The sequence below is a fragment of the Lytechinus pictus genome, chromosome 8 (assembly GCF_037042905.1).
Source record: "Lytechinus pictus isolate F3 Inbred chromosome 8, Lp3.0, whole genome shotgun sequence".
Taxonomy (NCBI): domain Eukaryota; kingdom Metazoa; phylum Echinodermata; class Echinoidea; order Temnopleuroida; family Toxopneustidae; genus Lytechinus; species Lytechinus pictus.
The window spans coordinates 5,777,656-5,849,744 of NC_087252.1; the positions used below are offsets into that span (position 1 = coordinate 5,777,656).

Below are 72,089 nucleotides of genomic sequence, written 5' to 3' on the forward strand. Positions count from 1 at the left end.
CTTGTCCCCATTACAATCTGATTACTTGATTAACAATTGGTACTGATTCCCAACATCAAGTAAATATGGAATATCGTCAATGTTATTTGAAATCGAGTTTGGTGCACATAGCGGACATCGTGATAAAGTGAGTAGTATTTGCTAATTACTGGAAGTCGTGGACAATATATTGTAATGGTTGTATTGTGGTTGACAACGTGAAACGAGATATTAAATGTCAATGGGGCCGCGGAACGGGCCGTGGAAACGGGGGGGCTGCGGGGACACTTAAAAAAACCTGTGTACAAATATCGAAAAGAGAAAATACCATCTGATTATGATTTTTTGCATGGTCACCCCCCTCCCACTTTGAAAATCGTTCCCCGGCCCCTGTATCAGTCATGATATTAACACTAGTCATAGTAATAACATGTATAATAACAGGAGTCGTGTTGTTATCGTGGGATCAGTGGTAGCATCAACTATCGTAAAATAATGAGACGATTTCGACCAGGCAAGAAGGGAAAGACGAAATCAATCAAGCAGGAGGAGGAAGAGGAGGAGGAGAAGAAAAAGAAGAACAACACCAACATTACAACAACGAAAAAAAAACAGAAGAAGTAGCAGAAGAAAAAGAACAAAGGGGATAAGAAGAAAAAAAGGATGATGCAAAGGGAAAGAGAAGAAATAAAAGAATGAGGAAGGAAAAGCTTCCTGGGAGTATACATGGTATAGTTTGCATCTGAATAGGTTATTTCTTCTTTCCCCTTTCTTCTTCTTCTTCTTTGTTATCTTTCCTTCTCCTCCCCCTTCGTCTTTTCATTCATCTCTTCCTCCTCCTCCTTCTCTTGATCCTCCTTTCCATCTCCTTTTTATTCTCATTTTATTCTATTTTCATTTTATTTTTTACTTACTGAAAATAGAAATTGTATATTGTAATTTCTTTTACTACTTTTACTACTACGAATAGATGCTATGTAATCAGTATTGCATTAAAACAATTTTGCGAAGGGGTCCTTGCACACTATGTTTTGCTGTTTAAGTATTGAAGAAATGGGGCTTCAAACATTTCACATATCCTGCAACGGAGCATAGATTTGTGTAAAGCCGAGATGTTGTGATGCATGGCATGATAATGACTGTACCAAGCGTTTCTATATCAACCCGTAATGGATGGACCGTACCTAGACATGGCAGATAACAGTACATACGGCACTCTGATGGAGGATGTGGTATGACCAAACAAATTAAGTGTATTGGAAGATAACAAGACGATATAGAACAGGCAGAATGGGCTTAAGACGTGACCTTTTAGGAGCTGATTTGACTTTCAGGGGTACAGAATAGGGGTGGAAATGTCAAAAAATCGTTGCACTGAAGTCTGGTTTAGCATCACATACGACCCTATGTGTTATTATAGAGACCATTTAAAAGGTACTTTTCGATATTGAAATGGTAATGTTCGTATTACACAGGAATAGGCTGTATAATTGTTGCTATTATTATTTATTTCTGTATATGACATGTGTCTGAACGATGAATGATGATGGCGCGGGCGGTTACATCCCAAAACCCGGAAGAGTGTGTCGTCTGGCAGTCAATTATGACGTAATCCCTTGCCGTGCGTGTCTGCATTTTGAAAGATGAGTGTAAATGCACCTGTACGAAGCAAAACACATCTCACAGTAGTGCGTCACTTAGTAAATCATAAAAAGATTCTCGACAAAAGTTGACTGTTTCTAACATGAAAAAAGTCAATAAAAAAGTTGCTTACCCGACCGCCCTTCGTTGTGTAGATTTCACGATATACATGCGGCAATACTAATTTAAAATCCCCTTTGGTTGGTACAGTATTAATCCGAATAGAATCTGAGATGGTGGATTCCCTTTGTATCAGTGGAGATACGGGTAGTGTCACTACGATGCTAGACGAGAGCTTCCAGTAATATTCCTACGTTATTAACAACGTGTGTGAGTGGTAGCTGATTGTGCGAGGGTGTGTGTGTGTGTGTGTATCTGTGTGTATGTGCTATCGGAGGTAGGATGAAAGATGACGCCACAGACCATCCGGCACGGTACACTTAGTACATGTTATTAGCTGAGCGATGCGGGGTATTCCTATCGCTTTTGACGCGTGGAGAGACATAGTCTACGCACGCATTCTCTTTCCAAACACTTTAATAAACCGACATACATGTAGTAGAAAATCAATCGAGGACTAATCAATTAAAGACGTATGCCTAATGGAAACATGGTTATGTCGTTCGATATGTCCCAAGGGAAACAATTTTCCAATTTAAAACGTAAAGAAATAATGAGATATTTTAAAACTATATTGTAATCACTATGGCGATGACAAAGTATTTTAATCAATTATCGAGAGAGCTGGTGGATTATGAGTTATCTTCTATTATTCCGTAGTTGTGGTATATACAGCGCGTCCCAAAAAAAATGTCCCTCTGACATAGGACTGAATTAATGATAAAATGTGGTAGTATTTTCAAATAAGAGTTCATGAGTAGAAAGCTCATTTCATGATCTAACTTCTATGAAAATTTCATTGGTCTCGCTTCAGCGGTTTTGAATACACACTCTGTTACGTAACAGTGGTGCATTTTAGCCCATTCCAAGTTTGCAGCATTGATGCATATCTGCATTGTCTATGGCATGTTAACCCCCATTTTTACATCCAGGATCTGAGCAGGGACATTTCCCTAATCATATCCAGGCTCATCAAATTATAAACTTGGGCATGTTCAGAAGGGCAAGAAATATAAAAAAATAAAGTTTTTTGATGATTGATAAGGGGAATCAGTGCACCAACTTGAAAGAAAATGTGAATGATGGATGAGTAAAATAAGCTAAAAAATAAAGGGGAATCCGCAAGTTAAACACCCTTTGCGAAAAAGGAACTTTACCAGAGAAAAAATTGACTTTTTTTCTTTTAAAAAGTTATATGTACATTGAATTAACTTGACCACAGTAGCTTATTAACTAAAAAAAAAACAATAAAAACAAAAAAATGCAGTATTAGGCATGAATTAGGCATGAAACAAACATGACCCGTTGTCTTAATCATTGTGCATCTCCCATTTTCAAACATGAAATGAGCTGTCAAATATTGTTTTTGCCCTTCTAAACATGCTCAAAGTTGTGATTTGATGAGCCTGGTTAGATCATGGAGATTTCCCTGGTCAGATCAGGGAATTCCTTGGTCAGAATGGTCAAAGGGGGTTGATATGCTAGAAAGTGCAGAACACACAGTAGTGCTGCATGCATGCAAACTTGGAATGGGCTGAAAAGCACCACTTTTACATAATAGACTGTGTATTCAAAACCACTGATCCGAGACCAATGAAATTTTTATAGAAGTTAGAACATGAGATGAGCTTCCTAGTTAAATACATTTCATGGAGAATAATTTTTATTTTTTGAAGTAATTTAGCCCCATATAAGAGGGACATTTTTTTGGGACGCGCTGTATATTGTGTTGTTCTTGCGCGTTCCAAGTGCTTTAGATTGATGATGAAGGATACATGGATTTGATTAATGTAAACAAGACCTAGTATGGCAAGTCACAGTTGTGGGGAGAAAGAAAACAACAGAAGAAAAGAACCGAACACATATTTGAATACAGAGAATGGTTGCTTGGAGACGACGGTACACAAATACTATCATATATTACATTTCATTCCCATTAACAAATTAGAACCCTTCGCCTCATAGAATACTCTTTACTTTTTTTCCGGCATCATCCTGTTGGTATTAGGGGTATCAAAAGTATGATCTTCATCAACATCTTCGTCATCATCGTCTTTGCCGTCATCACTACCACCACCATCACCACCACCACCATCATTAACATCATCACTGCCGCCATCATCCCCATCTCACCATGATAATAATCATCGTCATCATCATCATCATCTCCACCAGCATTACCACAACCACCACCACCACCACCATCATCATAATCATCACCACCACCACCAACATCATCATCATCATCACCACCACCACCACCACCACCATTACCACAACCACCACCACCATCATCATAATCATCACCACCACCACCACCACCATCATACAGTCATTTGGATTATTCATTAAGCTATTGTTTTGTGTCTCTATTACATATATAGGAACAAATTATTCATTATCATTATCATTCTGAAAAAAAAATATTATAATGCCTAATTTATCAGATTATCTCTATTCTCTATTTTTCGTAATATACGGGTCCAAGTAAAGAGGGCGATAAACATATTCACTTACAGTCCAACGGGCAACAACACCGTAAAAATGTTTACTTCTGACATGTCTGAGACTACGCCAGTACAGTTTGCGAATTTCTTATTTTGAGATAATGAATTGATTCTAATATCAACGAGTTTCGTGAATATGCTCGGGTTTAGGCCTACGCAAAGATGCGTCATTGATACCTATATTTAAGAAAGACCTGGGTAGCGTATTTAAGACGTTATCTACTTTCCGACTAATCTAGTTCATTTTACAGTTATTGTATCGCTTTGTCGCTTATACATGTACTTGAAGGTATTAGTCATGTAGGTGTAACAGTGGTGAAAATGACGGTATCTAATGGTATTCTGTGTGGGTAGCTGATATTGGATTTAAGCTATTCAACCACGCTGGAAAGCACTACTTGTCAAAACATCTATTAAAACTGCTTTTTTAACATATCATTTTCGGAAACAAACACAAATTATCCTATTATTTTATTGAAGGGGATGTCTGCCCCAACACAAAGTTGATTTCTATCAACAAAGACGAATAGACAAATCGAATAAAACACAAATGCCTGTTATGTCACCTATATTAGAAATGAGTTTGAACGAAATCCGATAAAATGTCAACCATTTATTTATGTATAAATAAAATAAATCATGCCAAAGTAGGCCTCGTTCAGACGTGGGATCCCAGTCAGAGTCTCTTGGTCGGAGAAAGGGCGTAGTAACTCTGTCCAGACGGGCACTACTCGGACTATGCTTCCTCAGACTCTTCTCCGACCAAAACAGCCTTTATGTCTTGGTCGTAACAAGATAAATATCTTTCGAAAGTTAATCCATGTGTAATATAGTTTTACTTTGAATAGGATCCCACGTCTGAACGAGGCTTGATTCTGGTTTAAAAATATATATTATTGGTGAGAAAATGCTGAGCAAAATAAGCATGTCATTCCGCCATACGGTAAAGTACACTGTCCCACAAGTCCTTATCTGTGTAATTGATCATCGGTATGATTTATTTTCAGCATAGATTTCATGATTTCACATTTATTGAAAATTAGCCGAATATAGATACAATGTCTACGATTATAATGACAATTAGCCTTGAATTTTAAAGACATGCTTGTTTCAGGCTTTGCTAATAATGTAACATACACACTTTTGGAGCACTAAGGTGCACTATGTGCTGGCATTATCATTTGAAACCCAAAACGGGTGGCACTAACATAGATAAACACTTGACGGCACCTATACCAGGTATGCTCAGTCGCTCACAACCCATCGTTCCTTGCATATGTGTGATATGTGGCGGGAATTCTTCCTTTTGACCAATACTACATGAGTTTGGAAAAAAAATCTGTCCACATATAAAACAATAAATCTTTATTTTTCTAATCCGAATTATTAGGTCTTTGATTGTTATTGCAGTTTTCGTTTGTATACTTAAACTTGAATTCATGTACATTTTATTCTAAAATAGTTGAAATAAACATTATTATGTATAGTTAGCTATTCATGGTGTTCTTTGAAGAATATGCAAACGTACGAGCGGGAAATAAAAACAGAATGAAGAATGTCAAAATGGTACTAAAATAAGAAATTTTATTTTGAGTTCAGTTCAGTTCAGTTCTAAAAAAGACATTGAGTACAGATATATACATAGAAAATACACTTCAAATATATACATCAGTATTAAAAAAAATGTAAACACGCAAAACACTACCTTAAATAAATACAATGATATTCATGTATAATTAGGCCTGTGTACATTAATATTATGAGAAACGAAAAGGAGGACTTAAAATAAAGCCAAAAGTGGCCTTGTGAGTTAAAGTCTCCTAAATTAATAAATGCTAATTTGGAGGCTACTTAGTATATACAATAATCAAAGCATATATGACAACTTAGGTTACAAAAGTAAGTGGATTAAGAAATGGACATACGGTATAAGATAAGCAACAACAAAAAAAAATTGTGGCAAATCGTCTAGAATATTGAGTAAAAGATTCCATCATCGTATCCGCTATCATAATAAAATAGATAATAAATCAGAAAAAATGGATGACAGAAAATGCACCAAAATGAAAGAAATCATAGTTGTACTGTTCCAAACAATATTTGTATAATTATATTAAAAGCGGTGCAATATTTTCCTTGTTATGTCTTCGATCTGAGGTTATGTTTTTATGTTGGTACTTTATAGAAACTAAGAGACAGTTTTCTAGGCACATATACAATGGTATTGTTTGGCCCCTATATTTACACTATTATATTTGCAATTTCCTTGTAGGTTTATTTGCTCCATAGCGGATTTTGGTTCATTCAGCTCCATCCACCGACTTTCAGCATGTTTAGACCCTTGATGCCAACTAAGCGATTCACTTTGTTTATCCAATTTGCTTGCGATTCATATTATATGCGTAATTGTCTCAGACCACTTCACAATTCAAAGAAGTTGGCTTGAGCAGGAATAATCTTGTGAAAAGGAAGTTGGTAACTTGATTTATTGATATTGATATATTGCTGAGGACAAGCGAACCTTTCAAATTGGATTTGATAATATAACCCCTGTCCCCTTTCACATTTGTCTCACTGTAGTACGGAAGTGGAATGATTCTTCCTTTCATAGGAATAAGGTAAAACTATCTTTAACTCATCTTCATCTCTTCATGTTCTTGAGTTCTCCCTTCTTTCATTTTATTATTTGTGTTCATGATCCGTTCTTCCTATAAATTTACTTTCATTGTGATCCTTTCCTCCATTTGATCTAGACTTTCTATTCAATCTTCTCGTCATTATTCGCCTTTTCGACTTCTCCCCTTTTGTTTATATTCTTTGTTTCGACCCTTTCCCTTTTTTTTATAAAATGATTTTGAATTAACACCATGTGAGTGATTAAAAAGGAATTTAAGGTGCATTAGTATGTCATAATGAATTACAGCTCAATATGGATGTGGCTTATAATTCCAGTAAAACGTGACGGTAGAAGTGCATTCTGTATCGTATACATAGATCGATCAATGCTTGAATTGACTTAGCAAATCCAACATCATCTTAAGTAGAAATGCATTGTGTTGACATAACTTCTGCTCTGCTTTCGTACTGCAAACGTTCGACATGATAAAGCGGTCATTTCACGTCACTTTGATTTGATCTACAGTACTTGAAAACAGATGGAAATTCAGATCATTAATCAATTCTAACGATTATTTCCAGAGGTGTACAACTAAGATTTCTATTTACTTTTTAGAAAAGTTATTTGTTACCAGACTGTGTGAAATTATGTCCGGTTCAATTGTACGCCGATAACACGGTTCTTTATTCCTCTCACCCATCGATCCAAAACGTAGAGTCAGCTCTTAACTCCGACCTGGAGAATATTCATAAGTGGATGAATAATAACAAATCGAGTGACAATTATAATAAAACGGAATGCATTTTTATCGGAAGTATACGTATGCTTGCTTAATGCAATGTCTTGAATGTATCATTTAACCATTCCCGTATAAACCAAGTGCGTGAATTTAAGCACTTACGACTGATTTGTGACGAAGCTTTGACCGGGAATAAACATATCGAAAAACTAGTTCTGAAAGCAAGTAAGATGGTTGGTTTTCTAGGCCGATTGAGACGCTCGTTGAATGAATCAGTTGTAAACTCAATTTATTCATTTTTAATCAAGTCATTTATACTCCCATATTTTGATTATGGTGACGTAATTTATACAACTCAGCATGTAATAAATATACCGAACTACAATACTCCAGAAGGTACAGAACAGAGCAGCTCGTATCATATTAAGAGTAAAACCAGAGTCACACATATCTGTTGCTGAGCTGCATAAATCTCTGGGCTGGCAATTTATAAACAAAAGGAGAAATCAGCATTGTATTGCTTTTTATGTATAAAGTAATGCACGAACTAACTCCTCTGTATCTACGTAATAAATTCATACCTCAATAGTACTCTTCTCGTTGCGGCGAAAAAACTCCCTTTACCTAAACCACGGACGGAATTCCTTAAGAAATGTTTTAAACATAGAGGTGCCAAGGTATGTGATGCCCTACCTTTGGATCTAAAATTGTCTTCTACTGTAAACAGTTTTCAAAACTTAATTATCATCTCACTTCGGTGACATGCTTTCCTTGTCATATAGTCAATATTGCATGCTCTTTTTTTGTCTTTCTTCCCCTTCTCCTCCCCCATTGTTCACTTAACAAACTTTAAATTACAAACTGATTCTGATTTTATTCAACTGAATAGTTCCACAAAGTTCATTCTCCTTTTTACTTTTGACTTCTTGTATGAATCAAATCAGCGTGTCGTGTTTTTATATATTTATTCCGACGTTGTCTCAATACAATGTGGATCTTTATTCTGAATTCCCTTAAATAGTTTTACGCTCTTAGTTGTCCTCTTAAAACTGTATGCGTGAACCAAAATATTGTGTTATATGACAGTTTAAAATCATTTTATATTCATTTTATTGTTCCTTACCGACAACAGTCGTTTGCTTTTTTTTTCAATAATATGATAGCAGCCTAATTCTTTCAATTAATTCATTTTATGAAATATTTCGTGTAGATTCTTGCCAAACTATTGAATCTTATGATCTTTTGAGATTAGTAACATGATATATAATATCACTTTTGTTATATTATTTTATTTACCGTATATGGTGTTCTTCTTCCATATGTGTTTACTTTTTATTGTATATGGAGTACATTGCAGAACAGTATTGCCATGTCGACTAAACTGAATATGGGCTATCCATCCGTTTTGCATTTTGTTTTGTTTTTATACAGAAAATAAATACTATACTACACTAAATAAAGAATCTAGTCAGATACATAAGCATTATTATACACGGGCGTATGTATGTGTGCGTTTGGATGTGTTGCGACAAAGTGCGTTTATGTGTCAATAAATCCATCTTTATGGTATACGTGCGTCTTTCATTTTTTTCAACGATCTTGAATACAGAATTTCATCCCACCTTTTACATTTGGTTTAATATGTAAGTTGAATATTAGTCTTTGTGAAATGCTATGTGGATTCATGTTATTTACGATTTTGTTGTTTATGGGTTTCAATAATTTTACATTTACTAGCAGTATGTCAGCAGAATTTATGTTAAATAACTGACCTTTCATAGAGCTGGACATTGGGTAAAACGAGTAACTGTTACTTATTAATGCAAATGATCATAATTTCCATGACTTGCAAAAAAAGTCCCGGTGAAAGCGAAGGATTTAATGCAAAAGCTAATCAATTGATATTAGGAGAGAAAGGCTAATAATTAATCTCCTGTAAGCTAACGGCTTTAAGCGATGATGAAGAATCATGCTTTTACTCTTACATGGATAATAATAGATCGTCGGTGATGGCAGTATTCAGGTTCATTTCCACGGTTTAATCAAGGGCCGATACCAAGCTGGAGCCACGGGTATATTTTATAATCAAGACATCAAAGCTGGTGCTTATCCCATTATATTTTAAACCACCATGTCACTTTAGTACAAATGACCTTCCTCTGATCATGCGTAGAATCTTTTGATCATGCGCAGAAAGGAACTAGGAACTGGCTTATTCTCCAATGATGATAACATGGTCGTAGGCAGCTGTTGGGAATGGTCACTGCTGCTGAAAATGGCTCAATTTAAATGGAGAATCTGTAGTGACTGAATGGAGGAAGGGGCAGGGGGGGGGGGTGAGGAAACGCCAAAATGAATCCATCTAGATTTGCACCATAATAACAATAAAACAACATTGGAAGTAACATTGAAGTATTGGTGTGTTTAAGGGATTGTTTTCGTTTGTTTCATAGTGCATCACTATTCCCTTTGCCTTATAACATTAATTGGTAGAAGTTAACGTGTTCGGGCAGTTCCTCTTCATACTCCCTAATTAAGAAAAATGTCAGTAAATCAGGCAAATGTCACACATTTTTGTACTTTTTTTTTTGCATTAAAAAAAAAAGTTATCTCTCGTCATCTGATTTCAAACGAAAACGAGTATGCTGGTGTGTTGAGAAAATCGGGCATCCGATTATGGTAGTTTAGAATCGCAAAAAAAGAATAAAAATCCAGCATAACGTGTTTTATTCCATAAACATGTCATTTTCATGTTCTATGGGTTTATATATTGCACTAATCCATGCAATAATCCATGTCAGGGAGAGCGGTATACACTGTACTGCACTCTTAAAAATGTTATGCAACATACAGTCCACACAACATTGGTTAAAACATTTTCCCGTTCTGGGTAGTTTTAAACCAAAAATGCGTGCTTTGAGTGAAAACTACACAGTATTGATTGAAAACAAGGTGAAAGTTCGCCCCGACGACAAATCATTTTTTATAAAAAGCAGAATAACAATAATAATAATAAATGATGAGGATGTCATTACAATCCGAAAAAGGGAAAATTGAGTTATGAATTAATAACAATCTTATTACATGACGGCAGAGACGAGCAGCTCCTGCATAATGTAATGTTGTACAAATTATAAAAATGTTATTAAAAAATGAAAGTGATGTTATTATTAAGGTGGAGGCTATATCATCAGGTACATCATTCCATACCTTCTTTCATAAGAAAATATTTGTATTTATTATTGTCCATTAAAAATATGGAACTTATAATTTTTCCACACAAACATATCCTCAGGGTGAACTTCCCTTGAACTCTCTTCTCTCCCCTCTCTCTTCCTCTCTGACTTTCTATCTCCCTCTCTCTTCATATTTATTTATTAAAAATGCACACACCTACACACACTTTGCCACATGTATTCTTCATAAAATATTCGACAATGAAGGTGGTTTAATATGTTTAACAAGACATTGGAAAGAAACAAGTTGAAAATCAAGAAAAGGAATGCTGCATAGGAAAAAATAGAGAGAGACAGAGAGATTGATAAAGAAAGAGATTGATTAATAGAGAGGGGGGTGGAGGTTTTCATTAACCTAGTTTCAACGATGGTCAGCATGGTCAGTGAGCAAGGTCAGTTGGAAGGAAACGCCATGGAACAGCTTGGAGTGAGGCGTGAAAAAGTTGACATCTTTTCGAATGCTATATATAATATATGTATTTTGAAAAGAAACCCAACCATCATGGCCATGTTAAACACGTGATTTGATAATACAATTATGCCAGCAACGATGGATCTGCTACAAATTGTAAACATTAACACATTGTCCACTTTTTCTACCTGTTTGCGTTTATATTTGGACACTTAAACACCTTCTTCAGGGAGAAGGAATATTCAAGCGATATTGATTTGCATGCTTCGATCAATATTCCTGCTTTCGGTGCTGAAGTGAACTAAAGTAAGTCTCGAAGACCATATTCACTAATATGAGAACGTTTCCTTCTTTAACTTCAGCAAGCATGGACTACAAAATTAAATTAGTTTAACCGAGCTATGAACAAAACTCTGACATTCGTAACACCTAAACTCTAATAAATGTTTTATACTAGACGCTTGGCCGTACGCATATTTTGTTCAGGGGGGGGGGGACGTTTAAATATTTTTGAAGAAAATCCAAAGCGAGGGAGCAAAGTGCTTGTGCGCAAGACGCTTTTTCATTTCCCAACATAAATTGAAGCATTTTGTGCGCACTTTACGGAATACGGTATAATTTGTGCAGTAAAGATGTAAGTTTTCAAAATTGATGGAGGCAACTGCCCTTTTCCCCACCGCCTCATACAGCCAATAATCGAAGAAATAGATAAAAAGGTGTTAAAGTCAAGAAAAAGAAGTTAGAATACTTTGTTGTCAGAAGCCCGAATGAGGATTTTCCCGAGATAAATAAAAATGGATTGTTAAAGCTGTTATTGCAGTTCTAGCTCACTACAGAAAGTACTTCCTAGCAAATTGTAGTAAGGTTTGAGTTCAGTTGTCCCATGTTTTCATTATACGAGCCGATAATATTTTGTCCATCAATTATAAAATAGCAAATAAGTAATTATCCAAGCGACCTCACTGCGACGCCAATGAATGGGGTTAATAATGATTATTAAAAATAGTTATCATTATTAACAATTACACAGTGAAGGTTGGCAAATTACCATTGTTGTCATGCCGCCTATTCTTTCTGGCCTAGAAAGTCTAAGTAATTAAGTTGTTATCATTGAAATGATATAGTGGAGCGTTGTGGCCCAGTGGATAAGTCTTCTGACTTTGAAACAGAGGGTCGTGGGTTCGAATCCCAGCCATGGCGTAATTTCCTTCAGCAAGAAATTTATCCACATTGTGCTGCACTCGACCCGGCAGGATTAATTCCTTGAATGCACGAGCGCTGAAAGGCAGCTCGAGCTAAAGCCGGGGTAATAATAATAATAACAACGCGCCTCGGAATAGAATATTTCTAGATAGATGGCGCTATATAAATGCATGTTATTATTATTATTATTATTATATTACAAGCAAATTATGAAATAGTTGTCAGACTGCAATTATTTATCGCTTACATAAATATGTATTATTCTTCATTTGACAAATGACAACACCCTGATTCCAAGACTGCGGGAAGTGCTAACTTAACATTATAAAAAGGATTGAACTCGCTCAGTTCTTTGAAAAACTATTGTTAGGGGGGGGGGGGGCTGTTCAGGGGCCACGAAAGCGGGGGCTGGGGTGGGGCTTCAGCCCCCTCCCCTACTTTTTTTTCCCAAAACTGTTTACAAAAAGGTAACAATTACCATATGATTGTGATTTTTTGCATGGTCAGCCCCCCCCCCCCCATTTGAAAAACCGTTCGGCGGCCCCTGCTGTTACCGTGATTATAAGTCGCTAGTCCGAAGTATACACTTTGAATATGTTAATGATCTACATCGACACCAACTGCGTATTATTTAGCCTTTTTCCAAATCTTACCCACAAGCTACAAAGAAATAGGGGGAATACTGACAGCATTTTTTATATGGAATACATAGACAATTTGTTCTAGATGATGAACATAAAATTCCCCTAATTATTTATGTTAATATAGACTGTATGTTTTATCGTTTGCCTTATTATTTTTTGGAATTAATTTTTTTGGTCTCAATGTATAGATTTCTAGTAGCTCTATAAGATGATATTAAAGAAAAGTTGAAATTCCTATTTAAAAGTGATCAAAAATGGCAAAGAAAAATCACTTTTTGTTCAAAAGGGGTTAGGTCCATTTCAGTTTAGTTGCAAAAGGGATTAGGTCCACACCGATTTTTTTTTGGAAAAAATTTTTTTTTAAAAATATGAATAAAGGTAGATTTCTTTTATACCCAATTTTATGTTGTCATGGTAGGGAATCTTGAAAATTTAGTTTCGCATAAGAATATGCAATATAGGAGAATAAAAAAAAATTATTTTCTTGGAGTGGACCTAACCCCTTTTGCAAATAAACTCTTCTGAAGAGCTCATTTTTCAAAAGGGGTTAAGTCCATTGTTCATAAATTTTATTGTTTTCTGTCTCAAAACCTCTAAATTTTTAGTCGCTTTGATGAAAACAAAGAAAATTAGAAATTTACATGAAAACGTGAAAAAAGTGGCAAAGAAAAGTCACATTTTTAATCAAAATAGATTGGATTCATTTCAGTTTACTTGCAAAAGGGCTTAGGTCCACAATGATAATTTTTAAAAGAATTTATAGAAAAAAATTGAAGACAGGTAGATGTCTTTTGTACCCAATTTTATGTTCACATGATAGGGTAGTACATCATGACAATTTAGTTTTTCATAAGAATATTGCAGTAAGCATGGTAAGTGAGAATAAAAATCATGATTTTTCTCAGAATTGTCCAAAGTGGACCTAAGCCCTTTTGCAACTTAACTCTTCATATACGCCTACAATTGTTTTATCTATTAATTTCGTTCACAACATATCCAAATTAATTCAAATTAAAAATAATTGTCAAATTGTACATGTATGATTTCACACACACACACACACACACATATATATACATATATATACAAATGATGTCTCTGATATTTAAGGGGAATAAAACCTTTGGAACAAGTGGGCGTGTATGGAAAACGAAAGATCAAACAATAAGATCAAAGAAAGTTGGGAAAAATCGGAAAATAATGAGAAAGTCATAAGCATTTGATTATTGCGTTCTCTAATACGATCCTCCCATTGGCAATTCCCTTTGATGGACTATAAAATGCATCCAAAATGTCTTTTTGATTTCCTCTTTCTTATGGTGATACATTGTATTCTTTGGAAATTTGCATTTCCTGCCCCCTAGAGAAAGAAAACATGATCGACTGATCAATGTGATAAAAGAGACAATTTAAGTGGAATATACACAAATGTAACGACCAAGTTGTTCACACGTGACATCACACATCTTTGTCGCATTGCCAATGGGGTGAATACATATTACAATAATGATCTAAACTTCAAATGCTCATAATTTTCTAATTATTTATTCATTTTTTTTTCATATGATCGTTGATCTGTTTAATGGATTTATCTGTTTTCGCACAAACTTCCTTGGTACAAAGGTTTCATATTCCTTCAGTTCTTTGATGCGTAACATAGAATTACATGTATGAGCACACGTTTGGCTCGCTGAAAGTTGTGGACTTATTACGCTACTGACCCGTAGGTTGTAGAAAAAAAAAAAAAAAAAACCCACTAATAATGATCCTTATGGTGCATGAATATCATGAATCTATCTGCATGCCTAACCATAATTAATATAGAATTTCATGCGAACTCTGTCCCCCGAATCGCTGATGAATATTATCCGATAGTAATTCATCTTGAGCATGTCGAGTATGTAGTCTGACCAAGGAAACGAATTTCAACACGCGTAAGATAAATTTAGAAGATACAGCGTATACATCAATTATTTATCATCGTGATTTATATGCGCGGTATAGGGAAACTGATTTAGAGGGAAAATTTGTTTGCTTTGTTGCATGGTAACCGTAAACCCCAAAACAAACACACACAAAAATGTCCCAGTATAATTATTGAAAAAGTGTGCTATCCAAATGGGCCTACATCATTTCACAACACTGCACATCTCAGAATGTTGCATTATGGGACAGAAAGGTCTCTCAAATCGGGCGTCTTCAGTGAGTACATAACACATGTGCATGGCTGATTTGTAGTCAACCTAGATTTACAAGCGATCACCCCTATCTTAAAGATCTGCCCTTGCTTCCAGTTCGCCAACGAATATCGTTCAAGAGTTTTTTATTTGTGTACAAGCCGCCATCTATATTTCTGTGCTTTTACAAAGAAAAGTTCACAGACACACTTAGTACCTTCGCAGTTCTTATGATAATTTGCTCCTTCAAATCCCCACGCGTAAGAAAAGATAACTTTGGGAGATCGTGATTTCGCCTGTGCAGCCACAAAATGATGGAAAGGTTTGTCGTATGTAATTAGATCTTGTCAATTATTAGAGACGTTCAAACAAACATATCTTTTTAATTAATTTCTATGCATTTTTTCCCTTTTCTAATTTGTTTTCAAGCATTTCATACGGTCCTAATTTCAGCGCAGTAGAATATATGCTCATAGGTATTGCGCTATACAAATCAGTATATCACTATCATTATTATTTATCGCTATTATTAGAAACAGAACCAGATTTTAGTATATAATGACCTCAGGTGGTGCTAGATAGTGCTGATGTTTCGCATTAACATTACGACTCACTTGTTGATTGGTAATTAGGGTCTTTGCAAATTGTCACCTTCTTGATATTAGAACGTAAATTGGAATGTGGCATTGCGTAGCCCTTACTACTGTACTATTAGTATCATCATAATTATGCTTACGACTTGACCATTCCCATACCGGATCACAATTGGTGATAACAAGTTCTCTTCCCCCTAGTCTAATTCCCTTTGGTTATACAACATCAAGTAGATAATCAATAATTGAATAATTTGTGGGCGATGTCTCAAGCAATCATCGCGGATGATTAGTTCACAAGAGTACTCTTTTTGCATCCCTTCGACTTATTTTTCTTTTTATATACTTTGCATCTACCCTGTTGATACGTACATCAGTAACCATGACAACACACGCTTTGTGCCCAATGCCATTATCCTGTGCCTTCGCTCATAATGCAATCGGGAGAAAGTCAGATAGCTTTCAACCCTTCATTCAAAGTTTACTTCATCAGTTGCTCTCTGGCGGAAAGTTGAAAATATTTTGCTGTTCGTCACTTTTAATTTCTTCAAGTGAAGACTAGAAATCGAAGTGCCGGCTATGGTAAGTTGACTCATTTTTTTTTCTAAGCGTATGACCAACTTATTTATTGTTTAGAATAAACGATTATCCATATAAAATACAAAATTTTACAAGGAAAATAAATTCTTTTTAATGTGAGAGGGATAGCTGAACATAGAAAGAAAATGCGGGTTGTTTTTAATGTGAGAGGGATAGCTAAACATATAAAAAAAAAATCAGTTTGTTTGTTTGATTTTTATTTTGAAAGGGATTGCTGGACAAAGGATTGGTTTTTTTAATGATTGGGTTTAACCCTAACCCTAATGTTACGGTCGTTACCTAAATTCTAATGATGCGGATTTAACTTAAATAATGATTGGACTTTACCTTTACCCTAAGAACTAGGCATTACCTTTCACGTATCAAACTATACTTTCTAAACCAGGCGTCAACACCGTTATCAGCGTTATTTCAAACATCAGCAATATCACAGTATTATTATTCCAAACACCATCGTTTTTTTTTTATTTCACCACATCGCATACATTATCACCATTATCAGAATTATCGTCCTTCTCATCGTTTTTTTTTCCTTAAAATATCAGCACTATTACCATCATTACCCGAGCACAAACTTAATATACTAAGACACAAGACAAGAAATAGTGTTCGATGTAGTCTTCAATCTTCTTTTTGCTTTATTCATTCTTTCCATTTTTTTTCTTTAAACAAGCGCACACCTACTTTCCAAGAATGCGTAAAGCATTTTCATTTATTTGAATGCAGGATAAAAGAGCATTGCCGATTAAATGACTTCCTCACGGGCATAGGTGACGCGACCGGGGACTTGACACCGGACTTTCCATGTATAAGGCGCCTTACACCACTCGGTTTACTTTATATAATACGTTACACCCTTTTTTTTTACGATTTTTTTAATTAATGATTTCGAGGTATTCTTTTTCATAAACAAAACAATACCGCGCTTTCCATATTTTTAGGAGCAATAATAACAATATGTTTGGTGAAGTATCGAAATCATCTTGGGTAACGCTATTGTCGCAAACACATCTACATGTAGCATGTCCACGAGTATTATTTTCATGATGTGCAACTACATTTCTATCACAAATTATTTTGGGGGTCATGTTGTGTTCATTTGAGACTTGTAGAGGATAACCGAAGAAAGAAAGCTAGAAGTATTTACGCAGTGGGTGGGAAGTGCATGGCGTTGTACAGGCAAGCCAGACTCGAATAGTTCAAGGAGGGCCCGCATGTTGTCATCACTCGCTGTCGCAGAACGTACTCTATCCCATGTAAATGATCAGAGGTTAGTCCAGTGCACACATGGTAGATGATAGTGTGCAGACTTCAACATAATCAGTGTAAGGGTCCACGGTCCGAAACGTCGGTGAGTGCAGGAACGACAGCGGCATGACACCAGCCACGGCTACGTCATCTGGGAGGTGCAATTTCTCTGCCTTGCCTGTAGGGTAGCGAGAGAGGCAATCTGGAGCTCAATGACGGACGACAGGGACATGGAACATTCTGAAGTTGTATCGCAGTGTCTGTCTTCTCCTTTAGATTCCGCAAGCGGGGATAAGGGATCCCCTCTAAGGTCCTATCGCTTAAAATTTGAATAGCGGCTTGTGGTCAACGGCAATGGTGAGATCCTCTCATCCCTAGACGAAGTACTGTGCCTTGTCAAGAGCGGTTGGTATTGCTAGTGCTTCGACTTCCACATGAGCGTAGCGGGATTCAGCAGCATGAGTAAATCGACTCCCTACAAGTATTACATTCCAACCTGTGGCACAGCAGAAGGAGATAGTGCCACCGCAGGTGCAGTGTTTCTACAGAAGCCACAAGCCAATGCCATCCTTACACCAGTCCATTGCCAGGCAGGTAGGCTTGCTGGGGTCAAATATCCTCGCGCCATCTTCGATCACGCCCGCAGTGACGACCTTGGACTCTTTAAAGGCACGCTGGAGGGCAGTTGTCCAGACGAATGGCGTACTGGGCTTCAGGAGTTGACGAAATGGTAACATATTCTCTGTCATACTGAAGGCCTACAATACTTGGTTGACAAACCTGATCCATGAGCGCGCTTCGGTGATATTAGACGGTGCTGGGAAATCAAGAATCGCCTGCAAGTATTCCTGGCATTGACGGACACTGTCAGTTGTGATTGCGAAGCCTTCGAATTCGACGCCAAGTGTGAATTTGGAAGGGTTGATGATGATTGCTTTTCTACCAAAGATGCCCAGCCACTCGACTGCTCGGAAGAAGCTGCCTGCTAATGTGTCAGCCCAGAGTAGGACGTCACCAACACACTTTGTCTTGCATGGTATGGCTGACACAATCTCGTCTTATCGCCTGGTGTAGCCCTCATCAGAAGCGATGTTTCACTGAGGCACGGTTTTGTAGCGGTATTTACCCCGGGGTGTGATGACTGTCGTGAGATGCCGATTTTCCTGGAAGATGGGTACACTGTGGTAGCCATTCCAAGCCTCACAGACTGTCTTCTGCTTGCCTTGTGGAACTGACCTCGCTTGTGTTGAATAGTTGTCTACTTGGAATAGATCTAGAGACCAAGTCTCTTAATAAAATGTATTATTTACAGATCTGCATTTACTAAGTCTAGATCTATAAAATTGTAGGTACTGTGTTACATCGTGATTCAGATTAGGTAGTTAATATAAATTCACAAGGGTGCTAGCTATACCTTATAATTATTTATTACTGTGATTTATTGTAATTGTTCCAACTTTATCTTGTTTGATCATTGCTCAATGAGTTATAGTTCCGTGTTTCAATTATTACTTATTTAAAATGACGTTCATTTATTATGGTGCACTCTCGTGTACGTATCTTTTCCCTTGCAATACATTGAGAGTTATTTGTAATTACAAGTAACTACTTAAAGTGACATATTCCACGTAAGTCTTAACACAGTTATTAATAATGGTTAGATACCCATGTGCTATTTGCAGTAAGTCGGTTAAAAAAGAACCAACAGGCATTATTCCCAATGCGTGCATATATCTTGTGGACGGGTCCTGAAAAGCACTTATGATTCAGATCTGCATAGCTCTGTCCTATGTGGTTGACGCAACAGCTACCCTTTGGGAATAATGTAGATGAAGTAAAATGCAGTGAGATGTTAGCAAGTACATGTACATGTATTCAAGATAAATCGAATAGCAATTTCAAATTAAACAAAATGAAAGGCACCAAACTTGTCTATCTCAAAGTAAGGAGTCTGGTAAATCAGGTTGCTGATGTACAAAATTTGCTTAGTAATAATCATTATGATATGTTCAGTTTGTCTGAAACATGGTTGACTGAAGAAAATTCTGATAGTTTGTTTGATGTTAAAGAATATAAGTATGTGAGAAGAAATAAGGGCACCCATGGAGGAGGAGTGGGTGTGTTATATATCTGCAAATACTTATGAAGAATAGATCTTGAACATGTAACATTATAAATTGTGTGGCTCGAACTGCGGCGTGCTAATAGGAGCTCTCTGTTCGTTGGTATATTGTATAGGAAACCTGATAGTCAAAATTATTTGAGAGTTTAGAACAAAATCTCGAGAAAGTATTTGCAAAGACATGTAATGTTATTATACTTTGGATTTAACTGTAACATAATAACTAAAAATAATCCGTCAAAAAAGTGAACAAATCTATGAATGGCCAAGCAGATGACACAGGTTATATCTCAACCCACGAGATTTACGCCTAACAGTCAATCACTTGTTGATTTTTTTGTATTTCTGGCTCAGGGGTGAATCCGGAGTACAGATAACAAGTTTAAGCGATCGCTATGTAATATTTAAAAATTCCATGGGGGTTTGATATTCCATGTGACGTGCCGATGTTAACCCTTTGGAGCCGACCGGTTTCTGTAGAGGAAACATATCAGTATTTACTTTTTTTTTGTATATACACTCGGCAAAAAAAAGCTCTTGGACACTTAGAAAACTTAAAATATTTCATATAAATATTTGATTAAAGGAAAATTATTGTATGTCAACATGACCAGACAATGTTCCTCTTCCAGTATGACATGACATTTTCATGTTAACAGTCATGCGTGGGCGGTTAAATGCTTTAAACAATAGAAATGTCAATAAAAAAAAACTGCAAGAAATTGACTATTCAAAAGCTAATGATCATGGCCATCCTGTAGGCATACATTCAACAATTTCAACAGGGGGTTGTCCCCATCGAGCGAACATTGCCCAAAGATTTTTGGATGACCACAATGTTCAGCGCTCGGATCCATGGCCCGCTTGTTCACCAGACATGAACCCGATTGAACACTTGTGGGATCAGCTAGGAAAATCGGTCAATCAAAGAATTCAACCAGGAGACACTTTTCAAGATGTCCGGCGTTATCTCCTGGAACTCTGGAAGAATGGGACAAAATCACCCCAGAGCAAATTTATACAATATTACAATGCGAACGTGTACTATTCCAAGAGATTCAAAGACGGCAAGAATTATTCCAATACACAAAGGAGGGTCATATGATGTCGATAATGTTGGACCGATCTGTTCTACCTACCTTGTCTAAAATATTAGAAAGAGCAATCCACAATCAACTGTATGTACATGTATACTTGAATGAAAACAAACTACCTACAAATTCCCAGTCAGCTTTTAGACCTTTGTATTCTATTACTGCATGTATAACTGATTAGGGCGAATAATCGGAGGTATTTTCCTCGATTTACGTAAATGGTTTGATGTTATACCACGCAATTTCATTTTTCGAAAACTGAAGTTTTTTAATTGAGGGTAACGAATATGATTGGAGTAAAGCATATTTAATAGACATGAGATAGTTTGTGGTAGTAAATAATCGTATCAGTGAAGTATCAGTAAAAGTATAAAAATCAGATCAGACGTCCCACAGGGATCCAAAAGTGGACATAAGTGAAAAGTGTCCTCATGCAAGGCTTTTATGAAAGTTGATTATATCCATTACAAAGAAGTATATTAGGGAGACAAATTTGTATATAATTCAAAAAATAAAGAACACATGGTTTTTACTAGGGGTGCAGAAAAAGTGGTTACTCACGTTACGGTTCAGATGGGCTATATGTCCACCAACCTATGGAATTGCCCTTAAGATAATTATGTTATAAACAACCACACAGCCACGCTGTCATTTGAAAGTGATATTGACCTGGGATGAATTTTATTTTTAATATAACTAGCATTTTAAATTTAAAAATTGACTACATATTCGTGTATTGTTCTCTGCAGAGATTCGAGGTTCGATCCCTGGTCACGTCTTTAGGATGGTGACGTTAAAGGTCGGTCCCAGACGTAAATAATCATATCTGTTTGATACACGTCTGACAAAACTCAAATACACTGCTTCAAGTTTCAAGTTTATAGTTTGCTTCATTTAATTTCAACTCAACTCCCAATTTCATAACATAGAAATTTAGGCCGCAGTATACAATATTACAATTATGCAAATTAATACTATTTATATACATTGTTTACACCCTGACAGTTTAAAATGAGAATGAATAAGTGTTCATTTGATTTACTTTCAGTACGGAAGCGTGAATGTTAGCATCAAAGACCTCGTCACTGAGAAATGGGGCAATGAGACGTGGGAGAAAATCAGGTAAGTGCCCCCAATTCATTTATTTGTTTCACTCTAATAAATAAGCAGACCAATCATACCGATGAAAGAAAAACAAAACCAAAACAACTACAAGTTATTGACTTGTCTATGTTAACAAGACTATAATATCACGATTTTCATTTTGTTTCTCCCAAGGATAAAAGCTGGTGTTGATGATCGTTTTGTCAAGTTTGATATGTATCCTGACTCGATCACATATCAGATCGTCGGAGCTGCATCCGAGGTTTTAGGTAAGATCATTTTCCATTAACGTTCATGGGTCCTCCACCCTTGGACTCCCTCTTACATGTCTGAGTTCATGTCACCTATTGGTGGTGATTTTTTTTTTACCTGATTGCTAAGAAAGCATTAATGCTTGTAAGCAAGCAACCAGAGGACCGACGGCTTAAGGTCCCTCTCCGAAGGACCTGGTACTGAGGATAAATGCCTTACCAAAGGGCACTAGCGCACCAAGTGGGAATCGAACCCGGGTCACCGGAATACGAATCCCCCGCTCTGCCGACTGAGCTATCGCGCCTCCTATTTATTCCCCCTGCCCCCTTTCAAATTAAGAAACTACACCCTCCCACCACCATGACCACCCGTGTATTTTCACCTCTTAAACGATATTTTTTTGGTATGCGTTTTTCATGCTCTATGTCGAGTTAAAATATAGTTCCACTGTTGCTTCAAGTTTCATGGCTTTTTACAAGTTCTATAGATTATGGTTACTCTTGTAAGCGTGTATATTGTTCACAACTCACCCTATTGATTGCTAAGCGCAACAACAATAACATTTTTATTCGATATCAAATTCAATAATGAGACAGACATGTCTAGACGAGTGAACGCAGTGTAAAAAATGTATTCTTAATAATGATTAACATGGTGATCATAATGCTAACTATTACTGTTAGAGCAAACATCATGGCAACATTTTGAATCCTTTCCCATTGTCCAAAATTCCCCCGAATATGGAATAAATTCAATTTTGATGTTAACGTCACTGCCTTTTTGAGTTACGGAATAAGTTACACTCACAATTCACACAATCACAAGAAACTAAGATGTGCCGTTGGTTGTGGTTTTTAATCTCATGCATGATACATAATACATTATGTGAATAGGCTTAATAATCTTGACGATTACAACATGAATAACTTGGTTGTGAGATGATTTTATACTAATATAATTTGAATACATATTAGTACGGTTCTTAAATCTGTAAATCACCATCCTAAGTTCAATGTTATAACTTCATAAAATGGGTATACCACTTAATCAAAGAGGACGGCTTCAGCATAACTACTTGGTAGGACCCGGGTATATTTTATCCGATAATTCAATCACAATTTACTAAAGCGTCCGCCCCCACGCGTCCGCACATCCCTACCCGGGGTGCATAATGACGCAACCAATTCCTCTCTGCATAGGGTGCCCACTTCTACAGACGAGGAAACATTCAAAGGGCACAACATTAATAAACACTGCCCGAACTAAATTCATCTCCACATGATAGGGTGTGAACCTATATGGACGAGGAAACAATCAACGGCACAACATGAAATAAATGGGGCATAATTAAGACGCAATGGCCAATACATCCGATCTCAAATAATTGAAAACAATACACCTCCCTGCTGAGCTTTACATGGTGAACACCTGGTGAAGCCGGCCAAATACGTTAATGTTCTTCTCTAACATCAATTCCACATAATAGCATTTAGAAAGATAGTAATCATAATACTGCAAATGATGATGATGATTATAATAGTAATACAAATGTAGATAATGACAATATATCGTTTTAATTCAATTGATTCTTAAGGGAAAACGAGGAGTTATGAAACAAATTCATACTAAAAATGCAAGCTTATATTCCTCGATAGATCGTGACACCCGATACTATGTTGTTTGGTTTCCCTTGCCTTCCTATTTTTAGATTTCAACAAAGACATTACAAGAAATCAATGAATTTCCTATTTTTTTGTTTAAATCTTGTTCATGTTGTTAATTCATGAACGTTTAGCATATTAAACACCTTGCATTCGATTTTTTTTGTAAGGAAATTCATCGCAGGGATCGATTCTCCAGAAAGTGACAAGTGACATGTTTGGCGAGATTCGTAGCTTTAATTACAATTTACACAACTATTTCTCGGTTCCATTTTGATTAAGAATAACACAAAATATCACATTGGCCTATGTAAGTATAGGAATACAGTTATTGAGGTAAAGGATGTAGAATGATGGTCGTGATGACTATGACATTCATATTGGAAATATTGCTTTAACCTTACAAATCGAAAAATTTGCCACGGTTTTTATGGTGATGATAATAAAGATGAATGTGTGATGATGATAATAATAGTACTGATAATAATAAAACAATAATAAAACAACTACATGGGAAATAAAGATAAAGAAGAACACAGCTCATTAAATATATTTTTCTTATCCTAGTAGCTCTTTCTCCCATATATTTTCTGGATATAAAAATCATATCGTACTTAACCTTCCCTAAATGAAAAAAAAAATAATGAAATAAACACAAACACACACTGACAAAATACTAATGTAATTCTTTTATAATCTTAAAGTTCAGTTAAAATGATTTAGACGGGGGAAAATTACGCAGTAGCATCAATTGCGCATATTCCCCGTCTGTGCATTTTTGTACTATTCTTGCCGAAATTATATTCTGTTACGTTATCCACAGTATTATCTTCATTAGTTTAATAGTCTAAAACCATGGACTATAAAAGCGACGATATCGGCATCCACATTGACGTTGATGGACAAATAATCTAACAAAGGCATGCGGGTGTATATTCGTGCTGAGGTGTATTTCTGACATATGATCGAAGGAAATTCATCTTAGTTCCTAAAACATTGTCAAGGAAATGGTAGAAATGCAGGACTTGTCGATATTGCTCGCTATTGGGCTTATTTGAATTCAAAAGCTAATTCTTGTTAATATGTTTACGCTTTCATGCGAATGGAAATTATGAGGGGGAAGCTTATCTTGTAGAATCTGTATGCATATACTATATTTTGAAAGGAAATCGTTGGGTTGGTTTTCTCTTTTTAGCCTTACATAACACTGCATAATGTGATATTTCTCAGGAATATAAGAATTGATATGGCGTAATAAGATTGTCCTTTTGAAATAAAGTTAGACTTGCCTGACTAATAATTGCCAGGATTGAAATAAGTGGCAATGTCATGAATGTGAAGAAACGAGACTCGTGTGGTAACATTTGCCTGCCTACAAGAATGTCAGTCCTTATATTTTATATTAATCAAATTAACCTTCCCCTACCAGTATGCTTTTTATTTACTTCTTTATGTTCATCCTCTCCTTCTTTCTCCCATTTGAAGTTGCATTTTGAAATGTGATTAACCGCGTTCGGCCTTGTATCATATTTTGCAATATGTTTCAAATATGTAAGGTTTATTCAAGTCTTTGAGCCACAGAGAGCCTATGTCAACGCTTAATTTAGATCTCAATGGCCTGTAGTATAAGAAATTAAGGCATTGAGCAATGAAAACAGAGACAAGCTACACATGCAAAACTTAATTATGGGGAAAAATAAAAGAAAAGAAAATCCCAAACCTTAAATCATCATCTTTAAAATACTAAAGATTTATCTAGATTCGCCAGTATTGATCTATGAAAGAAGAAAATGCAGGGGCTCCTAACTTATTAGTTAACTATTTTTTATTCTATTTAAAGTATAAATAAAATGTTTCGATGTCGACTATTAATGTATTGTTTTTGTGTGTGTGTGTTTCGCATGGGTCATATAGATCAGATAGCACCCAGACCCACTTAGAACAGAATAACGCGTTCATAATAGACCAGCTTCGTCTAGATTAAAGGGAAAGTTCATATTGAGAAAGGTTTGGTTTTAATAATAGCTGAAAAAATAAACACAAATATTAGTGATTGTCTGAGGGAAAAACCATCAAAGAATAAGAAGGCTATGAAGTTATGAAGTTTTCAATTTGTAACTTCAGATGTGAGCAGCTCCCCCATGTATCATGGTAAATGATGGGGATTTTTTTTTACCTGACTGCTAAGAAAGCATGAATGCTTGTAAGCAAACAACCAGGGGACCGACGGCTTAAGGTCCTCTCCGAGGGACCTGGTAATGAGGATAAATGCCTTACCAAAGGGCACTAGCGCACCGAATTGGAATCGAACCCGGGTCACCTGGATTCAAATCCCCCGATCTACCGACTGAGCTATCGCGCCTCATGGATTAAAAAAATTTAATCGAATACGGTGAATAAAAATATTTTTCTTACTGAAAGTGATATAAAATAAATGTGTCTGATTGTATAGCCTATCCATCACTGTAAATAAAATCATTTTTATTTATATTAGACGACATAAGTAACAGCTGATCGTCTGTGAAGTCACAAAATCAAACAACTTTGAAAGATAAAAACTCATTTACTTATCGATGGAATTTCACTTAACCTTCATTAATGTATTTTGATAATTTTCCGATTTTAAAAAATCAGGGTGAAATTCCGATTTAAGTTGAAGAGATAATACACTTTACATATGCGGTAATAGGGTATTGTTGTTTATGTTATTCATTTAAAATGAATGTAATTATGTTTGTTAAAAATGCATACTGTAACTAGAACAATAAGCAGGTGTGATGAAGAAAGAGAGTGACGAAAATAGGAATAAAATGTCATATTGCAGCATTGTCAAACAATACCAAACTGGCCCTCAAAAAATAAGAAATATACTTTAACATTCTGGCTCTCCTCTGATCATGGCTTTCAAGTCTAAACCATTTTTGAAGATTTGTTCCATTCACAGAGGACAGATGAAGGTCATAGAAACTGCGCAGTTCTGTCTAAAAGCTTGCGGTAAAAATCCGAATGATATAGCATTTTCAAGTCTTCATCATGCCTGTCAAAATAATAATATCTAATACACTAATCCGCAAACGCATGTCCTTCTTGAAAAATACATAATGATAACGACCTTGTATTCGTGTGGTGAGAAAATTCGCGTGGTGAGAACTTTCAACAATATACATGTACAATATCGGATTATAATGACAATGAAGGCTGTCAGCATCAGTCACAACGCTTACAAATTTTTCACCAACTGCTCGCTCTGTATCTGTGTTGGAGGAATGGATGGAGTAAATACAGATATATATGTTATTTACTTGCATTTTCACAGCTTATGCCCCTTTTGAATTAAGTTTTTCAATGATATTTGAATGAAAAACAAAGCTAGAGAAAAAATAGAAAGTATAATTGCCAACTTTCGGCTGGTACAGGTGGATCAATCAGTCTGACCTGTATTTGGAACTCAGGTGTAGTTAGCCTAAACGCTTGATTTAACGTGTGGTTTAACTATGGAAAGCCAATAGTGACAGAGATCTATAACAGTACTGTACATGCTCAGTTTATCAGCTTTTTTATATTCGAATTTTTCATAAATTGTCTCGGAATAATAACTTAGATCATCGCAGTTACCATTAAAGCATTGGAGAAAAAGCACAGTGAACATTGTACACAAAAACTAGACATTTGAAGCTTCTCATAATTTTAACATAGAGTAAAAAAAATGGCAGAAATTAATCTTAATTAAGAATATACCTTATGCATTGACGTCAATCATGCTTGGTTATCTAAAACTGGCGCATCTCTGACATGTCTGACACCCAAGAGACAAGTCAATTCCTATAGCCTCAAGGGGAGGGCGCTATAAAATTGTGACGTTATGCTTAAGGTATAATAGGCCATGACCTTTTTCGTTAATAAATCAACCCCATATTATCTAACATCATCAATGGAAAAAAGCGACACACCCTGGCATTTTAAGTATACCGAGCTTACAGAGACCAACAGCAAAAGGGGGAATTTTAAGCTTTTGTTAAAAATTCAACGAAAACCTCAAAATAATCGTAATGAATGTCTTATTTCATCCAAGAAATGGATCATGGATATGAACTTGTAAATGGCGGGGATCAAAACATAATGAACTGTTTCAACACCCCCTTGCCTAAAACTACATTTTCGGCAGCTTTTTATTCGTGCATTCCATTATTCAAACCTTATCAATGCCTACACACTTAAAATGTTAGGCAACATAAAACTGACCACTGTCATGACTGTGTTGGATAATGTACATTGGTAAAAAAAAAATATTCTGGGCAATTATTATCAAATTTAGCAAATTTATTACCAAATTCATAGTTTTAATTACCCAATTTGGGCATATTTTAACCGACAGTTGTGTAGACATTATGTTGACCAGCGTTTGTTAAAAAGTTGGGCATTTTTGCCCTACTATTTTAAGAGTGTAGTACCATTCATTATTTATGTTTCTTTAAAGACTAATTTATATCTCTCTTGTGTTGTTTCTATGAGCCTTGAAATATGAAATACAAATTTTCATTGGTTAAAACTTACTTACCTTGAGAAAGCATGTTCCTTAATCCAATTAGATTATATCATATTATTTTGAGCCAACTGTGTAAGCTGATGTTCGCCTCATCTTACAAAATTGCAGGACTTGAGTAAAAGTCCTGGTGTCGCGGTTGTTGATTTCCGATGTTCAAAATATAGCTAGAAGTTTAGATTTAAATTACCTTAGCCTATTTATTTGTGTATTTGCTTCCAACAAAACGAATCCACATTTATTCGTTGCATTGGTATTTTTTCACTAGTGACTATACAGTGATTCCTTTTACGTCTATCAATTACTTCTATATTTATTTTTTAACTTATTTATTCATTCATTCATATGTTTATTTATTATTATGATTTTTATTTCTTTTACTTTTCTTTTCTTTTTATTTTCTATTTATTTATTTTATTTTTCAGTGGGAGGGGGGTTGAAGGTATAAAATGAAATGCAGCATTATAATTTAAAGCATTTGAGTTGTGACGTCAAATGCGAGCAGCTTTGGTACATTTCGCATGGTAAAAAAAACAATGAAATGTCAATTTTTCAGAAAATGGCTTTTATTGTACCTTCAGTATATTAATCCATTCATTTCACACCAACTCCTCAAAAGAAAGCAACAAATCATTACGTACCTCTAAAATATTTAAATTTATGCATTATTACATAACAAATGGGGCAGTTATTTGTATATGACGTCAAAAATCCAAAAATTATATTACAATAATTATTTTAATCTTTGATCGATTTTCCTCAAACCCCATGACAAGTATTGTTAATTACTTTTCTGCTTTTTACAGCAAACTTTTCGTCAGGGTGAACCTCCCCTTTAATCCATTTTCAGAAACCGCCAAGGCGCCAACCACACCAAATTGATTAACAAATTTATCGATTCTGCTTAATGACAATGATATCCTTAAATGTCACACGCATGGGAGTTACGATCAGAAAGGGTATATTTGGGTTAACATCATAAAGCGACAACGATAAGTTGTGTAAGAAGTCGCCGATTTTTGTTTTCTCCACAAGAACATAATTTAGATGAGTTCACATTACAGTTATCTTGAAATTTTATTTTTAATGAATTGATTTTAAAAGTCATACGGTTAAAATATTTCAATTTCCTAATTCGCAAATACATTATTAACGGTTGACTTGTCAATATAATAATTTGATTTTAACTTAGGCAGATAATAAAAAATAGGGAGAAATTATATATTTTTTTATGTTTGAAGAGTTTGTCTGGAGTAGAGGGAGGAACTTTTCGGGGAGATATGTGTTCATTGCAAGGGAAATGGACAAAGAAACCATTGTACCCCGACTCTATAGTGATAACCAGAAACGTCATCGGGTAGTTAATTTGATATGTATTCCATTATTTCTTACATATTTTCTTTTGAAACTGTCTTTAAAAAGAAAAGGAGAAGAAAATTAATAATCAAATAACATGAATAAGATGGACGCCAAATAGAAAAAATATCAATATCGTGTTCTCGAGGTATTTCCACTTAATTAATTTATAAATATACCGCGTATTCATTTGACCAAAGAAAATACAATAGGGGGAGAGAAATAAAATTACAGGATGGACATATTTGTTATTTTTTGTTTTTCCGAAAACCAGTGTAATTCTGAGTACCTTCAGAGAAAATGTAATTAAGCAATGGACATCAAACTTTGCTTTGGTTCGATGCAGAATGGATACCTCTCTACGTGTTCTATATAGGATGAGGTTAAATGGCTATATTTAACAGTTGTGATTTACATGTATCAGTGTGTATGAAAATGCTAAACTCAATCAATGTTATAATTGTATAAGTACAGTTTACAATAAAACGCAGCAACATAAATTGTTTTAATTTTTGTCAAAATGACTTTTTTTCATTTCAATACATGGCCACACGAAAAAAAAAACTTTCCGGGGGGGGGGGGGGGCAAGGAGGCGTTGAAAAACAATGACTGCGATGGAGCGACGTGATCGACCTTGTCATTGGGTGCTTTCGCGTATTCTGTCGTGAAATTGAAGGAATTCGTGCACAGTTTTGGTGAATTTTGTGAGTATAAAATGTAGGTTTTCAACATTTCGGGGTAGGGAGCAACTTGCCCCTGCCCTCTCTGCGTACGGCCATGGTTCAGTATGAATTAAAACTACTCGTATCATTACACTGTTGCAAGCAATATTTGAATGCAAACTTTCGGGTCAGTAGAAAATAAAATCTAGCCCGCGCTTCGCGTTCGCATTGTCTGTCCAGTGATATACTTACTTACATACTTATACAATCCAGTTAGTAATGAGGGATGTTTTTTCAAATCTGTTCAGGTCTGTTTTCAATGAAACAATCACATCGTGCTTCGCGCTAGCATTTATTTTCTCAGTGATATACCAATGAGGCGCGTCTCCTTGACTGGGCCGTTCTTTGTTCCTTTTGCAATTTTGTTTTTTTATATTACTTTCCATTGCCTTTCTCGCATACTGACCACAAATGACTGATCGTGTACTGTCTGCTGCTTGTTTACCCGCTTGCAATGTGTTCACATTGGATCCACCCATTCCTGATACATTCCGCTTGCCTTTTTATTTCAGTCTGCATTTACCTAAAACGCCCCCACTTGCTTTCGTAGTTAAGTCCGAACTTTCCGGAAATACCCCCACTTGCCTCCTCAGTTCAGTCCGCATGGTCCGAGCGTTTCGGAAACATCCCGCATGGCTTCTTCTTTAAAACGGTCCTGACCGAGTAAGACGCGGAAGGGTTTAGGAAGGGCGGGACATCATTAGGACATCGTCAAGACAAGGTCCAAAGGTGTCAAGAATTCAGTTTCCGCGTCCAAATTTTAGTCGAGACCAAGAATTGGATGCGGACAAATATTGATCTCCCGAACCCAAGGAAGGTTTTAAGACTTTTTGCGTTCATTCCCAGTACTGTCCGGACAGGATTCCGAAGGGACGCGTATTACAAATATCGCATTCCACGCCTTGTCCTGAGGTCGTCCTGACCCTAGTGGAAAAATAAAAGGGGTTTTTACAAACACAGCTCTTGGCAGAACGCGACGTTTTTTACAAGTCAAGCGTTATCTGGAAATGAAACTGGTAGAATTAAGATGAAAAATTAGCATAGTTATCTGGACTGGTGATTTCCTCGGTTGGTTGGTTAAAAACACAAAATGTCACTACTCTAGGTGACACCCCACTCGCGCATACAAACACACACACACACACACATGTACATAACATGCGGCAGATGTCTTATTTTGATAAACTTTCATGTTAAATCGCAAAATCGCATTTTATATTTCCATACCGACGCTGTTTAGGGACATACTGTACACGTTCATATAATCTAGTAATAGATTTGAGTGATAACGAGCTTTTTTTTTTTGGGGGGGGGTACCATAACTCGAAATGAAAATACCACCATTACCATTATGATATTTTCTTTTGCCATAATTTCCATTATCACCACAACCATGACCACCATGGCAACCATTATTGTTTACTAAAGTTTGCTTGATCTTTCATGTTGCAGGTGTTGATGGAAACGTTGTACTGGAGACCTTTGGAGTTTACTGGGTGGTTTGGTGCATGCGATGTGGTTACGACGCCCTCTTTCGGGCACTCGGGGCAACGCTGTCTGATTTCATGGCGAACTTGGATTTCTTACACAGTGTCTACATGAAGACCCTTTATCCAAAGATGACAGTTCCATCATTCAGAGTAGAAGAATTAGAGAACGACGAAATGATTCTTCATTATTACTCAAACCGTAGAGGTCTTGGCAGCATTGTTTATGGTAAAAACCTAAATGTTTGTTATGATTTCATAAAAAAGAGTGCAATGTTAGCTGGCAGTAGAGTGCATGAAAAACGATAACAATTTCTGTAATGCACACATTTGAGGCTCATCTAATCAAATTGTTCCTTCTGATTGAATCATATGCATTCCGGTTGCTCATTCGGCTTGAATTAGAAAATTGGTTTAAAAAAAGCAATGGGGTTTCTTTTAGACAAGGGAGGGAGGGGGGGGGGGGTCTATGATGCAAGAACATTACGCACACCGGTCATTCTTGTAAAATAGAGACCTGTCACGGCTCACTCCCTTCTAGGTGTCAAAATGTGAATTAAAACGAAGTCACATCGATAAACATGATAAAGGAATCACACAACACTAATGAGCATCAATTGATTCTTTTATGTGATTTGTACAACGGTATTTTTCAAAATTGATTTTCGTTTAAAGGATGCGTGAAAGCGGTTGGAAGAATCATCTTTAACACGGAAGTGGAGATTGAACTTCTGTCACATGACCAGGCAGAGTATTGCGGGATACTAAAAGATCACTACAAGTATCACGTGTGTTTCGTCAAGTTCGATCTAGCTCCGTTAGGTACTGATGGAATCGTTACGGAAGAGGTAACACAATCTATGGATTTTCTTTTTGATGGCTGGATGGAAATACGAATAATTAAAAACCGTATCTTGAATTAGGATTCCGAATTTAATTTTTAAGCATATTTCTCATCGAAATTCATTGGGAATAATATTGATTATTTTAGAATGAAATTTATGACAGAATGTTTAAGGATGAACATGTAAAATGTCAATCATAAAAAAAGAAAAATAAAAAAAATTAACATTGCGACAATACATGCAATATGCTAGTATATATCCCTCTTATGAGTATTCATGAGTATCAAAACGATTGATCAATTCGTGATCAGGGGGCAAAGTATAATTTCAATAGGAAAGAAAAGCTCCGTATAGTTTTCTTGTAGCTCCGTTTATTTGTTGATATACTTTCATGGGCAGAATTGCGCATGCTCATGCTCGACATTTTCTCTCAACGTTAAACTGCGCATGCTCCCTGACTTTACCCGATCCCCATCATCAGCAAAAAATACAAATAAAATAAAGTAAAGAACAAGCTCTCGCTCAAACTAATTAGCGACAATCTGGAGAAAAAAACAGCGTGGAATCGTGTCTAGATTATCATACAAAAAACATGATTCCGACGGCCGTTCGTACAGGATCCTTTAATTTGGAACAGACATACCTAACAAGGTGAGTCAATATCCAATAATTCTTAGAGCATATATTAAGCGTACGCGTATTTAGACCACTGCAGCAACGGCCAACGCAACGCAACGTACTTCTCACTACTAAGAGCAGTCGGGTAGAAGCCTCGCGCAGCATACCCGGGAACTGTTTAGCAATGGCTCGACAGGCCTAGGGTAGGACTAGGTCCGACAATGTTGGTGGGTGGGGTGGGGGATTTTTTTACCTGATTGCTAAGAAAGCATGAATGCTTGTAAGCAAGCAACCACAGGACCAACGGGTTAAGGTCCTCTCCGAAGGACCTGGTAATGATGATGAATGTCTTACCAAAGGGCACCAGCGCACCAAGTGGGAATCGAACCCGGGTCACCGGAATACGAATCCCCGGTCTACCGACTGAGCTATCGCGCCTCCTTAAGTGCGAGTCCAACCTCGGATAAATAATTCCCACTATACTTTCTCAAAGCCTGATATATTTGTATAATATCCAAATAAAAAAATCGAAAAAAAAATAAATAATTAGAAGTCAAAGGAAAAACGTCCATTGCAATAATATGCCCTGATACTAAATGAACATTAATAAATGTGTACTCATTCGTGTTAATGCTAAGATTTATATAATCGTGAGTAGTTGATAATTACCTTTTAATACTGAATTTGTGTTTCACCGTTAATCATTGTCTTCATAAATTTGCTATTTTGTTCTAATATCATATTCATTTAGGAATACAACACGACTTAGCATCATTGTCAATCGTCTGAAGAGTTTACAGGCGTGTATATAGGCTGTTTAAAATAGTTTACTTTGCTAACAACTGGGGAAACGTTATCTTTAAAGATTATTAACACATTTCGATATTATGTATTAATCTAAATATGTTTGTTATGTTATAGGAATGGACATCCATTGTTGATGGAACATCACATCTTATTGGTGGCGGTGGGTCTCGTCCACATAGCCATGATTCGATGAAGAAGGACTTCGTACGTGTTGGATCGGCCAAACGATGTCCTTTCTCAGGAATGGATATCGGAATGTTAGATAACAACATAACAGAGGGAAAGGTGTCCAGGGATAAAAGCCTCCCGGAGATTTCCGAAAAACGCATCCTGCCGATCAGTCATTTCAAACCGAAAGTCCCAGCAAGGATTCTTCTAGATCCCGAGACATTCTGCAAGACCTTCCCTTACCACATCCTCTTCAACGGTGACCTGATGATCATGCATTCTGGATCGAAGCTACAACAGTTCTGCCCGTTGATCAACGATGAGGGCGCTAGACTGAGGGATATCTTGATTCTTGATCATCCACAAATCGAGTTGACGTCTGAGAATATATTTCTGTTTCTGAACATGATCTTCATGGCAACGCTGAATAAAGAAGCCATGGCACCACACATGCCGGTTGTTTCTCTGAGAGGTATGTATCTGCAACAGTTTTTTGAAAAATGACCGTTTCGTGTTAGGAGTCCAAAGTTATATTAGGCATTGTAATACCATGAATACCGTTTCACAATATAATCTTACTGACATACATGTACATGTATATTCCGTGCGTAAAATGTAAACATTTTAATTGGTTCGCAACATACAAATTTCTTTCTTTCCTGCTTCACGTTCTTTAAACTCTTTCCCCCCTTTTTTTACCGTTCGCTCCTTTTTTTTCTAGGGGATTAATATCAGATGACACAAAAAAGAAGGACAATTTTTATTGGTTTTGTTAAGAAATGCTCCTTTGCAAAGGTTGGTAAGATTGTTACAGGAAAGAGCATCTGAGCTTAAGAGGAAAAAGAGGGTGAGATTAAAGATAAATTCCAGTAGTTGCAGTAAACACTGATTTCATGAGAAAGTCTGTAAAACCAGGTTTAATTATCAGTATATCATCGAGGATCTAGATCTGGTACAGTTACATAAACTGAACTTTGTGAAATCTTGAAATCTACGCTGAAAAATGTTCACATTGAAGATCACAAACACAGATAGGCACACGTGGGACAGTGTATTATTATTGCTGGAATAAAGACCCGACGGAAGTGACCGAATCCGCGCTTATTTTGCTTATTTCTCAGCAATTACACAATTTCTTCCAGAATCCTTTGGCACATATTTTTTATTCATACAAACAGACACTTGGGTGGTCATTATATTAGATTCTGTAAAAAGTCATTTTGAGATCGTTACCAAAACTGGAATTTATCTTTAAAAGATCATTGCAATGTTTTGATGTTTGCGATTGGAAATAGTTGATTATAGGAATAATAATTTGTTCATGATGAAATGGGGACGACATTTAATATTGAAACGTTGTCGATTCATTTCGTATACTAAAGTCTAAGTAGTATTACCTTGAGAGTCACGATTGAGTGATGGTATGTGATGGCGAGTAGGTGAGATGTGGAGTATCACTTTGTTAGGTGGATGACATCTGGTCAGGATCAAGGAAACATACATGTAGATTTTTTGAATAACTGACCAAAAGAATACACACACGTCCACACCCTCTCTGAAACACACACACATTTGTATATATATATAAACAAAGTGGAAATGTTCTGCTCGGAGTTGGTCAAATAAACAATTCAAAAAGAAAGAAAAACTCCGTAATGAAAAGTATTTCACGAGTGATTTATTGACTAAGATCAACTTTGAAAATGCGTCAAGATCAACAACAGTAAAGCGTGCACTCTCTCAAGGAGCGCCCTTGATGTAGGCGCACCCGACAGAGGGGCGCTCTTACGTAACAAGGAAAGAGAGGAGGGAAGGAGGCGATGAAATAAAGGAGAAGGGATAGAGAATAAACGAAAGAAATTAAAAGAAAAAGAAAAAGAAAAAAAGAAAAACGGGAAAGCAGAAACAAGAGAGAATGAGAAGCATTTGGAAAAAAGCAAACATAAGAAGAACAGAGAGTAGAATGAACAGAAAATGGATAAAATAGAGAGAGGGAGAGAGGGAGATAGAGAAGAGAAGGTGAGAGATAGAGGAGAGAGAGGTGGGAGACACAGAGAAGGGGTGAAATAGAAATAGAAAAACAAAAAGAAGAATAAAAGAAAAGAGAGACAAATTTAGGGGCGGAGTGGGAGAAAGAAAATAGAAGAAAAGGCAAGAATATACCAGCTAAGGAAGAGAAATAGGGAGAGAGAACGAATGAGAAAAAGGGGAGGGGAGAGAGCGAGAGTTAGATATTTAGAAAGAAAAGGTGACAACAACACACCAGAAAACAAAGAAGCAAGGAAACTTGACAAGAAACTAAGAGTTCATAGGGAAGAAGCGAAAGGCTGCGTTGACTCCGTTTGGTTGGAGACATCCCAGGCGGTGGATCATACGTTCTTCCCGGATTTTCCTCTCCTCATCTGTACCACCAGAACATCTCACGATGCCACATATTTTGAAGTTGCTGATGGAGTGTCCTGGAAGATTGAAATGATGAGCAACTGGAAGTCTTGTGGTGTGAAGTCGGATTGATCGTAGATGTTCATTGGTGCGATCGGCCATCTTCCGTTTAGTCTCACCGACATATAGCATTTCACATGCGGTGCACACTATGACATAGATCAAGTTGGTGATAGTGCATGTCAAATGATCCCGAACAATCCAGGTAGACTTAGGTCCCTTGATAGTGGTATCTTGCAGTATGACGTTGCATGCATTACATCTGCTCCTTCCGCATCTCACGGTCCCGTGATTCTCCTCAGTAGTTGTAGATGTTAATTTGGAATGTACCAGCAGATTGCGGAGGCTCTTGTCTTTCTTATACGCGACCACTGGAGGATTCTTGAATATCTCCCGGTTATTCTCATCCTCCTTGAGAATGCCCGTCTTATTCATGATGGTTGAGACGATTCTCTCGGTAGACGGATGGTACGTTAGGACCAATGGTACCCGGTCCATGTTCTCTTGCTGACGTGGTTGCAAAGTGGCCGTGCGACTTAGGCTGGAAGCTTTCCAAGAAGCTTTATGGATGACTTGCTTTGGATAACCCCTTTGTCGGAAGAACCCTGTCATTTCTTCGGATCGTTGTCTGAAGTCCTGGTCATCACTGAAAAGACGCCGGAGCCGGGTGAGTAGTGAGAAAGGAATTGATTGTTTGCAGCTGGGTGGATGAGATGACGAATAATGTAGGTAGCAGTGAGCATGTGTAGACTTGTAGTGTACACTATAGTTTTAATCTGCTGGCCATCTATCCGAAGTTGAATGTCTAGAAATGGGAGTGAATCCTCAGAGTTTATGTGAGTGATTTTGAGACACGGATGGAAATCGTTGAAATGAGCAATCAGCTCATTCAGGTCCTCCAAGGGGCAAAATGCGACTCCTACATAGTCGTCGATGTACCTCTTTAAAATAAGAGGCTGTGGGCCTCGGAAGCTCCTCAAGATTTCCTGTTCGATACAACCGACAAAGAGGCGTGCGTAGGAAGGTCCCATTTTAGTTCCCATGGCAACTCCTTTCTTCTGCAGATAGAATTCACCATTGAACCGAAAAGCAGCAAGTCTAAGTACCAACTCAGTAAGTCGAAGAACAGTAGTATCGTCTGGACGGTCCGGTGATGGAAACTTGTGTAGAAAGTACCTGATAGCTCGGAGACCTTCATTCATCATGTTCATGGGAATATTAGTGTACAGAGATGAGACATCCATCGTGAAGAGAAGTCGTGGCCCCTGCGAGGGTAGTTGCGTACATATATGTGTGTGTGTGTGTGTGTGAGTTTGAGAGAGGGTGTGGATGTGTATGTATTATTTTGGTCAGTTATTCACAAAATCTACATGAATGTCTTCTTGATCCTGATATCATATATATATAACTTGTTTGAAGATTGTAGGTTCATTAATGATCCATCAGTAAATATTATACGTTATAACATGTAACATTTGTAAAAATAAAAAAAAAACATGATAAAAAAATCGCAATATCAACGAACCGCACATTTTTGTTGGTAGATTTGAAAAGTCTCACAACCTGTGGGAGCAGAACAATTCCACGTTTGATCAAAACCTAGGAATTCGAAAAATAGGTCGGCAACCATGTAAATGAAAAAAATAAAATTTTATGAAAGTGCTATTTTGCACGTATCGAACATTTTGCTTAGCATCGGCCAAAGTCAAAGATGAAGTGCTGAAGACTTGGAAAATTGTGCTTTGGTTATCCAATAACCTTATTAGCTTGAATGAAATTTAGCTCATTATATGACTTTCACATATTCATCGCTTATTTGTGCAATTCGATCGATTAATGGCTGGAATGTTTGAGAAAAAACGTGTTTCTTAAAAACGGCGCCTTTCATTGACGACAATATAACGTCTATTTGCCCACTTTAACAGCGGAAGAGCCGTGGCTAAAGCCGAGATTGTAGGGGTTGGATTTCTCAGTCAATCATTGAGTTTGCGCAATTAATTGCCTTCCTCTGGGAAAAAAACACAAACAATGAAAATATAAATAAAAAAGCTTCCATATTTCTTTATCCTTGCATATTAGTAGGCCCTATGCTAAAACAGATTTCTTCACTTTTAACATTTTTACCACTTTGTCATATGTCACGTGATAAAGTGCACTTTACCCATCAATCACTCGCGGTAATGGATGTTTTTGTGTTTCACTGAATGTGTACTCCATTACACTTTAGATAAAACATTATGTATGCTCAAACTAAAATGTGCCTCTGTTTTGTTTCCGTTTCCTTTACTTATTTATTTTCCATCTTACGAATTGACGATATAAATTCTTTGTGGCGTTACAATAACCTTGCTTGAGAAAAATATCGACGCGCCAGCAGTGAGTCAACCGTCAACGTTTAGGCCTACCAGACATATTTGTCGAAAGTACGGTTCCGCTTATCTCATGAATAATTTATGAAACAGATGTTCGCTTGGCAAGCGATTCGGATATGTATGACTTTATATGGTCAATTCTACTATTAATATCACCTACTTCTATTACATTATTTTCATTAGTACAAATGCCATTGCATGTACTACTAACATTACCACAACCACCAATACCACTACTAGTACTACTACTAAACTACTACTACTACTACTACTACTACTTCTACTGCTACTATTGCTACTACTACTACTACTCCTGCTACTACTACCACAACTACTACTACTACTACTACTAATACGACTACTCCTACTACTGTTACTACTACTACTACAATTGCTGCTATTTCAATTACTATTCCTACTATTGCTATACTTTTACTTCTACTACTACAAATACATTACAACAAAAACAACAACTACTACTACCAGGGGCGACGGAACCAAGCGGCAGGAGGAGCACTTGCCCCCCCCCCCCCCATTCCCCGAAGGAAAAAATGCTTAGAATGGAAAAGGCTTTTTTTATGAAATATGCCCCTTTTTATAATGAAATACCATTTTCGAAAAAAAAAAATTATTTTAGGTTAGAAAATCACAAAAATTTTGGCTCGCGCTTCAATAAAAAAATATTGTTTTGTAAGGTAGCCATTCTGCTCCTGTTTTAAATAAATACTTAGAATGTCCAGTTTACAGGTCGGAATATCACAAGTTCGCGCTCGCATTATTCGATTGGTGAGATATGTATCCTATTCATGAGACACTAAGTTCCGTTTTTAACAGGTTACTTCTCTGGTTAGTATTAACAAATATTAAATGTATTATTACATGAAATGTCCAAAGTTTGAGCTAACGTTTCGCGCTTAACAGATTAGCATTGTGATAGGCAAAAAGCGAGTTTTACTACCCCAGATTTTTTTTTTCAAACCGCTCGCTCGCTACGCTCGCTTGTGTATGAACCATATTACATATCTTTTCGATCAGCAATCATTTCAAAATGGCTATGCTCAGCTTAATTACTACAAAAACACACATCTACTTCATGAAGATGATAATCTCATGATAAATAAAATCCGTTTGTACTAAAATGCCTACTTTGACATATAAGTGCCCTTTTTTGCTTTGCCCCCCAATGAAATTACGTTCCGCAGTCCCTGACCACTTCTACTATTACTACTACTACTACTACTACTACTACTACTACTACTACTACTACTACTACTACTCCTACTACCACTACTAGCACTACAACTATTACAACAACTACTACTACTTCTACTACTCGAATATTACTCCTACTCCTACTACTACTGCCGCTACTGCTACTATATCATTGTAAATGTTCTCATTTTCTCTGCCTATAGGTCAGATGGTGTGGATGCCAGAATCCAATCTCTTCGTATTTCTCTGCTCTCCTCAACTCACATCTCTTAATGACCTCCGTGACAGGAAAATGCACTTTTCAGACATCGCATCACATGATCTCACACGTGACCTGATACTTTTTAATCAACAGAGAATCGCAGAGGTAACTTAATAATATGGACATGGTGGATTTCGAACGTGATACAAGTTTTGGGATAATAATTAACGTTGACAAACTGCTCAGAATATCGTCAGTGTTTTTTGTCATTTTTATTTTGAATGAAAGTGCATGATAGAAAACTCAATGACAGAGATAATCAACGACCCACAGCCCACGTTTTAGTTGAGACTAGTTAAAGAAATGGAAGTGAATAATTTCTGTCACGTAAAATAATAAGCTATTCGTAAACTTATTGGGTCCGTTTATACTCTTGACCCTCATCATTAAAAAAGATAAGAAATTCCAGCCTACTTCTAACGCAGATTTGAGATTTTGCTGCGCTTGCATTATTTGTTTGCAAACAGCAATTTATTGGCAGATGGAAATAAACTTCACATTAAACATTTTTTTTTTTTTTTTTAAATCTGCAAGTGAACGAATAAAGGGAAAAAAAAAATCTTCTTCTGTTAAATTAACAAAAATACATGCCATAAAAATTATTCCACCCTGACGTTTTTTAATACTATCTTTATTCTGTATTGCAAATTTTAATAGTTTTAGTAGACAACATACACACGGGCATTGGTAGCTGAAATGAGGTCAGGTGAGACAAATAGTTTCTTTCTAATTGGACATAAAGGTTGAGATGAATGTACATAAAGAACACAACTCTTTCTCTCTGCACATGCTATATGGCATGGCAATAATAGCATGGCTTGAACGGCAATATGCTTAAAAATATACACGTTTCCGTAATTTTTTTTTTTTAATAATAATGCAATGTGCGTGAAGACTTCCAAAAAAATACATAGGCCCACAAAACCCCCACAAAAACACCAAATCCATAACCGAATCCATGAATATATAACTGTATATGCATAGTTTTTACTCTGTTTTGAAGTTGTTGATATTGTTTTCAGGTTGAGTTAGCAAAGCAGCTCGAACAGAAGAAAGAGGAACTGCGCATACTCATGAGAGATCTCGAACTGGAAAAGAAGAAAACCGATACACTTCTGTACTCCATGCTGCCGAAAGAGGTCGCTAATGATCTGAGAGATGGCAAGAAAGTTGAGGCAGGTTAGTAAACTTGGATTACTAAAATACCCATTTACGTAAATCCTGGTGAAAATTATGCTTGTACTCCGTGCGTAGATACATACAATTGTGAAATTCATTTTTTTAATATTCGAAAGAGAAAGGAGAGGGAGCAGTGTCTTCGATGGCTGGTGTATTAAGTAACATTCCATTGTGTTCAGAAAGATCAGCAAAAATAAATTGCATATTACCAAACCGAAAATATTAATTAGAGGTTAGTTTAAGAAGGTAGGATGTTGTAATTATCATTCGAGGAATCAAACGAAAGTTAGCCCGAAAAGAAGAGGGGGGGGGGGGCGGGGTAAAATAAAGCAAACACATATGATTAATAAAAACTTATTTGTCTATATAAATTTGTGTAATTATAACGGGGAAGGCAAAAACGAGAAAAAAGACAATTTTTACAATTTTTTTCTCACCTAGAGTGTAGTATATCACCTTTACCGATTATATGTATTATTTTCCTTTGTTTTATCTTCTGGCGCTCACGTCCGGCATTGATCTTTTTCCACCCTCTCCTTTTTCTTATCTCACGCCCTCTGTAGGTGATTTTCAGCAAGTGACGATTTCCTTCAGTGATATTGTCAAATTTACAGATATGTGCTCCCAGTGTGACCCTATACAGATCGTTCACCTTCTCAATGAGATGTACGTTGTGTTTGATGAACTAACAAGTGTGCACAATGTCTACAAGGTACGTATTGCTCCATACATCTGCATCCCTAACAATAATTATATAATTAGGTGAATGAAAATGAAATAAACACATAGATGTGAATACAAATGAATACGTGATAAATTGAAGGATTCAATAAAGTGGATAAAACAATGATTAGTAAATAAAAAATATAAAATTTGGTCTGAAAATTGTAGGCAATTAATTATTGGCCTTATTATCCTTGTTGATTATTTATTAAAGATTTAATATTTTTGATGAGCGATAGATGTGCCAATAGAAGAAAAGTTAGAAAGAAATGCATAAATGCAACTTCCATGTGCATTCTAAGAACCTTCTCTATCTGAAGTGCATTTGAATTCGTTGAAATTAACGCAGCAACGCGAAGCCGCCGCGTTAAACTATTTGATTAATTAAGCATCATTAACAATGCTATTGTTTTCAGGTTGAAACGATCGGGGATGCGTACATGACGGCAGGAGGATTACCTATTCCTAATGATACCCATGCTGAACAGGTCACGTGTTTTGGTCTTGGTCAGATTGAAGGAGTCAAGAGCATCTCCTCGCCCGTCACAGGCGAGAAAATACAGGTAAAATAATTAAAATAACATGCATATAACACTGCCCATTTCAGAAAAAAAAAATATTTCGAGGTTCGTTAAAAACCCTGTTTTAATTCGGAACTGTGGTGTACGCATTCACTTCACTTGTGTCGAGTGCTGCACAATGGGGTAAAATTCGTGATGGAAAAAAAGCAACGCAGGTTGCAAGCAACTACCCAGTGTTTAAAAAGTGAGAGTCATAAGTGTTTGAAAAGTGAGAGTCATAATCAGTAGGCCTCGGCTGTTTTTTTTTTTTTACTTATTCATTAAATTTTTTTTTACAGGGGCCACGGAACCGTGGAGGGGGGGGGGGGGGGGGCTTTAACCCTAACTTAGTCAAAAGCGTGTAAAAACGTGAAAATTACTACCTGATTGTGATTTGGGGGCATTGTCAGCCCCTCAGTTTCAAAACCGTTCCGCAGCCCCTATTGTATTTCCATCTGCCAGTGTCTAACTCTTTACGATCAACATGATCAAAAACACACAAACAATTAAGGAAACATAATAAAGGTTTGGCGACAAACCATTGTCACCGAAAATGTATTTATTTGTTTTTCTTTTTAAAAAAGTGGCAATTTCCCTTTTCCCCCCATATGACATCCTTCTCCGTAAAACTTAGATTCGAGTTGGTATTCACACCGGTCCTGTAGTAGCTGGAGTTGTTGGTGTAAAGATGCCTCGATACTGTTTGTTTGGTGATACTGTCAACACGGCATCGAGAATGGAAAGCCATGGGGTGCCAGGAAAAGTTCATATCAGCCCTTCTACATACAGGTAGTTTACACTATTATTGTCCTTAAAATTCACATTAATTTAAACACTTCATAAATATTTACTCAATCTTTCTTTTCATTTTATCTTTTCATAAACGACGTCACCGATTTGTAGGTTTTGACCTTGACGTAACCATGATAACAGTTGATGATAGGGTCGTATTTTTTGGAAAGCCTGTAGCGCCCTCAGTACTTTGGATGCCCGAATGACTAAGGTGTTAAACAAAAAACCCTTTCGAAATAGTCGTCCCATGACCATAACTTTTACCTTGTTGACCTTCGCGTGATTTCCAGGGGATTTACAGTGAAAGTTCAGTTAAAATCTTACCCCTTTTAGATAGAGGGAAACTACATATCCCAAAGTTAACATAGAAGGATACTCACAAATAACCTAAACCTCGGCGATAGTTCAATCAGGACACTCATCCACAACATGGTGGAAATCCAAGGAAGAACATGCAATAACCAATGTTCAACCATACGATCATGTGATTAACTTAAATTGTTTTACGTTGTATTGTCCCACACATTATGTGTATATTATACAGAGCAATTAAGGGGAAAGGATTTGAAACAGAGGCGAGAGGTGGAACGGAAATCAAAGGCAAGGGCAGAATGATGACACACTTTGTGACGTCACGAACTAACCAGGTCAATGATGACTCTTCGGCGTCAGAGGAAGGTATTGAACCTTGAACTTTGCCCTTTAACAATCCCATCTTGTTATTTAAAGTTAAAGGATATTTTTTATACATTTAAACTATTTACCAATTGAACATAAAACAGCCTATTTCAACGTTTAGATAACCGGCAGAGTATGCTAAGAATATTACACGAACTTAAACTATTTATTATTATTTATTTATTTGAATATATTTATTCAGGATGACAAGATCAGTTAAAAAAACTGTTTTACATCATGGTCCTGACATTAAATACATAAATACATATAAATCAATAATATATTTAAAATGAGATAAAAATCAAAGTAATATCTGAAAATTTGTGCTTAAAGTGATACAATGCAATACAAGACAATTAACAATATGTTATACAAAGAAATATAGTAAATGTTATTAAATTGAAGTAATTATCTACGAATTAAAGAACAAATTTCGGGGACGAAGTGTATGAATTAATAGTTGCAGAACTATATAAAAATTGATAAAAATCTGGATAATAAAACATCTTTTTAAGTGGAACACTGATATGAAATAGAAATAAAAAAGTGGTATAATTTACATAAAAGTGTGAGAGTACATAAAAATAGTGTTTCATGTATTTATGAACCAAACTGAATTATAACTAAATAAAAATTTATACATAATAAATTGTAACGAATTACAATAAAGATATAGGTACTATAAACCTGATAAAAACAATGATTGGATCGAAGTGTATTTGAACAAAATGGTATGTAAAATGTACATGAGACTCCATATCGGGGTTTGGGATACAATTTCTTTCTTTCACAATTAAAACTCTCAGGTAATGTAGTACATATGGATTGCCCATCAGGGTTTTAAAATTAATTTCTTGTATTTAAATTTAAAATTATCGAGTGATGTTGCATTTTGGAGGCTGGGTGGAAGCTCGTTCCATATTTTAGCACCAGCATATCTAAATGATTATTTGAATAATTCTAGCTTAGATTTAGGTATTATTACATTTAAAGAATCTACGTTTCTAGTGTTAAATCCATGGCGGTCACAATACATCTCAATTTCATTACATAATCGTCCTGGAGCAGTGCCATTAATACATTTGTACATAAGTGTTGCAAGAAAGAAGTTGCGTCTTTGTTCAATGCTTGGTCACAAGTCCGTCATTAACTTAGTTCCATTGTATTTCTCGTAATCAAAGTTTTTCGTGACTATTCGTGCTGCTCTTTTTTGTGTTCTCAACAATTTCTTTTTGTAAACTTCTGGGCAATTACCCCGTACAGAACATGCATAATCATAGCATGGTTGAGTTGTAGACTTATACAATATGTTCAATAAGTTAGAGTTAACAAATTTACTAAGTTTGGCAAGAATATGGACTTATATTCGACAGATTTACAAACAATATTAGTGTGAGCATTCCATTTCAACTTATCATCAATCATGAGTCCAAGATATTTCATGTTTTTTACTTGCTCAATCTTGCGCCCTTCAATATAAATGTTAAGTTCATTTAAGGATTTTGATTTTTATTGCATCACCTTAGTTTTATCTTATTAATTCGAAGTCTGTTATTAGCATACCATTTATTGATTTCAGCCATGTTTGTCTGTAATTTTGCATTTGCATCGGTATTATCTTTCCCACTAAGATAAACAACCACATCATCAGCGAATATATTGCATGAACCATTTGTAACATATTCCGAAATATCATTAATAAAGATAAGGAAACGAGTGGGGCCAAGGGCACTACCCTGAGGAATACCTACTGCGGGGTACCTCGTGTGTGATCGTTTACCTTGATGTTGTACACTTTGCTTTCTATTAGAAATATAACTCTGAAACCATTGAAGCTGATTGCTACGTATTCCATACTTCTCTAATTTATAAATCAGTAAATCATAATCGATGCAATCAAAGCATTTAGAAATATCTCAGCAAGCAGCTACTTTTTTTTACTTTAATTCATGGCTTCATAAAAAATCATCAAGTATGCAAGGTAGACTAGTTGAGGTAAAGTGATTAGGTAAAAAGGCTGATTGGTCGGCGTTGATCATGTCATTTTTATTTAAGTATTTCAATAGTTGGGATTGAACCGCTTTTTCGATGATCTTAGCAACATGGCTAACAAGAGAAATAGGCCTATAATAATTTCTATCTTTCTTTGAACCCTTGCCTTTATAAACCGGGGTTGTTCGTGCCATTTTCCAGTCGTCGGGTATTTCGCCAGAAGATAAACTTTTATTGTAGATAAGGGTTAGAGAATCACATATGTATGGTGCTGCGATATTTAATATTTTTTTTATCTAGGCCTAAAACATCCACCTTACTCCTTTTGTCAAGGCGAGTAAGATGTTTTAAAATTGTGTCTATCTCAACATTTTTAAATTCAAAAGATTAAACACTTTCAGGATGTTTCCATTCAATTTTTTTTTCAGGAAAAGTATTTGCTATCATTTTACTAATGTTTGCAAAATGATTGTTCATTTCATGACAGTAAAGCCGTTCATAACAAGCCAGCCTTTGTCGAAAATCGGTGTATCGAAACAGCAGTGTCGTCCTGTACTGACCGCACAGAAATGTTTTTAGCGCTAACAATGCGCTAAAAATGCGCTAACAGAGGCCCTGTTACAACTGGTAATGTGGCAGCGATGCACTACTGACACATTGAAATAAATGTTTTGACTTCACAATCCGAAAGATGTTACTGGGCTTACTGTTAGCGCTCTCTTAGGTTAACAAAGTTACTGTGCGGTCGGCACTGGACTCTGGACAAACCTAATCTTTTCAATTGTTGTCCTGCAAAATCTTAAGACGAAGTGCTCTCCCGGTCCACCAATTTTCGACAATGCCCTCTAATCCGTCCATTGTGTTTTGACGGGCATTTTCAGTAAATTCTGCAGAAAGTATATGTGAAGCGGATGCTAAAATACGATCCCAGTTGTTTGGTCCCACATATCCAGTTCCATGTAGTATTGTCACTATTGTATCAAGAGTCAAATGCACAAACCGGGTCAATGTATTGGTTTAAAAGACTGTTTCACAACGGGTTAGTAAAAGAACAATAAGTTCAACAATACGGGAACACTTACCAAGGCTTGATAAATTCCGTGTTATGGTGCACTTTTCAAATCCTTCCTGTATTTCGACGGCGAAAATAGCCAATCACCACTGTGATCAATGTAATTGCGAATACAGCATTCCGTTATACGTGATTGGGATGTTTAAACCTATTTATCCGTATACAGTGGTATATGCAATCAAATGGTGGTCACACTGCGTTCGAGCGTACATAATGTAGATTTAGAGTCCATTTTATCTTCAATCAAACTGGTACGAAGTGAGGATATTTATCTATGTTAACACAAATTGCAACCAAATCCACGTGTGACATACCTTTCCCGATGTCGAGAATCATTGGTATCTAATCCCAGATCTAATATAATTCTTGCAAGAATGATCCCCTTCCCTTTAAAGCTTATGCGAGGGAAAAGTTCCGGCGTCTGACCGCTATCTATTGTTACAACATGAACAAAGTTACGCACACATTATTTTGTGAATGTCGATCACGTGGTAAACGTTGTGTTGAGAAGTTGACGTTTTCTTGAATAGCTTTTTAAGTCTGCCAGTAAGTCTATTCTCTTGAATTAGTCTATTCACCATGTTCATCCGATTACTAGCAATATTTATGTATACTTTTTTATCAATACCAAATAAACGAACTTAATTGTTCCATAACATTTTCTCATTGTTCCTCCACGTGTGTTGTTGTTGTTCTTCATCTTCTCCTCCTCCAGCATCGCTTCCTTTCTATGTTGCTGCTGCTGCTACAGCTACTACTGCTATGCCGCTACTGCTTTTACTACTGCTGCTACCAATACCATTATTAGTGCTACTGGTAATAATTAGTACATTCTATCCACGAATATCAGTGTGAAACATTATATTAATCATTTGAATTAGGTTAATTTCGTTCAATAAAGATCAGTTGTTGCTTCACCATTCATCTTTATTACAAATATTCAGAGGCCGATGACCAGGCTAGTTCTGATGACAAAGACGTGCAGGCTCCCGTGATTATCAACGAACCGATCCCGACAACGAATATCGATGGGAAAAACACAACCACATCAGATGTTACTGCGCCCTCTGGTGTCAAGAACGAGCCATCAAAGACACAGTCCTCATCATCTTATGATCATGATGGAAGGAATACATCTTCGACATTATGCATTGTGCTTTAAACTCTTACTTCATGCGACTCTAAGTTGGACACAGTGAACTTCATTAAAGCATTGAATACGACAAGTTATATAAAACATCTTTTACTAAAAATAGGGTATGTTTGTCTAATATATAAAAATATATACAAGACTTAGAAAAATTTTATTTTCTAAAAGTTTCTCAATTAAATATCAAGAGAACGTTTGCGCCTATTGAATGTTATACTTTGATTAGTGTTAAAGTTGTCATTGATATACACCTTATTTTTAATTACATATTTTGTGCATTTGTTTTATAGATTTTTTTTTCTCATATGAAAATCAAAGTTATTTACTTATTTATTTTACATTGGGGATGGGGAGAGGTGTACTACATCAAGCTTTTTGTTTTAGTTGCCCCATCCCATTTCTTTGAATGTTAAAAATGTATTTGCTGTATATGCATATCTTTGTGCAGTTATACATGAAAACATCCACTGTATTAATGATGTAAATATAAACAATATAAAGTGGAAACATAGATATCGGTCGCACCATGAATAATGTCGATATTTTGTAAATGCATAATATGTAGCTTGAATCGTGATCTTTATAAGGAAATTTGTGTTTCAAGCGTATTCCACCACAAATTTTACTTTTATGTTATCACGCTCTTTTGTTGGTTATGAAATATATTATGTTAGTATACTTTTATGAATGATGGAAAATGATTTTGTATAATCATATTTTGTGAAAATAGAAGAAAAAAAATTCCTTTGAATGAGAAAAATGGAGAAATTAGTGTGAGTCAATCAATCACATAAGATAAGTTTATATATGTAAATAAATAATTGTTATAAAACGATTTATTTCCCACGGATCTTTATATTTTCATCATCAATTTACCCTCACGCTCTGTCTATATCTCTCGCTCATTCCCTTTTTTTTCATCTATTTTCTTCATTCACTCTTCTAGCGATTACCAATTAATTCCTATTCTCTTTGTCTGATCCATTCTCAAAATTCATCTCAACAACCGATTGGAATCATGGCCGTGTACGCAGAGGCTTGAGGAGAGGGTAATTGCTTCCCCTAGATATTTTGAAAACTTTTTGCTTTGGCTGAAAATCTTTACAAAATTCACCAAAAATGTTCACAAAATCATTCGATTTTTCTTTAGGAAACCCTTAAACACCCTCTTGACCAATCACTTAAACCCCAACTCCTTGTATCCTGTCCAGCTTGATAATGTGTGAATAGAAAGGGCATGCAGTTATTGATCCATGTTTGAAATCTTGACAATGAAATATGAATAAACCTTAGGCTGTTTTTTTATTATACAGAATTATTTTGTAAATTATGTCGCCATTGTTCTAACACTTACGAGTTCTATGTTTTTGTACGTGACAGGTATTTTATAATTTCTTACAAGAAATGTATGAATAAAAATATTTTGGTGTTCTTTCAGTACAGAAGTACTTACATTTAATGATGAATGTGTGATTGCGATGGTCAGGTGGATAATACGGAAGCATGGCAGTTTGCCCTACCTCCCAGTTATCAGATATAATTAAAATAATTATATGAAGAGCTCATTTGCAAAAGGGGTTAGATCCATTTCTAATCAAATTTGATTTTGTTGTCCCAAGACCCAATGTATGGATGTTTAGTAGTTATGATGAAAAATGAAATTCCCATTAAAAGTGAAAAAATGGCAAAGAAAAATCACTTTAGTAAAAAAAAGGGCTAGATCAATTTTAATTTGTTTGGAAATGGGGCTAGATCCACAAAGGTAATTTTTGAAAAAAAATATAAAGAAATATACAGACAAGCATCGTAATGAGCAATGTTGAGGAATCATTGTTGTTAGATAATTATAGGAGACTGGAAAATTACTTTAACAATCGCTAAGAGTTTCGACATATAGTGTACAATTTGGTATTACCACCAATGGCGGCGGAAGCCCAAAAAATTAGGGGGGACCAGCAAAAAAATTTGACAAGCTAAAAAAAAAAGGTTATCAACCAAAATTTTAGGGGGGGGGGACCAACAAATTTTTTTGACAAGCAAAAAAAAAGAAAAAAAAAAGGTTATCAACTAAAATTTTAGGGGGAATCGTCCCCCCACCTCAAGTTTAGGAGGGACAGGTCCCCCCTCCCGTCCCTCCCCCGCTTCCGCCGCCTATGATTACCACCGATGCGACTAATGTTGATTTACACTGAAAGTGATACTCTTTCTTTGAACCAGAAATTTCTCTAATTTGATTTGAGATTTTTTCGGAGGTAAATTGCTTGTTTGTAGACACCATACCATGTACGGTACCGCAGAAGCCATCTTCATCCTGAAGCCAAGTCAGAAATACCGTCCAGTACGTGGGACAGAATGTCCCGAGAAAGTACCTTTCCGTCGAGTATTTACACCAACCAAACAGTGAGTTTATATCATAAAATGTTCATGATTTGTAACTCTGAAGTACTATTGTGTATTATAAAGTAAATCCTGATTATTAGTACAGAAATTAAGTCGTGTGTACCAAGTTTATTTTGAATTGCCGCATTTTTAGGTGTTGCGTATGCTACGTAGAGGGCAGTGTTTCTAAATGATTTATTTTTGTTGGTTGCAATTGTTGAAATGTTGGTAGTATTTTGAATATATATATAAACATCTTTGACCAAAAAGGGAAAAGTTATGTACAAGACGGAACGATTTCACAACAAAGAAGATCTGGCTTTCAAAACTAGTCAAAGGAGAACGATCGGACAATAATGAAATAACTTTATGTAAAACTGCGCATGCACTATAAATCAGTTGATATTGTGGATTAATGAATTGTTTTTTTTTCAACAAAATAACTATTCAATTAATACTGATTCGAAATCAAAACAAAGCCACACTTGTTTTATAAATTCATAAATACGAAAACAATTTTGGGAATTAATGTGTTAAGGATTACCCCCCCCCATAAAAAAAAAAATAAAAAAAAATATGGCTTAGTTGCGTATAAAACACATCGAAATACAATACAAGAACGGTAATTTCAAAATTGATCTGAATTTCTGGAGAAGTATTTTCAATAATTTGATTTGTGACATTGACATTAAAAAGGGCTATTTTGATTTATATTAAGCAATGAAATAAAGTAGTAGATACTCCTGTGCTTTAAAGTTATGCATAGCAATTAGGTGCAAATTGAACATTTGGGTGCAAATTGAACATTTGGGCTGCTCGCTTCATAAGCTTTGAATTCCTCAAATCTCTAGATTTTTTGTCTGCCAAATCCCCGAGCTTAAAGAAATGACAACGAACATTTCACCTCAAATGCCTAAGCAGACAGTCAATTTATGTTAATTGTTTGAGTAATGCATATTCCTTACATTTTGTTAGTACCTTTTCAACCGTCAACAATACTTGAAAAAGTACAAAATTTCGTCGTATGGATGTAAAAATAATAACATAAATTTAATCATTTTTCTGTATTATCAAGTGTTTACGCAATTATTTCAATTATTGACTTTAAACAATAATGAGTCTGAAGGGGACATTTTCCTTTTTCTTTCTTTATTTTGAAATAACATGTATTCATTTAAAGCATAATAAGATAAAATGAACAAAAACAGACATATATCACATCAAATATGTATTTTCGAATAGCAACATTACGTCACAAGAATGCTACAAAACACAACATGTACATTTAAGATTAATTAATCATTTCTTTCCAACTTAAACACTGGAACAAGATGATTCCATTAAAAGTTAATAATTTCTTTGTTTTAAGACTGATCCCATGTAGAAATAATAATAATAATATTAAGAACATGGATTCGGACTGGATGATATTTCGGTAATAATATTGATGATCGTTGTATTTATTTAAATCTCAAATATATTATTTGTTCTACTGATTATAAATACAGTTCGCCGTTTGTTTGAAAATTGCTGGTACATTTCGTGTAATAGGCATCAAAGATACATATGTCACTGTTTTATTCGGTGCAATAGCAAGAATTGCACAAACAAAATACACGTCAAATATAGGTCCAACATATCGTGTTTCCAGTTGGTTTGAGATTTGCTCATGTCTTATGCTGTCCTTATTACAGATCTATTACCTTGAAGCAGCCTCCTGCACACATTTTACCAACACCCTTAACTCAATATTGAAAGATATAGGGGAATAAACAGCCTTGGCATTCAATTAACATTACTCAAATTTCTGATCAATCATACCTTCTCAAAGAATCATGTTTCCATGGTCTGTCGAGTTTTAATGGGTGTATGAGAATGCAGGGTCACGTAAAAGCTTACTAAATGTATTTAACAATTTTGAAACTTATTTTTGAATATAACTTGTACAAACGGTTTATTACAACCTATCGCCTTAAGTTTATAATAGAGACCATTCAACGTGTTCAAAATGTATGACAGTTATTGGCACTGAATGAAACAAGACTCGTAATTGTATCCTAATCTATCTCATGCTGTTTTCCGTCATTTGTGTTCTCCCTTCAAATAAGGTAGATGATCCTTTTGAGTGGATGATTATTAAACAGATTAAAAACAGAATAAACATAATTAACGACTTAAAGAATAATCATTTCCTGAACAATACCTGTCTAAAAATGTACAGATAACCCGGGATGAACTTGTATTTAATAATATATTAGTACACTTGCTAGACTAAACGTTGCCACTTAGCCTTAAACAACAAAATGTATGATTTGTACATAATTCCATGAAGCTGATAATAAGCTCAGAATAAGCACAAAAATATTTACAAGAAATGTTTGTTGACAAATTATTATTACTATTTTTTTTGTAATAACAGATGGTTGTGTTTTGTCTCATGCGGGGTTTATTAAAAATGTTTTATTCAATATTTGGGATACTAACAATACTTTCATCATCATATTATCATTGCCATAGTCATAATCATCATTCTTGTTAATATTGTCATCATTAACCGTATCAATAAATCATGCTTATTGAAATTATCATTATTTCTGATAATATCCTAATCACCAATAATACGGTAATCACAATTGTCATGAAATTATATCAAAACTTTATCCCGGATACATCCAAAATAGGTTGGTCCTATCAATGATGATACTTTAAAAGAGGTGATAGATGACGAATACTTGTACGCCATCTACGTATTCTTGTATGAAAATACAAGTCGAAAATGGTACTTTGGGGCATATTCTCAGGTAACTAAGAATGTTTTTATGCCGGGATCAAATTTGCTGAAATAAATCGTGAATATATTGTAATTTGACAATTCGAAATAATGATATTTCAGCGCCGTCTACTGCCTGACGAGACTTTCACTTCAATGTCAATATGAATTGTTTTTATCAAGAAATATGATAAGCGTATTTTGGCAATCACTACGCAGTCGTTTTCTACAACGCACAAATTCCTTTGAAAATGCAAGTCGAACTACAATGGCCGAGGGGTTTTCGGGAAAGCAGATCGTCCGAAGATTTGACCGGACAAAAACAATCCGAATATGTTGTTTGTCCAGAGTCGAGGACGTGACTGCTGTTTTTATTCACCGATTTTCGACAAAGGCTGTTTCGTCATTGAAGGGCTCATGAATAAAGATTATCTGTGTTACAGAAAGCGTCTGCGTAGAGATTGCACAAAATGCCCTGGTGAATGATGAGAGGGCCCATCTTACGTATGCTGTACTCTGGGGGAACCTTCATCTTTAACGGCCCCCTCAGTAAGCAGTGATCAAACAAGTAATTTGAGGTAATGTTTAGGCCCTCAAAGCTCATTTGGTGGATGTTATAGTAAGTGTAGTTGGCGATAATTGATATTTGCCAGATTGAAACCCTTCTACATCTTGTGTCTTACAAAAGTTCACATTGGGCCAAGAAGGATCAACTAAAATAAGAAAAAATATATATATATCCACATTTAGTTGGGTCCCGAATTTTCCTATTGCATATAAAACAGATATAATACATACTTAACTTAATTCCGAAATATATAATTAAATGCTCAGATATGTAAATAACATAATGATTCTTACCTGAAAATTAAAATGATATAGTTCTTTGATATTTGAATACTTAAGTACATTATATCAATGCGTAAATATTTAGATACTTAATTACTCAAATATTGAAATTTCATAAACTTAGATATTATACTTAAGTACTTAGACGCTTAATATCTAAAAATATTAAAGATGAAGTTCAGGCAGAGGAATAACAAATGGAATAATAGTGAAAATATGATGAGTAAACGGTAAACGAATCCAGCGAATGGTGGACACACGGTTACCCGTCTTCTTAGGATTGGTGGGTTCAAGCAATCCGGCTCATAACCGAATTTAAAACACTGCAAAAGAGAAAATCCGAGATAAAGGCATATTCAAATGTAAAATGTTGTTTGTCTGTACAATAAGTACGTCAGGGGCACTGTCGTATTACGACACATTAAACACTTTTTCGCTTTATTCTCTAACTACATAACTTTTTTTGCAATTTATTGTAAAAAATTAAAATACATTATTAATGCAATAGGAAAATAAGGCGCTGGTATCATAAGTAGAAGATATTTGTTACAAATACAAACAATATGAAAATTATGCAAATATTATTTTTTTACGGATATAGATTTGTGAAGATCGTGCCTTATTTTTATTTGCAGAAAACATGTTAATGACAAGACATTTCCGCTTCAAGTGCACTTCATAAACTTTAAATGTGCTCTCCAAGTATTGTCTATGCATACTCATTTATCATTTTCCCATTTTTTAAAGGAAGTCTTATTTATTATGAGGCAAAGGACACATTTAATCAACCTTAAAGCGTGCTTACCTTCGTGGCTATCCAGTTAAATCTAGTGACTAGTTATTTCGTGAGATTTTTGGAGGCCTAAACAGATCAAGTAACAAGAACCCTACCATGTCTACATGAAATTAAAGATATTTGTACGAAATAGGAAACTACTTTGATTTATTGATATATTTATATAATTCTGTGCTCAACGTAATAAAACATAACCAATATTAGAAAAATAAAGAATTATTGAAAGTAAACATATTTCCCAAAATATAAACCTAACATAAGTTTTTTTGTAATCGTCTGCCTGTTTTGCTACTGATTTTGTTATCAATTTATGTCATTTATTAATTTCAAGTGTACGGTTGGTAGAATCTTGTGTACCGAATTTACTATTATTACTCGACCAAACTGTTTCCCTGATTTTCTGATTTTGCTAAAAAATGAAATTTAATGGATGTAAGCATATTTATTATGCATGTAGCATTTAAATCTGGGGTATAAAGAACAAACGAAAGTATTTATTAGTCTGAAAATAAAACAATTTGAAAGCGCGATGTTTTGATAAATTTCAAATATTTGTTTTTCTTTAAAGCGGGTTTCCCTTTTTGTTAGCAGGTCGTACCCTCATTATAGAACTCCTCGAGACCATATGATGCGTCTTGTGTACCTGGTAGGATCATCTCGGTTGGGCATGCATCGGAACTCTCTATTATCCGGTGAATAGTCGCAACTATAACCGTCGGGACAGTCACACAGCCACCAGCGTCTGCTTCGGGCTCTTCCTCCGTAGCTATGGTAACACTGCTCATATTGCTTCACTCGACACTAAAATGAGGATAATAATACAAAAAATCGTTACCTTTATCGTAGAAGTACCTATAATGTACAATGAAAATTGAAAGAAACAAAAAAAATCGATGGATTGAGGATTGACCTAAGACAATTGCTAAAAAGAAGAGTAGAATACGCTATCGTGCGCAGAGTATGTATGCATTTTTTTAATGGTGAATTAATTGGTATATGGAAAGACAGTTCACCAGTTGTTTTATAGGACATGGGATTAAAATTATGATATTGAAAAAATACAATACAACGACATCTGTTTAATCATTATTATCGTTATTATCATCACTGATATTATTATCATTATTATTGTAATTATCATTATTATTATTATTATTACTATTTCCATTATTTGACCCTTCGGGTAAGGGTTGGTCTTAAGCCCATATCATCCTGCCTTTGTTAGACCGATGCGTATCCTTAAGTGTAATACAAAATTGGCCCTTAAATGGAGGGCAAAGGGGGTGGTGCTTTTCTACGAAAAGATGTCGGTTGACCGTCTGGGAAAAGAAGGAGTGGGGTTGAAGGGGGTGGTTGTGTTGATATGTCGGTGAGGGATCCTTATAAGCACTAATACTATAAGTTTGCTGAATGCTTCTAAAACCTTTCCTTTCATGTGACACACTGCCTTGAATCATCTACAACAACTAGAAACTCGCCTCGCATTTAAGTGAATGACTTTAAGCCGGTTCTCTTGCAAACAAATACTCTCGGTTAATATATCTCAGTGACCTATTGCAGTGAGCATGTCCCTTTTTTTTGGGGGGGGGGGGTCAAAATGCAGCCTTCATGGCTCAGAAGATTTATCATTTTAGAACATCGGGCTATTTAGATCCAGCATCAACAATTTCACCTAGAATGTTTTTTTTGGGCAACAACGAGCATATTAGAATCTCTTCGCTTTCCAATCAATCGTGAGCTTCATTAATACAGTGTTTAGAGGGATTGGATTGCGATTTATAAATGAATACGCGATGATTTATGCAATGGATTGCTATTGTTAGTGGTCATAAATCATCTGCGTGTATTACGTGCGTTATGACTCCATTTATAAACAGAATAAGAAAGTACAAGCAGATGCATGTTGTATACACATGCACAAGATGCAGCGCATGCACACTGTTTATTTATAAAGATTGAATTTGGTAGTGGGGTAATATATAGTAGTGGATGATAAACTTCTTTGGTAGCTTGAATGATGACTATATTATTAAAAACACAGATGACATTCATCATGGATAAAACTAGGAGTCCGAATTAGTTTGAACTATCTATGACGTTAACACTTCATCCATTGCTGGTCTTCAATTCCCACTGGGAAGTGTTCACTGATTCCTTCGCGGTGGAAACTATGCACAGAGGGTAGTCGCTGGAGCACCCGTCTACATGTATTTGCTTTGAATGGTTTAATTGAGTACCAGACGGTGTCCCTTGATGATATTTCAATCAAAGTCGGACAACATGAAAGTATTTCCTTATTAAAGTTCTATGCCAATATTTTTCTTGCTTGAGTTGGATAAAAGTTTTTTAGATCTGTTTTTGTTGGGTTACATTCGTAATTCCGAAGGTTCGTTAGTCCGAAAACGAACTAAAGTTCGTTAATGCGAAGGTTTGCTAATCCGAAAATGAAGTAAAGTTTGTTTTTCCGAAAATGAAATTGGTTTATTTTTGTAACAAAAAAAAAGGTGTTGTAATTAGAAAATAACAAGATATCATTCAGTAATACACTCTAAAAATCAAGGATTGAAAATAAATCCAGGTCAGCTTTGAATAGTGACCAGCCGAATATTAGATTTAGTTTTAAACCTTGTAGATTTCAATATAAATGAAAACAATTGGAATTTAAATGTTTTGAGATTTGATAATTAATCCTAAAGATTTGAAATAAATTTTCAACATTCTGCTGGTCACTATCCACAGCCGATCTGGATTTGTTATTAACCCTTGATTTTTAGAGTGTAATTTCAATGGAGGATGATACATGTGTATGTTGTGGTCAAAGCATGTAGGAATTCGCGCTTGGATCAGACATCTTTTTGATTTTGATTTTCTTTGAGCAATTGCTGCCTGATCGAGCGAATGGATTAAACATGTTGGGGACTGTGTGTTGGTCACATGTAAATAACCTCCAGATAATGGGATTTTTTTAGGGAGGTTGTTTCATTTTTAACAGCTTCTGCTGATTATGATGAAAAAAAATCCCCGTAGGAAAAACAATTGCCCTTTTCTCAAAATGGAAAGTGCCCTTTTTTAAGTAAAAAAAAATTGACGTACTACGTAATACATTTCAGGTTAGAAAAATCACAATTTTTGCTCGCGCTTCGCTCGCCTCAGTTATTATGTAGTAAGGTACTCACCCCTTTTCTGGTTATAAAATTATTAGAATGTCCAGTTTTCAGGTTGGAATATCATAAATTTTGAGCTCGCGTTTCGTGCTCGCGTTTAATTACTTTGGTTAAGTACCAATCTTGTTTCATTATTACGAGAAATATAAATATAAATGAAAAGGCTTCAATATCATTGCACTTCGCAGCAAAAGGCTTAAGTAAGTATAATTTACAGGTATGTATAGTAATACAACTGGTTAAAAACATCAAACATGAAATTACTCAATATAAAGAGTTATCGTGCTTTTTAAAAGGAAAAGTTGCTAGGATGCATCGCAAGCATCCTGATTTAAAAAGAAAGAGTAACGGGATTAAAGTAGACAAAAAACAGGAGTCCGGATACGAGCGAGCCGTCAAATCCAATGCACAGTTTCAGTCGAGAATCATTAAACCCACCTGCAAATAATTCCACCAGAATGATGGAATTGATTATCCCATACCCTGGCAGAACAGAGAAAAGACAAAATCGGTTAACAACGACTGGAAGTGTGCCCTATTGCAGCCTATGAACAATTACTTCTAAAACACACTTATATTCATACTACACTCATATATCAAGACCCAAGACACCAAAAGTGCCTTAAAACAACTCACTTAAACCCTTTCATTCAGCAGTCACCATGCACACGACGCACTCATAAAAATAGGGATTATAACAATATTGGGGGGGGGGGGTGAGTGGTGAGTGCTCGCACGTTCCAAAATAGACTTATCCAACGAAAAACTGATCAGTAATGTCCACTACCACTTGCGGAGATTTTGATAAAAATGAGTTGGAATATTGGTATAGATATCCAAACACCGATTCATTAAATATATTACAATGCTCTGGGTGTTTAATTTTCATTTCTTATTGAAATGTCCAAAAGTTTGAGCTTGCGATTAGCTCTCTTAACATCTCGCGCGGGATGCCCTTTTAACAGTACGGCCTAATTAGCGCCATAATTGACCAAAATGCGAGTTTTAGAACTTCAGATTTTTTTTTTTCAAACAGCGTAAAAAGCCTATAAAAATATATAATAATAATCATGAATCACTTCAAAAAGGCTTTGCTCAACTTAATTACTACAAAACACACAACGACAACCTCGTTATAAAAATGTCACCAAAAGGCCAATTTTGACATATACGTGCCGTTTTTTTTTTTTTTTTTTTTGCTTTTTTGCTTTGCTCCGCCCCTAAAAGAAAAATATGTTCCGCCGCGCCCCTGCTTTCCCATCCTCGTACATTGTTATAAAAAAACTGATTTTACAGAAAAATCAAGATTTTGTAGAAAGCAATAACAGAATCATTATGTAAATTCATAAAACAGGAATTTTTCTGCAATTTAACAGAACAGGTCTGTTTGAAAGGGGAAAAAGGGTGTTTTATTAAAGGAAATTTGTAAGGTTCCATACACCAAATACAAATTTTCTGTAATTTTACGTGAAATAATGTAAGATTACAGGTGTTCTCGAGACTCTGGTGCAGAACTTCTTTTATTTTAAGAATAAATTTCTTACAGTATACAATTTGTAAATAAAACAGTCTTTCTACCCCCCCCCCCCTCCCTCCACCACGCTTTCCCTTCCGGTTTTCCCCGCTTCGCCGACCATTTCATTTTTCGAACTAACGAACTTTATTTCATTTTCGGATTTACGATTTCATTTTCGGGTTAACGAGCCTTCGGAATAACGAACCTAAATTCCGTTTTCGAACTAAAGAGCCTTAGGAAGAACTAGGGGAGGATCCAGAATTTTCCAACGGGGGGGGGGGGGGCAAATTTTTCGGAGGAAAATTTTGACAAGCAAAAAAAGTTTGGTGAGATTGAAGAGCGCCATCATATCATTCTTACTTTCACAACAGGTTCACATCCATGAAAACTTAATTCGCTTATCCACTTTATGTTACCCATTTCTCCGAAGGAAAAGCAAAAATCTATCCAGCGCATTGATCTCTCTCCAACATTGTATCGTTTTGATATGCACAAAAATATAGTGCCCTATATGAATGAAGGGTCAATATTTTCTTTGAAAAATATAAAAATCAACACTACTTCGTATAAAGCTGTGCAATTTGACCAAAAAAGTGCTGGTTTTCGTATGAATTCAGCCTTGCCTTCGCTTAATGACTATTGTAGTAACTTGAAGACATATGATTTTTTTTTTTTTGGGGGGGATGATTTGTGAAAAAAAAAAGGTTTTAAATAGGGAATATATATGAGGATGAAGGAAATGGAATAGAGTCAAAAAAAGTTTCATGCTTGACTTAGTATTTCTTCATGTTCTTGTTAGTGTTCAAACTTGTTTCACAGGAGCAGTCATGGTAATTGTCGACCGGACAAACCCCACGGAATCCTTCGTTTCTAAGAATCAGCTTTGAAAATATTTGTTTTTAAGATTGCGTTTCCGTTTGAGTGGGATCATTCTCTATGTCGTAACTACGATACGAATGTGACGTCATATACCACTCTCGTATCAATGTTACATTATTCAAAGAAATGCATGACGTACTAAAGGAAGAAGAGTTCCGGTTGTTTTGTTGTTAGTCGTTGATGGTCGCCACTTCTCCAATGCGTCGGGGATGGTGGTGGTGGTGGTGGTGGTGGGGGTGGGGGGCGGGTGTTGTTGCATTAAATAGATACCACTGTCGATATCCAGTATTAGGTGGTCAGGAACTGTCCTTCACATACATTTACATATGTTTATTTTGCATTATGAGTTTGATAATCATACGTGACTTGAATAGTAATCATTTAGAGTAATATAAATGAGCAGTTTGAATATATATATTTTAAATATTTTTTTTGTTGGCTTTTCAAGAAAAGAAAGAAAGATTTTCTTTGAGAGAAGTATGGACAGATCTACCTTGTAAAAACGGAAAGTATAATGTCAAATAATGATTTGATATTATATCAAACAATTATTTGATATTATAATTTCTTTTTTTTACAAAGTAAACCTGTTCGTGATTCTCGTCTAGAGAAGACATGAAGTAGCTACCCTTGAAATAGATAATTAATATTGTTATCATTATCATTGATTTCCATTAGTTATCTAATTATCACGTAAATAAAAATATAAGAAAGCATTTATCAAATAGGGGATATGCAACACAGGTCTCGATACAATTATGTAGTACTTCAAGGCCAAGGTCGGATTATGCCCGCTGACTACCTTCTGGCTGACGTGGAGACTGGTCGTCGCAGCCTAGAGGTTACATCAGTGCAGTCATTTAAACCGAGGGATGCTTCTTACTAGAACTAGAATTACAGAAACATTGACGATACGGATGAGCGAGAAGGGTAACCAAAGATGTACCAAGGGGTAGTCTTTGGGCTACGGAGGTGACTTAATCGAGAAAAGGAAACTGAGATACATGTACACTGGAAACAGTGTAGAGGTTCTTTCCTGGATCTTATTCAGATATCATGCGTGAAGGAGGGTAATGATAGCGGCGAATTCAGGGAAGCTCTGACATTTTATCAGATCCACATCCGTAATGCCAAGTAGTCATTATGCATAGGTTTGCTGATGTATTTCAAGATCGAAATACTTATTACTGTTGCCATAATCATTACCGGTGAACAGATTGGGGCGGAGGTATGGACCCGCAAAAATATCACTACTAATGAGGCAAAACGGGGAAAAGAAAAGGAATTGAAAACGTGTAAAATATGATATATTTTCGCGGTTTAATGTTGATATCTAAAGAAAATAGATTGCTGGTATTAAAAAGGCAATTTTTGCTCGCTTGCTTCGTTAGCTAGCATTTTTTTTTCCCCATACATGATGCCTGACCCACTCAAATGTTTTATCTCAGAACGCTTCTACATAAATCATCATCACCACCATAATCACCATAACTATTGTCGTTGTCATGATGATCATCAGCTTATTTATTTAAATGTTTAATAGCGTCAGTATTTTCATTTAGATTATGACTAGAGCATCAACATAATCATTGCTGCTTTGCTGCTTTTCATGTGATGTAAATTTGGACTTATGCAGTGCATGCTTGTGTCAATGAATCCGGGCATCCATTATGGTGTAATTTAGAGATCAATTTTTTTTATGAAAAATAGTCATTTTTTATTACATAAAACGGTTTTATTCAATAAATATTTTTCGTTGGTTGAATACATATTTCTTGCAATTAAGTTTACTGCAAGTCACGTATGAAAGGATGGTCAATAATTTGTGTATTCTTCCTACCATTCATAACTTGGTACATTTTGAATCTTAGATCATAGACAAAGAATACCACCTCATAACTAAAGTCTAAACAATGCTAAGCATATACTCTTCATAATTTTGTTTTTCATTTATTTAAGTAAAAATGTCTTTAACGACATATTAGAGAGTTATCTCCTTTTTTAAAATCTTTGTTGTTATTAATTTCTATATGCTTTGAGACCATCCGTTTTCAAACCAAAAATAAGTCACCCAAAATAAATTTTAAGTTAGTTATAAGACGTCCGTAAAAAATCGAGTCAAAGAAACTCGTGTACTTTATCTTCTATCTTTCTTTACAACTTCGAATTTTACCATGGAGAACGAGGACTCATTTAGATAAGCCTCTTTTATAATTTTGCTTTTTGAGACTGAATGTTTATTTCGGCTATTACAGAGAACCTTCCCCGGCAAATTATTGTTGGATTTGATTATCTGACGCCACGTCTGAACGATCCTATACATGTATAGTGATAGGGTCACGCAAGTTCACGCTGACAACGTACAGACAATGAGATCAATTTCCCTTTTTTTTTTGGTTTTAATCAACATTGAGTGAATGAAATAAATCCTCTTCTTGGTCGTTTGAACAAGGCTGTTATGGATCCAATAACTCGCTTGACTTGCCCGGGAATCTAATTCTGCGATGCTCAAATTCCATTACCAGCCTAAAAAAGGTGAGTATATATTACATCGTGGCTGTCTATTCAATGTATCTTCTTCTTTCTACCTCTCACTACTCTTAACCGTTCCTACTATTATGCCTATCTTTATAACTTGTCTGATTTACTATCAATAAACTATGTTGTTTTGTTGAAGGCATTTTTAACATCGATTTGACATACGAAAAAGTGAGGATATATGAGGAGACTGCGAGTTACATGTATAAATAGGTATAGAAGTATTGGGACAAGAAAATTCATAGAAATATTTTCGTGGGTTACACTAAGCATGCTTAAAGAAAGAGGAAAGTTTGGAAGATGAATGATGGCATAAAGATAGATGGGGACATATTTGAGTACTTAAATGAATCTAAGTGCATTGTTGGATCACTAATATGATGACAAGTAGCTACCACGCTGCCAGACAACAATCGATGACGTCACAGTGCAACACTTCAACATTTATGACGTCACAACGGCAGTAGGTTTGCGTATTGATGATGGAGAGGGTCGCTTGGATCGATACAAACTTTTGATTTAATCAGCGAGAAAGCGTCGACTTCAATCTTCACCATTTAATAATAACAATTCTTATTTCAATTCAGGAGTCAAGTAAATAATCACCATTGATTTATTGAGGAGTGCGGGAACCATGAACTCATCACGAGTACAATAGATTTATAACAGGGTTGAATTGAATGGCTGTATATAATCCAAATGAATCCTCACTATCTAATTAACTCTCTACTCCATGTAACTATTTTTACCGGAAGTAGTGCAGGTATACGTTCACATAGGTGCGTAGGCACCATTGTAATTTGAATCGGATTTGAATAGACGTTGAAATTCCTGAAAGAGTACAAATTAAACATTATACAAACCAGCATACATGGCATATGTAATGGTTCAAAAATAATCCGTGTAAACGAATGCAGTTGTCAATCATTTAAAGTGCATTTATCGTAATTAAGTTTTAATTGAATAACTACAACCAACAAGGAAAAGGGAGTCCAAAATGTAGATAGAACTAGTAAACAAAAACAAAAACGCATGTATTTTGCTTAGAATAAATACTCAGAAAGACCTACTTTGTGGAAAGTATTGTCCACCCCCTGTCTCTCTCTCTCTCACACACACACACACTCCCCGTAGCAAACCCACATTCACACACATCTAAATATTTTAAACATTTAAATCTTAGCGTAATTGGACATCTGTTTATTTCGATGTTTTGCTTTACTTTTTTTCCAAGACAAATTAGGTTTTAAATTTTTTTAATGAAAATTCAGAATAAAATAAATCATCATTCCGAACTTCACGAAGTTATTTTGACATTTGTCACATTTTCGTTGTTTTCACCATAGTCATTTTTATTTCAATTGTTGAACGTGCTTAAATATCTTCCAGGGTGAGCATTCGTCCTTTGCTTCTACCAATAACACTGTCCCCGCCCCCGACGCCTTTTACGAGATCATTGCTTCTCATTATTAGAGATATCTCAAAATGAGTTCGAACAGAATCCAATAAAATGACCACCCAAGTGTTTGCACATATAACAGAAAAGAAAGCCAAATGGCTCTAGAAAAAAATGTAGTTGCTGAGAAATGAGCAAAATAAGCACGGAATTCCATAAAATGTCAGGTACTTTCCCCCCTTGAATATCAATGCACAGGCCAATATATTACCTTTTTATGTTAGTGATCATCAGAAGTATCGGTGTTCAACTAAGATTTCCTGATTTCACAAAGACAAGTTGATTTCAATACAACATATATCTAGATCTGTGACAACATGATGGCAATTAACCTTTTCTTAAAAGCCTTTTCTGGAAATAATTAACGTTGGCTGTAATGATTTTCTTTTACCTATTATCAAATAAAAATACATGATTGTTTTGTTTACATTTTCGGGAAAAGGGTGAGTTCTCATCGCCTACTCTACTAATACAAACAATTATAATAAAAACCTTTCCTAGATAATAACATAATAAATTTACGACTTTGGATAGGCCGTATGTAGTCCCGTGGTGACTGTAATGGCAAAGTATAGTAAATCAATTTATTTAGGAAAGATGAATTTCACTTATCTCTTCATCATCGGGGACCTGGCTTTAACGTACTTAGGCAATTATTTCCACGGACTCATATACAAAAGGACCATATCCCCATTGTTTATTTAGAAGACATCTAATACTCTCTGGTTACACCAAACGACCCGACCCCCAACCGACCAATCATATGCAACTAGTGATGACGTGATCGTTTTGTCGTTCTTAAATATGTTCCGCATGTGTGACAAGAGCATAAGGAATAATCTAACATTAGATATTAATAATAATCAAAAAGTTCATTTGGAAAAATAGTAAGGATTAAAATTAATGAATTGAAAAAAATATAAACTGGAATTTTAAAAACAAATGCATCGTCTCCTGAAATAACTGTATTATGTCGTAAGAAATGTTGCTTTTAGATAAACGCGCTGATTTTGTCGGTCCTCTGGTTGCTTGCTTACAAGCATTCATGCTTTCTTAGCAATCAGGTAAAAAATCACCACCAATACCAATACCAATACCAATTTGAATTGCATTAGCTAAAGTAGACCTTGCCGGGACTTGATAACCAGGCCGTTACGATACCCGCCAGCCAAACAAACAAAAATGTATCAAACATTGACATTTTTAACAAAAATATTAATGATACACTGTTAAAAAACCCTGATTTTACAGACAAAAAAGATTTTGCAGAAAGCAATAACAGAATCATTCTGTAAATTCATAAAACAGGAATTTTTCTGCAATTTAACATAACAGGTCTGTTTAAAAAGGGGGAAAGGGTGTTTTATTAAAGGAAATTGGTTAGGTTCCATATACCAAATACCAATTTCCTGTAATTTCACGTGAAATAATGTAAGATTACGCAATCTGGTAAGATTACAGGTGTTCTCGAGACTCTGCTGTAGGAACTTCTTTTATTTCAAGGATAAATTTTCTAGCAGTGTACTTCGTCCAAGAAAAAAATTGACAAGCAAGAAACAAAGCAAAACAATAAAAAACAAGAAAGGTCTTCATTCTAAGGGGGGGGGGGCACACTTCTCTTTAACGGAATTTTACATTACAAATTTTAAGTGTGTGTCTCTCAAGATGGGGGGGGGGGCACGGGCCGGGTTTGCCCCCTGGATCTGCCAGCGAAGATAGCAAATCAGTTAACACATTAACACTGACATATTTTATTAAAACCGATATAATTCAGGAGTTAGAATGATTCAGAAAATGGAAAATTCAGAGAGTAATATTTGTTTTTTTAATAATCTTTTTGACACATTTCCTCTCGCTTTTCCTGATAAAATAAACTTTTATGTATTTATTTAAATTCAATTCGCATGAGGGTCGGATTGGTAAACAACAGCGTTAATAACTATAGCCTGAAACATGTAAATCATATAGGACGGATAACTGCTGACATGTTTATGTTACAAAGTAGCTTTTAGCTGAGACAAGCCGTCATTCGTAACTTTATCACTTATTCTAAAACAACGTATATGTTATAATTAGACTGATAGAAAATAGAAATCACCTTAAATTACATTGGCATAGGAATATAATTTCAAACGAGTTAACCTTGAGCCAACTTGCCTTCTACAATACAAAAATATCTGAATATAGACTGATTTGTAAAAATGAACAGAATACAGAGATAAGGATTGTTATTTTTCGGAGGATTATTCAGACAGCTTTCCTATTTAATGATTTGCGCATTTTCAAAATATTTCGCCCGGGTATATCATTGTTGCTGACATTTAATAAAGCGGCATATCAAATGATCTTCACCGTTTGTTCAAATAACAATTTATAAACATAATGAATATATATATCAGAAACGATACACATAATTATAAATACATACACTAGAGGCAAGAAGTTTACGTACACCAAGGAAATTCAAAGAAAATTTAACACATACCAGACATCCTAAAAATTTAATGTATCTATAAAATATTTATGACGAATTTGGAATCAAACAAATGAGTATGTCATGCCCCTTCATCGCGTTACTTTGTCATCAGGATCTGAACAATATTTAGGTGTGTCATTTCCCACCCCTCCCCCCAAATCTTCACATTTTAGACAAATTAAAAAAAAAAAATCATATTTGTGCTAGTTACTTCTCAACACAAATATTTCAGATTACACTTTTTTGTTAAATGGTGACATATCACCAAAGAAAATGTAATATAAGTGATATATTTGACATTTATATATTTCTACGAAAAGATGTGTGAAAATATAACAAACAATAGAATACATTTGGCACGAATTTTTTTTTTTTTCTTCAAAGAAAATCCCACTGAAATATGCTTTAATCTCAACGGCATCCCAATCACGTGAAAGCTCTTTGATTGATACCAAATTCGTCATGGTAGTATTCATATTTCTGAAGATATAGTACATTTTACGATGATATATATATATATATATATTCATATATTATACATATATGCATATATATGTATGTGTGTGAGTGATTAAAACTCCAAAGTTTATAAGCGTTTTTCTTTGATGGATTTTGGATTTTGTTCCAACTTTCTTTATTTCATTTATTCCGTTTTCATCTATTTTCACCAAATGCAGTCTGACTTAACATATTGTACTCTGCCATTTCATTCTGTTTTGTTTAAGAAATTGAGTAGTGTTGACCAAAAGAGGCTGCTCTGTCACTTTCCCGTACTCAATACAAAATACATGTATTTACACAAATTCAGTGACACCCTTTCAATAGTCAACTTCTGTTTCAGGACCTCCGCGGTTGTAGCTTCATGAACTTTCACTGAGTTATTATTATATTTGGGTGTTAATAGTTTGTATACTCATTTTATTTTCCAGTAGTTATAAATGTAGCACTATTTATCACAAGATATTTTGGGGGATTCCGCTTTGCTTTTGACAAGTATGAAATTATCCTATATCCACAGTTTTTTTTCTTTCTTCCTTGCTCGTGATATTTATTTATTCATTTCATCTTGTTATCATGGTAATATTCCCTAATTCGTGCTATAGTCTTTCATCACAAATCTGTCTTGTGATCTTCAATAAATTTGTCATCACCCGTTGATGACGTCTATATTTCGTTTGACATGTTTGTGAAGATTCATCTTCGAGAGTCTGAGTTGGACTTCATCCGGGTATTCCTGCCCGTCGGTGTAAATTTGAGCAAACATCTCACTTTACAGAGCAAATATCATCACCACCATCGATCAATATATAGAACCACACTCCACAAATATCCTATCCAGAGTAGCCTTCAAACACTGCATGCATCTTGCCAACAAAATAGTTGTCATGGTTTTAAATGCGACGTTACAGATTAAAGCAAAGTAATGAAACCATGACACCTTTATATTAAGACTAGCCGAATATTCATGACATTAGTAACAATTAAAGTTTGTTCAAATGATTATGAAACACACTTGATTGAAATTATACTGTATAAGATTATTATCACTTTCACTAATTTTGCAATTATTGATAACATTAATTTCCGGCTACGATTGATATTGCTATTTTCTTGTAATCGTTACTCTACTCATCATCATGAATTTAAAGTTGTTTGAATATATATATATTATCTAAGTGATATTTTCCCCAAATATTCACACACACAACTTTACCTTAAAAGAATAAGGCATATTACATGCTTTACCAAAGAGTGTACGTGTGTTCTAATCTATAGCTCATTGCAATGAACAGCCAGCACATTGCATCGCACACATACGCACCCCCACACACAACCGTACGCGCGTACCCCAACAACACGCGCCCATATGCGCACACACTCAGTATATATTAGACATGTTAGACCACTCGCCAATTCATATTAACATCCTTCAACGACTACACACCCACCAACGCCTACAAACCCACCCTCACCCACACTTCGCACATACACATACACACTATGGATAGATACCTAATGAAATTAGGTCAGACCAAGCCCAGGTATGGGACGCGATAAGTATCCCTCATTAATCTCTTCGGGTCTATGAAAGGGCTCATTACGCCATGACGAAAATTTAATCACGCGACATGAATATTTAATCACCCATCCTTACTAGTTTATTCATGGTTTATTCAATTTATCATCTCTTATACAGGGCTCTGTAACCTGGCGATGCGAATGCGCCAAACGGTCTATCGGCTGGATGATGGATGAATATTCCATCTCATGGTGATGTAAGAGGGCAAGGATGGCTATACCGAGTACAGAGTTAGGATCGTATATACAGCTACCTTTGGCGGATATTATCAAAGGTAAAATAGAATAAACAAATTAGAATCATTTTTTTTGTATTTCGATTTGAAAGCAAAATATCGCAAACGAGTTTGAAGTGATGAAAGCATCAAATGAAACATACAAGAATAATTTGGTGCCCCAAGTTATCTATTATTGATAATACATTTCATATGCAGACAAAATTTTGAATGATTCTTAAATTTGTAAATTCTATTCAGGTGCTAAAAATTATTCGATGTCCCTTTCGATAAAAAATATCTGAGGAATGAAACTAGTAATTTTCTAAGCAAATATCAAGGGCCTCCTTTTAAAGTAGGTAGTCCTGTGTTGCAATTCTGTTTGTTAATGACAGGTACATTATGTTAATGTTTCTCATGTGTTTTAAAGGGATACTTGAATAAAAGAGCACTCGGAGAAAAACATATTAGGAGGGTTGATGCACTTCATTCTTACAGCACAGATCGAGGTGTAATAGCAAGAAAGAACACTTAATAGATGTGCAATGCATGAAATATCATAATTTTATATATTTTTTCGTTATAGAAAAATAATTTATACGTGAGAAAATGATTAGCCATTAGTGACGTCATAATAACATTTGCTAAATGCACAAAACACATTCACGCTTGTACAAATATCGTATGGAAAACATCTTACGCGTTATAATGATCTTTCCAAGATGTTTGCTCTGTGTAAAACAAAATTGAATCTGGAAATAAAGATGAAATTTCCTCGCTAACAAATTGTCATAATTGGATGGAGACGTCTTAAAGGTCACTCTTGAAAAGAGGATTGTCAATTTCGGAGGATTAAAAAATAGGATTTTCATTTTGTGTGTGCATTACTTGAAAGGGATTTTCGTATTTCATAAGGAGTCAAATTGGACGTTGGTAATGCATACGAAAAGAACGATACTGGTAGTAATATATTGCATGATTGTAAACGATATTGATGTTCATGTGCTTGCGATGAGTTCATGCTAAAAGAATGTCTTTTGAAAAAGAATATATATTTTTACGTCTTCGAGATGTTAGATGAGGTAATTAGTAATTATAAACTTAGTGAAAACCATCTATTGCCTATAATGCTGCCAGGATTGGTATAAACATGTAGACATTTACCAGAATAGCAGTAATCGCTTTAGTTAATATTTGAAGAGTTTGGTTGCAAAAGAGGTTAGATCCATTTTGGACCATTCGGAGAAAAATCACGCTTTTTTGTTCTCCCATATTGCAATATCAAATGGATCCAATTCCTTTTGAATAAAATTTCTTGGCCACTTTTATTCACGTTTTAATAGGAATTTCAAACTTTCTTTGGTATCATCAGAGCCTCTAAAAATATTTAGGCTTATACAAAAAAAAAATCATAAAAAATATATATATCCCCTTTTGACAAATGAGCTCTTCAAAAGAGGTTGTTTGCATAAGGGGTAAGATCCACCCCTAAGAAAGTATTTTTTTGTAATTCTCCCACATTGCATTAAAGCCATTATTCATATGCGAAACTAAACTTCCATGATACCCTACCACGTGAACATAAAATTGGGTATAAAAGAAATTTAATTTTCTTCATATTTTCTTAATATTCTTTTCCAAAAAAAATATTGGTGCATCTAAACCCTTTTGCAAGCAAACTGAAATGGATTAACCCCTTTTGAAAACAAAAAAAGTAATTTTTCTTCACTTTATAATGAAAGGGAAATTCAATTTCTTTTTGGCATCATCCTATAGAGCAATTAAAAGTCTATACATTGACACACAAAAAAATGATGAAAAATGGATCTAACCCCTTTTGCAATCTATCTCTTCATTTACATTTTACGCTTGATTAATGGCAGTTATCTTTTATAAAAAAAATCGCATAGATCGTGGGTGAAAATCGTTATGTGCGGTCTTATATCCCATAGGTTTCCTTTTGAGGTTGAATTCGAATGCATTGTTTGAAATTATATCAGTCTGTATTGTGAAATAATATAATCAATATCAGGTGTATGATAA

The 72,089-nt window shown here is 35.4% G+C and overlaps 1 protein-coding gene across 1 annotated transcript; it reads left to right on the top strand.

Moving 5' to 3' along the window:
- Nucleotides 1–16,340: 16,340 nt before the first annotated feature.
- LOC129267442 (guanylate cyclase soluble subunit beta-2-like) lies at nt 16,341–51,406 on the top strand. The gene is made up of 13 exons (XM_054905153.2): nt 16,341–16,450; nt 21,981–22,054; nt 22,211–22,305; nt 32,023–32,286; nt 32,733–32,905; nt 34,442–34,967; nt 40,725–40,888; nt 41,806–41,962; nt 42,526–42,674; nt 43,102–43,248; nt 43,880–44,034; nt 44,582–44,715; nt 48,724–51,406. The coding sequence occupies exons 1-13, from the start codon at nt 16,448–16,450 to the stop codon at nt 48,939–48,941; spliced, it is 2,259 nt and encodes a 752-aa protein (XP_054761128.2). The 5' UTR covers nt 16,341–16,447; the 3' UTR covers nt 48,942–51,406.
- Nucleotides 51,407–72,089: the final 20,683 nt, after the last annotated feature.

Bases quoted from the DNA above. Each gene is read 5' to 3' on its own strand.
- LOC129267442 (XM_054905153.2), top strand. The intron at 22,306-32,022 runs GTAAGATCATTT...TTCATGTTGCAG, and splicing joins AGCTGCATCCGAGGTTTTAG to GTGTTGATGGAAACGTTGTA. The intron at 44,716-48,723 runs GTATTGAACCTT...ACAAATATTCAG, and splicing joins CTCTTCGGCGTCAGAGGAAG to AGGCCGATGACCAGGCTAGT.